We start from the raw sequence: 72089 nt of genomic DNA on the forward strand, positions 1-72089 counted from the left end.
AGACCATGGACGAGTTTGAGCCAAGACCTTTCGACGAAGAGGAACCGTATGTCAGCTCGAACATCTTCGGGATGTTAGCGCGCACTTCTCTCTTCTTATAGATCCATTGCAAACTTAATTTTTTCGTGTATCTTACTCATTTTTTTCTATTTCCTCTCAGATTTCTCTTTTAACACCTTTATATAGAAGTATCATATCATCTAAATACCATCTGTATAAATTTTTTACTCGTACATCAAGATTTGGTTCAAAAAACGTATTTCCTAGTTCACAGGCTGATACCTCAGCTAAGGTGTTTGCCGACATGTTGTCAAATGTAAGTTTTGTATTTGATACAAATTCTTACAGTTAAACTTGAAACTGTTAAATAACACCAAAAATTCCCAAATTACGATGAGTTCTGCCATTTCCTGTCAACTAATCTTTTTATTTGTTAGCAAATGGTCTCAAACGTATCGCTTTACTGGGTCTTCAGTGTGCATGTTGGCAATATCTAGGAAAGCCATATCAGTGCAGCTCAATTTAACGCATCTTCAGAATCCCTCGGCAATTTATAATTGTTTCTTACGTTGTATTTCCTTCGATAAGTATGCGCTGCACCGAGTCATTGACGGCATTCTAGGTAAACTATGCAACTGGGACATGAAATTTTGTAAACAATCAGTGGAATCGGTTCGACTGTTTTGCTACCAAAGCACTAGACAAGATGAATTCATCATATTTAATCTGATAACAGATTTTATATTATTTTCTACATCTTTATAGTGACCGTCACAAAATCTTGCTTTGTTTACTTCCTCTTGCTAGTTCGGTTCTATTCATAGACTCTGTTACATTTTACATGATCTGTTCGTTCTTTCATTATGGATTTTCTTTCTACATATTGCATTTTATTTTATGTTTTATTATTATACAACCACGTCGCCGCATGAAATTATTTTAATGATGCACCTGTTCACTTTTAAGCTACTGAATATGGCCTATTGTGATGCCGATTGATTCTGTACCATTGCACACTACCAGTTATAGCTACGTCTGTATATACGAGAAGACACCCACAGACCACAGCAGTGCGTTAACTGTATCTCTGAACAGATTATTTGATTTTGATACCTGTATCATATTACGTTCATTAGTATATGTGGATGTAAGCTGCATTACTTTTTTATATATTTCAAGACTGTACATTTCGCCTTCACCAGATGGGACTTATTTTTTCACATAATGGGTTTCAGTCTAATCTGTAATAGGTCTGATGACGGCATTGATTCGAAAATGGTAACTGTAAATTGTATAGTATGTGTGATGAAGAAGAACATTTATGAAGAAGGTGTCAAACGTAACTGCTTATTCGTTTACATACTTTATGCCTTTAATGGACATGTGTATCGTGACTTTTGGACCCAAACGATAGGTACTGAATATCGACTGTATTAGAGTATTGGAGCATATATTGGCTGTAGGCTTTCTTCAGTGGCTAGTTAGAAAGGAAATTTCCTTCACTAGCGGATACTGACCTGAAGAGAATATCTGTACCCGCACATTTGACTGACTAGTGCTCAAAAGAAAATCACTGTAAGTATAAGCAGCAAATTAGATGAGAACAGTGTGTAATTGTATACTTTTGTTTGTTCGTTCATCTCATCCACTTGAAAAAACTGTGCTTGGTAATTACAATAACATTGGGTGGCAGATGTTGCCAGCTCCACTCATAATTAGGAGATGTTGTAGTTAGCAACCTGTTTCATGATCTTTCTCGTTAAAAGTATGACATAGACAACGACTACTAACAATATTAGGGTTTTGCGGTTGCAGATGTTATAAAGGATTTGAATTAAATTCAGAATCCAAGAGTAATTTAATTTTTAATCCTTAACCCTTCGCAACCACAAACTAAGATGGGGTCTAGTTGTGATGCACTTGCAATCCTTGTAAGATAAGTAAGATGCCCCTACATCTTTATCAGGTAACTGAGCATGCCCCTCCAATAGCACTAGTGATTAAAATCTTGTGTCTGACTGTTAGCATTGTTGATGATTCTTGATTATTTTTACCTGTAACTAACGCTATGACGTTTTGTACATTGGAGCAAGAGTTGGCCAGCTTGTGCTGTTATTGCCTGAAAAATTAAATGCTGAATTGCTTAGTGTACGAGAGTTTGTTATCCATTAACGATAGCTTACCTAAGAACACATTACGTTTCCTGTTAAGAGTTTCAGTCTAGGAATTAAGAAATGAGCAGTAGAGAAGCCATATGTATTTACATGCATTTCCTTCTTACTTTGTTGCTCGTAAACACCTACATGTACTTCTACGTGACCTCTCTCCAATTCACACTAAGGTTCTCGGTGGAGCGTTCAGCGAATCACCTTCAGAATATTTCACTACCCTTCCTCTCCTGAACAGCGCTGTGGGAAAACGAATACCTTTCCGTGCGAGGTCTGATTTCTCTTATTTTATTACGGTGATGATTTCTCGCTATGTAGGTGGACCTCAACAGAATAATTCCGCAGATATCAGGGAAGACTGAAAGTGAGGAGAGCTCGCCGGAACGGAAAACACCATTTTCGTAATGATTGCCATCCCAAGTCGCGTATCATATCGGTCACACTCTCTCCCCTACTTCAAGATAGTACGAGCTGTGTTCCCCTGAACTTTTCGAAGTCCTTCGTCAGTTGTGTCTGGTCAGGATTTCGTACCACACAGCAGAGGCCGGGAACGCTTCGTGTAGGCTGTCTCTTTTACAGATGTAAGCAGGCTGTTTATGTTTTTTATTGGAAACGTTACGTAGCGCTCTGTATGAAAATCACTAGCTGTGCTATGTGCAGTCTGTGGCTAGTTTGCATTGTTGTCTGCCATTGTAGTGTTGGGCAGCTGGATGTGAACAGCGCGTAGCGTTGCACAGTTGGAGGTGAGCCGCCAGCAGTGGTGGATGTGGGGAGAGAAATGGCGGAATTTTGAAATTTGTAAGACTGGATGTCAAGAACTGCTATGTATATTATGAGTTTTCAACACTATTAAGGTAAATACATTGTTTGTTTCCTATTAACATCTTTCATTTTCTAACTATGCCTATCAGTAGTTAATGCCCTCCGTAGTTTGAATCTTTCATTTAGCTGGCAGTAGTGGCGCTCGCTGTACTGCAGTAGTTCGAGTAACGAAGATTTTTGTGAGGTAAGTGATTTGTGAAAGGTATAGGTTAATGTTAGTCAGGGCCATTCTTTTGTAGGGATTATTGAAAGTCAAATTGCGTTGCGCTAAAAATATTGTGTATCAGTTTAAGCACAGTCTTGTATAATTGATCAAAGGGGACGTTTCATATGTCGACCCTTAGCCTAGGATACCTCACTGGAATCTTCAGAGTTTTTTCTTGTAGTTTGTGTAATTAGTGTAGCTATTGTTTATTGCTAGCGCGTAATTATAGAGAGAATTTCCTTTGTAGTTGCAGTCTTTCATTGTTGTACAGTAAAACAGGTGTAGCACGCATGTAGATTTGCACCAAGTATTTCGCAGCTGCAATTAACTAGATATTATTTTCAGTGCTATGTTAATGTGTTCTCTTATTTTTGCTCTTCAAATTGTGCTTTTCTGTGTTGTCGTGTGAAATATTGTGACAATAATGGCGTGTGAAAAACGTAATACTAGGCTCCAAAGCAAACTGAGAAATGACAGTGAAGACGAAAGCAGTGTGTTAGCGCCACCATGTAATGAATTAACTAATATTCAAAGTAGTAATTTGGTAACTGTGCATAGGGAAATGGAGCGGGCGTCAAATAATGGTGTAGACAGTGAAACAGGTAGTGAACAGGGAAGCATTATCGATCGATCGGTCGGCAACAGCTCGCCTCAGGAATCGGGAATGACAGAACACAATATTGCAAATACTGTAGACTCAGGTTTTGGGTTCTCACCGTTTTCTCAAATGAGTCAAGACACATTTTCCGCTTGTCAAAATGTGATTGTTGCCGGTGAAAATTCACTGCCGAAAAGCACTGAGGAACATGATTCAGACACCAGTGCATTGTTAATACAATTAATGCAACAAATGGGACAAAAGCTTCAAAAGTTAGACACAATCGAACAACACCAGAGACAAACACAGCAACAGTTAGACACAATGGAACAAAATCTTCAAAAGTTAGACACAGTGGAACAACACCAGAGACAAACACAGCAACAGTTAGACGCAATAGAACAAAATCTTCAAACGTTAGACACCACGCTTGAACAAACACGTGAAGATTTAACTACTGAGTTACATAACATTGAATCGAAATGTCAAAAAGTCTGTAATGACGTAAAAACAGAAATTTGTGAGCATTTTCAACCTGTTTTTTCGCGGCATGAAAATGCATTACAGAATCACGAAGCAGCCATAAAAGAACTGCAAACTATTGTTCATGAAAATCTTGAGACCTTGCAAGCTAAAATGGACTCAGTTGCATCTACCGATTTGGTTATGCAACTTGCAAAAGCTCAGGAAAACTTAAAGGACACAGTAGATACTCTGAAAATTGGTTCAGAAAGACACATGGAGGAAATTAGTTCATTATCAGAGAAAGTAGTTGAACTTTCGGATCAGCTAAATAATTTATCTACGAAGGTAGAAAATAATCTGAATGACACAAAACCGGTAGTCTTTAATGACACAGAAGAGTGCGAACAAATTAGAAAATTCAAACAAAATCAAAATCAAATCAATACACAGTACAAAAGAGAAATCCGGGAAGTACAAGATCAGCTGACACAGGTAATACAAGAATTATGTATTTCAGAGGACACTCGCGCCCCAATATGGGAAGAGGGACATAGAAATACGGAACAGCCACAAAATAATAACACAGGGCATTTCGGAAGTTATGAAAGAAATTGGCAATGTGCACCGAATTTTGAGATGGAACCGCCTACACGACGTAACAATGACCGACATGCGACTCGCCGACATGATGATTTTGACTAGAAGCTGTTCATTACTACACGTAAATTCAAAACGTTTAAGAATTCTGGCTACGATATTCATCCACAAGCGTGGCTCCATCTATTCTCTCATTGTTTTCCTCCCAACTGGTCATTAGAGCACAGATTAGAATTTATGTGTGACTATTTAGAGAATGAACCAGCTGTAAGAATGCGATCGGTCATTCACGATTGTCACAGTGAAGGAGAATTTTACCATGCCTTCCTCTCAGCATATTGGTCTCAAGCTACACATGACCGAGTAAAACATAGCATCACAATGATGAAACATTTCGAACAATCTGAATTTGCCAGTCTTGTGAAACATTTTGAAGACATGTTGCACAAGAATCAGTACCTGTCAAACCCATACAGCCCCTCAGAACTCATCCGCATTAGCTTAATGAAATTGCCTGAACATTTAAGAAATATTATTTTGGCAGGACGTTGCAAAGACGACATTGAAGCTTTTCAGGGACTGTTACAAGAATTGGAAATTGACACTGACAATCGCGGAACGCAAAAACAGAAGCACAACAATTACAGGTCATATCCGTCACAATTCCACTATGACAGAAATAATAAAGGGACACGACAAGGCTATTCTTACAATGTAAATCCTGACCAAAACAGACACCACCTATATGACAACCACTGGCAGAGTAATAGTTATAGAGAAAGTTCGCATTTCCATAGTAATGCCTATGACAGAGACAATCATAGAAACAGACAATATGGTAACCAGAACTATTATTATCAAAGGAGACAGAATAATTTCAGTTGAAACAGTTCAGCGCGCAGTTACGATTCAGGGAGAAATTCTCCACCACGTGACCGACAAGAAAGAAACTGTGGAATCTACCGACATGACGACAGACGATATAATCATAACGACAGACCTGAATTTTATCAGAACTGGCGGGATTCAAACAGAGCAGGGCCCTCTCGACAAGGTGAATTTGTAGAAGTTAGGTCTCCTAATCCCAATAACGACGCGCACCAACAAAGAAACAAACAATGTATTTACCTTAATAATGTTGAAAACTCATAATATACATAGCAGTTCTTGACATCCAGTCTTACAAATTTCAAAATTCCGCCATTTCTCTCCCCACATCCACCACTGCTGGCGGCTCACCTCCAACTGTGCAACGCTACGCGCTGTTCACATCCAGCTGCCGCTGCCCAACACTACAATGGCAGACAACAATGCAAACTAGCCACAGACTGCACATAGCACAGCCAGTGATTTTCATACAGAGCGCTACGTAACGTTGCCAATAAGAAAACATAAACAGCCTACTTACACAGACACTCTGCATCCTCTGTTTTGATTACATCGCACAGCCTTTGATTCACCTTTCCCGTAACGTTCTATATGTGATCGTTCCAGTTAAAATTGTTTGTAATTGTCCTATGTATTTAGTAGAATTGAAGGCCTTAAAATTTGTGTGATTATCGAGTAACCGAAATAAATCGCATTCGTTTTACTACTCGTTAGCCTAAAGAGTCAATAGTCACTTTTCCACCGTACTGATATTTGTCTCACTCTTTTAGCAATTGGTTTTAATCTTCTGATGACATTGCTAGACGGTAAATGAGAGCATCATCAGCAAAAATTCTGAGATGATTGCTCAGATTGTCTCCTAAATCGTTTAGAGGATTAGGAATAGTAGAGTGTTTGTGACACTTCTTTGGGGAACGACAGACATCTCTTCTGTTTGAATCGATGATTTTCTGGCAGTTAATACAAAGTGTGACGTTCAGGACAGGATATCAGGAACGCAGTTGCACAACTGAAACGATACTCCATACGCAAATAATATAATTAAAGTCACTGGCGAAAAACAGATGCCTACAAGATGATTTTGGGTGGGCACTACATATTATTCACATAGCACGTGCCTAGGCAATGAAGACGTTCTTAAAAATGAGTTACTCCAGCACATTATTTCATATGACATTACTTAGGAAAAGATACAAAATATGACACCTTACTGGTTTATCTCTCCTCAACATTTGCAAAGATTCTAAGTGCAAATGTGGTTGGACTAAGTTGTTGTACTAGTTTCAAGATGTGTTTTTCCAAATTTAATTTCTCATCAATATTGATCCGTAAGACTTTTAAAATCTCCACCGTATTTATTGTTTCCTCACCATGTTTTACAATTCTCATTGGTATAATACCTCTGGATGCGCAGAATGGCACATTTTGCGACTTTGTAAAACTGTGGGTACTAATGGTTGCTAAGATGGGATACTATCCTAAAATATATCATCTTCTCAAAAATTTTGGAAAATGATGTCAGAAATGGAGCAGGGCCATAATTAGTGACACCTCTCTTATTACCTTTCTTAAAGAGAGGTTTAAGAAGGGCATATTTCGTTTCTCTGAAAAAGTGCCTTAAGTTAGTGATGCATTACATATTTCAGATACGACTGTGTTTATTACATGTGAACACATTTGTATTACTCTATTGAAAATACCATCAAAACCAGATGAGTTTAATATTTAAGAGAATGTACAATCAAGAAGGAGAGTTTGGTCATACATTCATATGACTGAAATTTATGAAAGTTACATTTACAACATACTGCTTTCTACTATATTTTTTAAGAAATGATTATTAAGTGCATTTACTACCTCTGACGCATCATTTATAGTCCTTCCATCATTAGTTCATTAGTGCTGGTGTGTTGTGCCTCGACTCATTGTTCTCTCTCTCTCTCTTCACTACATCCCATACTGCCGTAAGTCTGTTGTTGGAAGTACTGATTTCTGACACTATGTGCATATTCTTAGAATTTTTAATAAGCTTTCTTTGTAGTGTGCACCTGCTTCAGGATCTCTACTTGCTCCTGAGAAAATATATATCTCCCTTTTTCTTTCACAAGGTACTTTGATCCCTCTAATAATCCATGGTTTTTTACCTGGCTGATTAGTGTCCTTCCTGTGTAACTCATGCAGAAGGCTATTTTCCGATAATGATATGAATTTGTCATGGAATAGATTAATTTTAGCATTTGGTTAATTATAAATTACAGCCCATGTCATCTTCTGTTAACTATTCTTAAAACATTTGTCCTGTAGACATTAATTACTCATACTGATTTCGAGTATCCATATTGTAAAAAGCTATCTTATTTATCCCAACTAACTGAGCATCATGATCAGAGACAGCATTTGTTACAAGGTAAACAGCTATTTTCTTACTTTGAGCTTCGTCAAAGAAAATATTATTAGTTAGTGTACTACTGTCTTTATCCACCCATGTTGGAAGGTTATTTACGTGGACCAAACTGTAGGATCCAAATTTTTTCTTATCAGAATCCTTTAGGAAATCTACATTGAAATCACGAGTAGCTATTAACTGCTTGCTGCTGTCTGACGGGTGGCACAGTAAGGAATCTAGATTCATCATAAATAGTTCACAACTTTGCCAATTAAAAGCGAACTGCTTTTTAGCATTAGTTCACAAGCACACACTTCTATGTGCTGATATCTATGAAATTTACCTGTCATAATGTTTTTTTTTTGTGTGTGTGTTCTGGTTTCATGTGTGTAACAACTACTTTTCCCATGTTATTTCTGCATAAGTAAGCTGTGGTAGTATAATCTTCCATATGTAATTTACGTAACAATGTGGTAATGTGGCTCTCAGACGGGCGCATAATGTCTGTTTTTTCAGAGTGCTCTAAATTTTCCGAACAGACAAGGAGCTCTTCTGTCTTACTACTCAGTCATATAATGTTTTGATGAAATGAGATAACATTACTCTTCTTTGCATTATTGAGCATTTCGTGGGGCTCTTATTTTCATTTCTTTCAAAACAGGATGCCTGAATCCTGATCCTGACCTAAAAATGGTGCCCTTCAGATACCAGTAGTCAGAGGGATCTTGCCACATTGAAGCTCAGCCAACATATCTTTCCCTCTCCCGTTCAGATGTAGGCCATGTCTAGTACATCCCCGTCTCCTAATTGTAGTAACAGCCATTTCACTCTGTTACATTTCGTTTCAGTCAGCAGCAGTCTACTCTACTTACTGTTCACACGGCTCACAGCAGTATTTACCCAGGGCTGGACATGGCGCTGCAGGAACTCCACAAAACTCACAACTGTGTGTGTAGATGCTACTCCTGTTTCATCCAGGTCACCCCTAATGCACTAATTACTAAACTTAACCAAGCTGCTCCCTGCTCTCTGATCCTTTTTGCCAAAATCTTTGCACAAATTACCTGTGTACTCACTCATCTGGTTGAGGCTAGCACTTACCTTCACAATACTTGTGACCTAGTACCCTGTCCCTAATTGGTCCTGTACAATCTGACCTACAACCCTGCCTTGACTAATGCCTTGCAGAAAGACTATTTTCATCTTACTCTCCTTTGGAGCCTAAATTTAGTTTCCTTTCTACAAGTCTGCTGCACCCTACTATGACCTACAGCTGTAAAAGGCTCATCCCCTCCTACGTGAGGTAAAAAGCGAAATTTTTTGGATACTGTTAGCTCAAATGTAGATGAAGTTGAAGAGTTGTTCAGGTTGCGCCCATTGCTTCTTACCTTTACCCAATTCCTAAGACATTCTTTCCCCTAAAACCTACAACCTATGCAGCTCAAATTTCGCCTGAAGGGCACAAATATTTTTCTTTTCAGCGAGTATCTCTCTATTTCTATTTCTCTCTCTCTCTCTCTCTCTCTCTGTCTGTCTCTCTCTCTCTCTCTCTCTCTCTCTCTCTCTCAGCCACCCCAGTAAAATTCTAACCCACAGTCTACACATGCCACTACCTCTTTGACTATCCAACGGCAACATTCACACTTATTACGCACTGCAACACAGATTGCATGCTTAATTAAATCACTAAACACACATTACACTACACAAATTTTCGTTACTTATGAGCGAAATTTAGGACTGCCGGTTAGTGCTTCATGTGTATGATATAAAGGGAAAAGTTATTTATTTCAGCTTACAAGAAGAAATTAACGCTTACTCAACTGCAGTATCCGTTGAATTACAGTAAACACAACATAATGTAAATTTAATGTATGCAAACAGATCGTAAACAACCGACAAGTATGAAAGATTCTAAATCAATCAAATGAAGATTTACGCTACTTTGCGGAAATATAAACATAACAATGAATGGACAAGCTCAGTTTGAACTGTTTGAAAGAAAAACATAAGAATTAAGCAGAATTCTCTCAATTAATTGTGCCAGAACATAAATATTCTAATACAACCAGACCTCCCGCTCTCCTCACTTTTTCTGGACTAACACACTACTGGTCACTAAAACTGCTACCACCAAGAAGAAATGCCGATGATAATCTGGACCAACATATTATACTGGAACTGACATGTGATTACTTTGATGCAGGTGCAAAGATCCTGAGAAATCAGTACCCAGAACAACCACCTCTGGCCGTAACAACGGCCTTAATACGCCTGGGCATTGAGTCAAACAGAGCTTGGATGGCGTGTACAGGCACAGCTGCCCACGCACCTTCAACACGACACCACAGTTCATCAAGAGTAGTGACTGCCGTATTGTGACGAGCCAGTTGCTCGGCCACCATTGACCAGACGTTTTCAATTGGTGAGACATCTCAAGAAAGTGCTGGCCAGGGCAGCAGTCGAACACTTTCTGTATCCAGAAAGGCCCGTACAGGACCTGCAACATGCGGTCGTGCATGATCCTGCTGAAATGTAGCGTTTCGCTGGGATCGAATGAAGGGTAGAGCCACGGGTCGTAACACATCTGAAATGAATCGTCAACTATTCAAACTGCCGTCAATGCGAACAAGAGGTGACCGAGACGTATAAGCAATGGCAACCCATACCATGACGTCGGGTGATACGTCAGTATGGCGATGACGAATACAAGCGTCCAATGTGCGTTCACCGCGATGTCGCCAAACACGGATGCGACCATCATGACGCTATAAACACAACCTGGATTCATTCGAAAAAATTGACGTTTTGCCATTCGTGCACCCAGGTTCGTCGTTGAGTTCACCATCGCAGGCACTCCTGTCTGTGATGTAGCGTCAAGGGTAACCGCAGTCATGATCTCCGAGATGATAGTCCATGCTGCTGCAAACGTCGTCGAACCGTTCGTGCAGATGGTTGTTGTCTTGCATACGTCCCTATCTGTTGATTCAGGGATCGAGACGTGGCTGCACGATCCGTTACAGCCATGCGGGTAAGATGCCTGTCATCTAGACTGCTAGTGATACGAGGCCGTTGGAATCCAACAGGGCGGTTCGTATTACCCTCCTAAACCCGCCGATTCCATATTCTGCTAAAAGTCATTGGATCTCGACCAACGCGAGCAGCAATGTCGCGATACGATAAACCGCAATCGCGATAGGCTACAATCCGTCCTTTATCAAAGTCGTAAACGTGATGGTACGCATTTCTCCTCCTTACAAGAGGCATCACAACAACGTATCACCAGACAATGCCGGTCAGCTGCTGTTTGTGTATGAGAAATCGGTCGAAAACTTTCCTCATGTCAGCACGTTGTAGATGTCGCCACCGGCACCAACCTTGTGTGAAACCTCTGGAAAGCTGATCATTTGCGTATCACAGCATCTTCTTCCTGTCGGTTAAATTTCGCGTCTGTAGCACGTCATCTTCGTGGTGTGGCAATTTTTAAGGCCAGTAGTGTACGTGAGGGAAAATGATACCTTTAACAATGAGCTTTTAAAACGCACTTATATAAGTATTTAATGAGTAATTTTTACTAAGTTTACCTTTACGTGAGGACCAAAACTCGTCTGTCTCTCCTGGCGCAGGGCTGCAAATGCTTATTTACAGGAGACTGTATGTATGTCGTCCAGTAGGTTAAATATCTGCTTTGTAAGTCGAGTTACACTTTGATCTCCGTAGAACATTAGTCGTCGTTTCCTTATTGATCACCGACGTACACTGTTGCTGCATCGGTCTCCTATTTCCTACAGTCTATACTGTCCCCCTGTCTTCTTGTGACACTTTATTTTACGAAAGATCTCACGCTGAAACGTCTCGGCTTCTCTCACTCAAATCATTCCTGTTATTGTAAGGCGTTCGGTTGGAAACAGAAATTTCAAATTTGGTCACCGTGCATGAGTTTAGCTTTGGTGGAAATTTCATTTGTCCTGTGTAGGACACACTGTCATGGATCAGTGGTCTTCTTCCCTCTCCTGCTGCTGTATTCTTTCATTTCGCTAGTGTTCATCTGTACTACATCACCAAGGTATCTGTGAACTGTAAAACTGTCTTAAAGTCTTAAGGTCAGTCATGCTTCGTGTTTTCACAAAAAACCTTTCTTTCTAAATAACTACTAGAAGTTGCCATGAATTTTATTTTCTGTTAATCTGCAACTAGTTTAACCTTGACGATATCTTCTGACAGAACGTTTAAAATTTATCGTTGTAAATTTCAATTTCTTTTTCCGCTTCAGCTTGACGAAACGGGAGCCATAGCTTTATGTGTGTCACAGTACAGAAATATATGTGATTATGTCGCAGAAGGTACCTTGAATAATCATCTAGAATCATATCTTTCTACGATTGATTCCTACACACCAGATTCCTGAGACCTTTTAGCTCTCCAAATTATTTCCGTCTACATCTAATTGTATTTGCAAATGAATCCTCAAAGTACATTTTATCATCATTTGATTTAGCGTTGACAACAGATTCTTGGAAAATGTCTTCTGTGACTAGTTACTGAAGTTGTCTGGTGGCCTAAGTTGTAGAGGTGTTACCATATCCTAGATGCTATGTAATTTTAAAAATATTCAAAAACGTGTTACTTTGGTTCTTTCCAGATAAAATCGTAAGTGTGTAGATCAATATGGATGAATTGTTTCTGTTATCTGTCGGTAAGGTACAGCGTTTGATTTATAATGCGTTTCATGACTCTTGAAAGCAGAACTGTGAGGCTACTCTTATTTGTTGGGGTTGAAATCTCCCGATAGCTAAGGCGTGATTTGAAGAGAAGTGGTGGAGAGCTGTCCAGATTTAAATTCCACAATAAACTCTTATTTAGGGGCAATCGGTAGTTCCGGTGAGCCGTCCGTACATATAGAAATACCTCACGCCCTTGGCTATCTATTATTGCCCCTCAACTCACTCGCCGACCACCGTACAATTCTGCAAAGGGAAACAGTCACATTGATTGTGTGGAATCACGACAACACAGCAGATTTAAAGCTGTCTATTGTTCATAAATTCTCAGATGGATATATTTGACACTTTCCCATTCACTGCGTCTATCCGACGACTCTTGCACTATGAAATTTAACTCCATTCGACCGATGGGTTTAGAAGCTCAGGTTCCTGAGGCGGACGAAGAGAAGGAAGAGCCTTTAGCAAACACTTTTTGTTTCGAAACCTGAGTCTGAAGAAACAAACACATCTGAACAACTTCAAAAACCACGTGATGATTCAGATTTGCATAAAACTTACATCTGATCTACCAATAAAGTTTTTCGTGAGGACTGGGAGAAAGGTAAGGCAGCGAACCGAGTGGTAGGACGACAGCAACTCAAAGGAATGTAACAAAACAGCTGTCACTAAAGTGACTACAGACCATGAGATAATAGCGTCTCAGTTGTTAGACTATGTTACTGAAAAATATGTTCTCCTTTTATTGCATTTGAATTTTTTTTTTTTTTTTTTTTTTTTTTTTTTTTTTTGTTGAAGTTACTGATTAGTCTCTGATCAACCGGAATCTCTATGCAACATTTGACCCACGTGTTTTGGGGACTGGAGGAAATGTACTTTTTTCTACAATTTTCCTTCTATACTCCAAAGAGTAAGGTGGCACATGAAGAGTCGCAGTTTTCCGTGGGTGATTTTTTCCACCGTGTCAAACTCTAGGTATTGATCGATGACAGGATACGGAATAAAAAGGTCTAATGAACGTATGTCCGGATATGCATGATTTACATGCTGCAGACCATGTATCCAGTTACACTTTGTTACAGAAAATTCCGTCCGAACCGGCCAAGGAAGGCCCAACTGGACTGGCCGGCCGCAGTGTCATCCTCATCCCACAGGCGTCACTGGATGTGGATAAGGAGAGGCATGTGGTCACACATCTCTCTCCTGGCCGTATGTCAGTTTACGAGACCCGAGCCGCTACATCTCGATCAAGTAGCTCCTCAGTTTGTCTCACAAGGGCTGAGTGCAACCCCCTGACCAACAGCCCTCGGCAGACCGGATGGTCACCCATCAAAATGCTAGCCCATCCCGACAGCACTTAACTTTGGTGATCCGAAGCGAACCGATGTTACCACTGCGACAAGGCCATTGGCTGCTTTGTTACAGAGATTACGGTCTAATACGGTCTGTACCACGCAGCCACAGTTACAGTAAGCATGAATTCCTCCTAGAAGTGGTACTGTTTCTATACGTCATGCCCTAGAGCCCTCTCCTGCCAAAGTCATTGCTAATGTGTTGCCCAATTCACTTCTCCTGCTGACTCGCCTTGTAGTGCATGTGATAAAGCGTTGTATACAATGGATCCGTATTCGAATCGAGACCTTGCAGACATGGTGTTAACTTACGGACAGGCAAATGGCAATGGGTGGCAGGCAGTAAGGTTGTGTCAGGTGTCCTAATCCACCGACAACCAACACAGTATTCACTGTCTATAACAACGTTTCGCCGTTTGCTTGAGCCAGGGTCGTTTCAGGAAGGAGGAAATCATGAGGTAGATACTCGAAATGTTTGGACACCAAACTTGCAGAGAAGTCTGATTAAAACTTTGTAAGGCGACCACCTTTTTAGCTCCAGACAGTTGGCCCGCTACGACAGACCACGGTGTGGAACGTTCTCCATGACAAATGTTACTACCATTGTCACTTACAGCGTGTACAAGGCCTACTAGCGACAGAATATCTACATCGGGAGCAATCTTGACACTGATTTCGTCACATGCCTCCACGATTCCTGGATTTGTGTCATCCATTCTACTCACAGATGAGACCACCTTTATGCGGTGTGGTATCTTCAATTTTCATAACAGTTATTTCTTTCATAACAGTTATTTGTTGGTTAGTATGCATATCTCACACGATATGGTGGCAACGCATCATTCAACATCTGTGCAGCCGGGATGTGTGGGCCGGGGTAACTAGTGGCCGTATTTTGGGACCAGTCTTCCTTCTACGTCGCCTAACAGGCCGGAATTACGGGCGTCTCTTGCGGGTGACTTTGCCTCCTCTGTTGGAGGAAGATACGAGGGGTTATGCTGCTGCTACATAATGCCGCTCTACCCACTTCGCCCTTAATCTCTGGACGTGTCTCAATCGTGTCGTCCCTGGTCGATGGATTGGACGAGGGGGTCCAGTTGCATGGCCTGCTCCTTCACTGGATCTCAGCTCGTGGTTTCTGATTATGGGGCTATCTCAGAAGTATCGTGTTTGAAGAGTCAATTCCAGATGTGGAGAAACTGTAACAGCATATTCAGGCTGCCTTGGACACTGTTTGGATGCAGCCTGGGTAACGTGAACGTGCAAGACAGATAATGCTACGGCGCGTACATGCTTGGTTGAGGCACATGGGAACCGGTTTCAACACATACTGTAACTGTGGCCGCATGGTACAGCGCGTATTAGACAGCAGTCTCTGTAACACTGTATGATTGAATAACTGGTCGCTACCATGGAAAACATGCATTTCCGGACTGAAGTTCATTAGACCGTTTTTGTTCAATATCTTATCATCGATTAGTCCCTAGAGCTTGTGCTCGGTGGAAAAAAATCACATGTATACACCCAACCACAAAGCTAGCTGGTTCTGAGCAGAGGAGTTTCTAACTGGGATTGAATGGGAGCGAAACTCCTGTTTATCCACTGACTATCCTAACAAAGGAGACCCTCAGCAAATCCTGGTAGTAGCCATGGGATTGGAACTAGTTTTCTTTTAAATCTGAATCACTTTAGTTCAGGATTTAATCTAGATTTCTGAGTGGGTGAGTGAAAACAGTGCATCACCGAACTAACGGGACACTAAAAGACAACCACAAGCTCTTCATCGGTTTTTCCATAACAATGACACTGTTCTCGATTATCCACTCATGGGAACAGACCAATCATATCGTCTAATTTTTGTAACAGATAATGTGGAAACGTAATAAATTCATAGGACCTTTTTCACAATGCTATTCCACAACTCCCATGCATTCCGTAATCAATAATTACCAGTTGACCAATGAAATCCATATGTCAAAGTTTAACTTTCTCCTCTGAAAAACGCTAGCTAATTCCGAAAGAAGATTTCTCTTGTGCTGTGACGACATTAAAGCTCCTGCTGTAAATTTTGAATTTTTTGTCTTTTTATCCTAGTAAATTGAACTGCACTGAGATCACTAATTGTTCAGCTGTATATAAATTGGTAGCCTTTCGATTTTTTCCTCGTGCGTCTCCTCTGAGGGGCGATTTTGTTACACTCACAGTGGTTTTCCTTCTGAATCTGCGAAACGCAGGGATATCCTTAATGTTAATCAAAATCTTACTTTTCTAGGTTATCTGGTGTTCAAGACAACCAATGTACGCTGCTCAGAACATATTTATAAAAAGAGTAATCCCTATCCGTTGATTAATTTCCATACTACCAGTGAGCTGCTTGCTATACTGCAGATCGTAACGCATTCCTGATCACAGAGTATTATGTGCTAGAAATAAGTGAGATTATGCAGTATGAGTGCATAGTTACACAGTTTCTATGAAGCTACGTGAAAAACAAGTCAGTTTAGAGTTAGATGTAATTTTGGGATTTACCTGTATTGAATTGGGAACTTCAGCGCACAACACGTCCAGTTCAGTGTACAATCGGCCGATCATGATTCAGTGCAACATTTCTTTAGGTTGTTTGTTTAAGTGGGCGATGATGTACACTACTCTCATGGCACATCCTTCACTCATTCATTCGTGATTGTGTCTTAATGCACAAATGTCACTGTGTCTTCTTTGTGAATCCGTTTCTGAGGTCTGTGTGTAACATCTCGTTTTCATATTTATGGCGCAGCTTTCCACGACAATTCTTTGGCCTAGTAATACGTATTTCTCATTAATAATTAATATGTTGAAATCTCTAGTACAACAGAAACCATTCCAACCATCAATTTAGATAGGAATTACGTACCAAACATAACCAAGAGTTCACGTCACTGAAAAGAACAACGGTTATAAGCATTGTACATTTAACGGGAGCACAGTCCGATAATACTAGAAGATTCTCTCTCTCTCTGTCTCTCTCTCTCTCCCTGTGTGTGTGTGTGTGTTTGTGTGTAGGGGTTTCAATGACGTGGCTATTTTCTGGAGATGCATTTCTTCGTATGGACGTCTGCTGAGTATCAGAGGGTGTGAGGAGCCGTTATACATGTGAAAGAAGGAACTAACGAACTAACCGAATGCCTCTGTGGAATGCGAAAGCTCTTCGAACAGAATTCTAAGCCCCCATCCCGCACGTCGTACGGCACGAGATATCTGACTTGAAGATGTTCCATGTGAAAGCGAGATGGCTTGAAATGCCAGGTGAAGGAACGTCACACTTTCCTTGAATATTTTTCTCCTCATCGGTCGATTTACATCTCCTTACATCGGTACGTATGAACATAATGCACCATATCTTAAGACCTCAATATTGATAGATCGCAGAGAGCTTCCTTTTCAAGACGTTTTCGCGCGCGGTCTCTCTCTCCCTTTTCTTCGTTTGCTTCTCGAATCGCAAGCCGAATGAGGTTATCATTTTCATGTTTCGCTTTGCTTCACCTATGTAAAAATATTAATTACTGCTGTATCTTAAAAATGCAATTTGAAGGTTGTATATAAAAAACTTCAGATTGGAATGAAGTACACTGCCGGGTCGGTTAAGTGATTCCTCTTTGGAGGAATGAAGTCTTTGGTACATTATGTCAATGATCGTCTCCACAAACGCCGTCATGGAGATGAACAGCGGGTCAAAACGTGCATCGCACCACGGACGCAGGCTGGTGGGAGCAGTGTTATGCCATGACTTTCCTACTGCGTTTGCATGGGATCTATGTTAGTAATCGAAGACCCGCTGACAAAGACTTACCACCTGCAGCCCCTCATGCTTGATGACTTGCCTGACGGTGATATCATAGTTTAGCAGTATAACTTCGTGTTCATCAGAGCCACATCTGTGCTATGGTGGTTTCAGATGCCTTACATTGATCTCACGTTGATGTCTCGACGACCAAATTCGCATGATGAAAACCTTACGAAACCCATATGGGTCACCATCATTACCACTTTCGCTAATCAGCGGCCTGCTATTTACACTAATTACATGTCGGATGCATAGCCATCTAAGGCCACATACCTCCACAAACCTACCAACAAACTGTATGATTCCTGATACGCAGAATCAGTCATATGTTTCCTCCCAAAGCAGACAAACAAGCTATTAAGCAGGTGGCCATAATAATTTTTGCTCATCAGTGTAATGTAGCCAACAGGAAACCGTATTCTCTCTCTGTCACAATAAAATGTATTATTTTTCGATGCAGTATTTCGAGTAAAAAATGCTGCATGAAATCCAACTACTGCAACATTACTATAGTAGTCTCATATAGATACAAACATCTTTTTTGAGAATAGGTAACTTATCACTCAAGTGAAAAAGGAAAATCATTTACTACTAACAAAAACATTGTTAATTAAATGAAAACTGAATGTGAACCAAAAATGAGAATTCCAGGAACGAAATCGAAATGTAAGCATTGCAAGCTCGCAAGTAATTGTACCCGATGTGCAATAATAGGACCAAGTGAGTATGGGGAAACAACATTAATGACTGCAACTTCGTGGCAGATTAAAACTGTGTACCGGGCCGACACTCGAACTCGTGACCTCCGACATTCGTGAGCAAGTCCTCTAACAACTGAGCTACCGAAGTACGACTCATGCCCCGTCCTCACAGCATTACTTTTGCCAGTACCTCGACTCCTACCTTCCAAACTTTACAGAAGCTCTCCTGCGAACCTTGCAGAACTAGCACTCCTGAAAGAATCGCGGAGACATGGCTTAGCCACAGCGTGGGGGATTTTTCCAGAACGAGATTTTCCCTCCTCAGCGGAGTGTGCGCTGATATGAAACTTCCTGGCAGATTAAAACTGAGTGCTCGACCAAGACTCGAAGTCGAGACCATTGCCTTTAGCGGGCAAGTTCTCTACCAACTGAGTTACCCAAGCACGACTCACGCCCCGTCCACGTTACAAACAGTCTGATGATAACCCAGCTATCTATGACAATAAATAAAGTGAATCAGGAATACAGGTTGTAGTGGATAAATATGAAGAGGAGAAAAATTGATTCATAGGTGAAACATGACATTGCCTATAGAGCTCATGAAAATTTAGAAATAAAAAGTGAAGCAGGTAAACAACTTCAACTGGTTGCAAAGAAGGAATGCACACTTGTGATGTTTCACATGAAAAAAGCAAAAAAAAAAAAAAGTAGCTCCTGCAGCAGTTACAGAAATAAGGTATGGAAAACCAAATATAGTTATGGGTATTGAATTTGATGAAAATGGCTGCTGACTGTAAAAATATTCATTCTCATAAATTTTTTATCTATATAATCAAATAACATCAGTATTGACTAAAAATTGGTACTGAGAGGTAAAATTTAAGTTAAAAATGACCAGTCATTTAGTATTGATAACTGTTCACCTGATACTAAAAAGAGAAAGAGACATAAAAAAACTAGCAGAAATTTGATAACAGCATTTAACATACCGGTTGTCAAAAGAATTATTGAATATCTGACAACAAAGAAAGAATGTTCTGGATTAAGGAGTTGGATAAGAATGAATAGGCTACCTAAGTTGATAAACATTGGAACAACACAAAAGACATAATCAAGCAATGAAGAAAGAGGTTCAGGATTAAAAAAATGAATTCCGAAAAGCAATTATTGTATGTTGTAATGCTTTAAGTAATATCAAAGTAGAAAAGCCTGCTAAACTCTAAAAAGCTATACACTTTCATGACGCCTTCATGGTTGATGAATTACCGGACCAGCTACAAAATATCAATAGCAATTTTAGACAGACTGATCATGGTGGCACACATTCGATTTGTTGCTACAAAAGAAATAGTTCAAGGATTATTTTTGATTCATTTGGTAGCAACATAGCAAAAACCTGGTTAACGGTGGGGAAAAGGGAAACTTTATTGCAGTTTGCAGAAAATGCTAAGTTTCCGAAATCATTAGTGGTCGTTTCTCTATATTTGTATTAAAACTATTGTCAAATAGCTACCACTGCTATATTTTAAACCTAATAAATGGATATATTTACCATTCGATTTAAGACTATAAAGTCAAATTTACTAACACACTAAAATACCTTGGACTTACAGTTGATCGCTGGATAACATGGAACATTCAACAAAAAGCCCAGAATGAACTAAAATTATTAAAACCACTTACTGGGCGGACATGGAGATTACACCCTCCCACAGTCCTCCGCCGGCCGAAGTGGCCGTGCGGTTAAAGGCGCTGCAGTCTGGAACCGCAAGACCGCTACGGTCGCAGGTTCGAAACCTGCCGCGGGCATGGATGTTTGTGATGTCCTTAGGTTAGTTAGGTTTAACTAGTTCTAAGTTCTAGGGGACTAATGACCTCAGCAGTTGAGTCCCATAGTGCTCAGAGCCATTTGAACCATTTTTGAACCACAGTCCTCCACACTTATAAATATCTGAACCGATGCATCTTCTACTTTTCAAAGGTGGCATGACTCGTCCATGTAGGCTTTCGGGTCCACTTATCCTCCCCGCCCATATCCTGTACCATTTTATAAATTTGCTCACCCTATTCTTCCATCTTAAACACCTCCAGATAACAATAAACTTGACACTACCTTCCCTGTGTCCCCTCCCCGCCCTGCTTACTGATCCTTGTAATCTCTCACGTGTCGCTACTACCATATTTCCGCAACAGAAAGTCTCCACACCCTCCATGAACTATTTCAACAAAACTTTAATCAACTTCACTTATGTCTGCCTGATATATAACCACGCTGCCAGACTCAGAAGATACATACCGCCATCCCTAGTCTGGGCTCCCTTCCCATGTTCTCCTCTCTACCCACCTCTTAAGTCTATGTTTGGAACTGTATCCTCTTTCGCTCATCCCAAATCCCCGCTCAAAACATGCACACGTATCCTCACACTCCTACCCACACACACACTACCCTTAAATTCTGTATTCCAGTGATACTCCTATCCCTGTCAGTCTACATTCATCCACCACTTCACTCACCTACGTCTGTATTTTAATCAAACAACAGATAGATGATTTGCTTTTTACCTTACGCAACTGTCCATTCGTTTTTATACATTCGTGTGCAATATTCATTTCCTGTTCACCTTGTCTATATTTCGATTACTCAACAAATCAACCTTTTTATATTTTAACTTATGGAACTGATGATCTTTCTTTTTACTCTGCATGAAGTTCATTTTTGTCAACCACCTTGTCCAGTTTTTATACTATGTCCTAAATTTTTTACTCTCATGCAGCTGAAGAGCAGAAAATTGTATCCGGTGGCAGCCGAGGCCCCGTCCATATGGGGTAAGGGGGATGAAATAACGATAAAGCAAAAATAAGAAACAAAAAGTGCTCAAAAGATCGCTGTCCACTTCGAGGCACTTATATATCCGCACACGGAGTGATTCTACGCAGATTAGAAGGGTTTCCGAAGTAATTTGCTGAGATGCGTTGATGATATATTGAATCACGTTATCCCGCATTGTTGGCACTTCATTTGAAACTGCTCTCTAGGATTAATCGAAGAAATAAACCTTGCAAGTCAAGACAATGGGCCGCCTTTTTGGATCCGCCTGCTACTGTAAATGCCATCTGGTACGTCCTAGTATTCTACAGAATAGAGTGCTGGACGACCGCTATGTTGAAATCATTTTACACACACCAAAAAATTTTTGCATCATCTCAGATCCCAGAACTCCTGAAAATAGACGTTGACTGTGGACATTGTATCACAGACACAGTTCCTTTCACTGGAGAGAGATATCACTAAACTCGCCCAGAGATGTAAATAACAATGCATGAGCAGCGCCTATTAGATAGTGGGTGTCCGACAGCCAATCAGTTCCAGTCATTCCGCAGGAGAGAGGTACACAGCTCGTGTTGTCTGTAGATCAACCGTGCCTAGATGGTCGATACTGCGGTTCGATCGCGTATGCATTGTTAATTTATGCCAGGAAGGACTCTCAACAAGGAAAGTGTCCAGGCCTTGGAGTGAACCAAAGCGATGGTTTTCGGAAATGGAGGAGACACGGAGAGACAGGAACTGTTAATAACATGTCTCGCTAAGGCCGCCCAAGGGTTACTACTGCAGTGGACGACCGCTACTCACGGATTATGGCTTGGAAGAAACCTGACAGCATTGCCACCATGTCGAATAATGCTTTTCGTACAGATACACTACGTCGTGTTACGACTCAAGCTGTGCGCAATAGATTGAATGATGGACAACTTCACTCCCGACGTCCATCGCGAGGTCCATCTTTGCAACCACGACACCATGCAGCGCGGTACAGATGAGCCTAACAACATACCGAATGGATCGCTCAGGACTGGCATCATGTTCTCTTCACCGAAGAGTGTCGCATATGCCTTTAACCACACAATCGTCGGAGACGTGTTTGGAGGCAACGCCTTAGATTGCAGCAAGGTGGAGAGTTCTTTCTGTTTTGGGGTGGCATTATGTGGGGCGGACGTAAGCACCTGGTGTTCATGGAAGGTGCCGTTACGGCTATACGATACGTGAATGCCATTCTCCGACCGATAGTGCAACCATATCAGCAGCATATTCGCGAGCCATTCGTCTTCGTGGACGGCAACTCGCGACCCAACGAGCACATCTTGTGAATTACTTCCTTCAGGATAACGACATCGCTCGATTAGAGTGGCCAACATGTTCTGCAGTCACGAATCCTATCGAATATGCCTGGGATCGATTGAAAAGGGTTGTTTATGGACGACGTCACCCACTAACCACTCTGAGAGACCTACTCCGAATCGCCGCTGAGGAGTGGGACAATCTGGACTAACAGTGAGTTGATGAACTTGTGGATAGTATGCCACGACGAATACAGTCATGCATCAATGCAAGAGGACGTGCTACTGGGTATTAGGGGTACCGGTGTGTACAGCTATCTAGACTATCACCTCTGAAGGGCTCGCTCTATGGTGATACAACATGTAGTGTGTGGTTTTCATGAGCAATAAAAACAGCGGAAATGATACTTGTGTTGATCTCTATACCAGTTTTCTGTAGAGTTCCCGGAACTCTCGGATCAGAGGTGATGCAAACCTTTTTTTGATGTGTGTATTTTTAGAAGTATGAGAGAAGTATAATCGCCCTCCAAACACGTTCCATTTTTTCTTTGTAATTTGTCTTTGATACGAATGGAACAGCGATTATTCCACACGAGACATTCACATTTAATGGATGCTGAAGCCCATTTTTGGGTATCCAATGCGGTTCTCCACATTCCAATGATGCATGACGATTAATCGTAGCGTGATATGTGAAGGTCGACTCGTCAAAGAAATTGGGGTGTCTCTGTATTCGCTTAAGCGGCCACTGGCCAAATAGTACTCGGATCTGGAAATCACTGCCGTACAATTCCTGAGCGAAATATGTGACGGACGAAATTTTCCTACGTTTCACAATTCTGCGGTGTGACTAATTCCCAATCCACGGCTTACTTTCTCAGCGCTAATGTGGAGATTACGACTCATTGCAGATAATATCCCCGTTCTCAATCAATAGTTTGGTTCTTTGGTGGTGGACTGTCGAGTAACACGTAAAATCGAAGCGCCTGATCGTACCCTACCTCGGAAACTTGAAACACAATGGAATGCAGCATTCTCGACGGTCACACCACTTTCTCCATTCCTGTTTTCCCTTCTACCATAATAGCCAGCGTTCTAACAAATACCACAATCAGGTCCTGTTTCTTTTACCTTTATTTCATCCCACCTTGCCCCATATGGCTGGTGGTGTGAACTGCCAGTGGTATAATGAAACTGCTCTTCGGCCAGATGTACATGTACAATTAAAGGAGAAGAAAAAGACATAAATGTGAGATATTTACAAAAATTTAAAACTTTACAAATGGTGAAAAATTAATATGTTTAAGTGTTTATGAAACAAGGTGTTCTTCATGTTTAAATTGTAAACGGAAATAATAAAAGGGTAAAATGGATAACAAAGATGCATTTAAAATAAGTTTAAATATTTTTAACATTTCGCGGCCCTGTCAGCCACTGTATGAATATTAATTTTAATTTCAATAACCAACAGCCTCAGTTGCAGCGTTTACCTAAAATTTACCTAGGTTTCAGTCGGGATAACCCAACCTTCTTCAAAATAAAAGTAACTACCGTTTGTCCATAGTGGACATCGTCAAGCTAAAACTACAAATCCATAAATTATCGGCAGACTGTAAAAACTTTACTGAAACGGCCTCCAGTACAGCACTGACGGCTGCCGCATCGCGGTCGCGAAATGGGTCAAAGGCAGTTTCAGTCAAGTTTTTATAGCCTGCAGATAATTTATGGATTTGTAGTTTTAGCTTGACGATGTCCACTATGGGCAAACGGTAGTTACTTTTATTCTGAAGAAGTTTGGGTTATCCCGCCTGAAACCTAGGTAAATTCTAGGTAAACGGTGCAACTGAGGCTGTTGGTTATTAAAATTAAAATTATCGTTTGAAATATATTTTAAAACGTGGTTTAAAAAAACACTGACCTTAAAAAGTATCACTACACTGTCGCTAAAACTGGGAGGACCTACCCTAGAATTGGGAATATATGTTGAAAGGGATAAGGTTCGATGAGGAGGAGATAAGGATGTTGATATAGGTGATGCTGAAATTTAAAGGGGGGAAGGGGGGGGGGGAAGGAAAACTTCGGGGTAGGCAAGAGGTTGAAAATTACTGGGAGCGAAGTGAGAGGGAGCCCTGATGAAATTAAATGGGTGTGGTGATTAACGATTGGTAGGACGAGTAAGTGTCAGGAAGGAGTTCATGATCAGTGAGGGTGAGACGGCTGAAATTTCACTGGGACATTATGAGGAGGGTGCAGAGGTGGCGAGTTCGAAGGATGTAGTAAAGAGGCGCAGCGGCATGCAGGGATTGGAAAATGGAGGGAAAACTATTGGATTATTGGTCAAGTTTGCGGATGGTGTGGGACGTTCGGATATGTTTAGTGTGATTGAGGAGAGATGAAGGATCCTTTTGGGGTAGGTAAATGGACACGGGAAGCGGAGCAAAGTACATGACGCTCCAGGATCTCAAGAGAGTTACAAAATTTTGGCGGGGCTGAGATACATGTAATATTTGCACAGCAAATGAAGAGGTGGATCTATGTTATGTAGGTGTAGAAGACAGTGAAGTGGTGAGAGAGACCAAGATTCTGGATTTACGGGCGTTGAGCGCTTGTAGGAGAGGAGATGGATAAGATACAGGAGCTCGCCGTCAGCGGAGAATGTGGGACGGAAGACATACTGGTCAATGGTTAGTTGGATGCATTGGGAGAGGGTGGATTCTAATACCTTGCTGAACACACAGGTGAGATGTATGGGGCGATAGGAGGAGATATCTGTAGGTGGTTTGTGCGATTTGAGGAAAAATAGAATTCTGGAGGATTTCCACAGTTTGGAGAGAGGGTGGTATATACTGTTGCACAGCTGAGTAGATACGAGGCAGGGCATTCTTTAGGGTTTCGATAGGTAGTGGGAACATAACCAGAGATGCATTGCGTTTTATGTGAATTACTTGTTTTGTTTCGTGTGCCGCGAGCAGTCTGGTTAGGGAGGAAACCATTTAAGAAATATACACGCAATCAGGTCTAGTCAAATAATGATTGAATGTGTATTTCGAAATAGCTACATGGAGAAAACTGGTAAACACTGAGTCATTAATCATGCACATTGTTTTTATATTTCTTTATACAATACTCAATTCTCGAGATAATACAGTTTTGAAAGTCAGTTGAATTATATGTCGGTTACTGCGCCATTTATTGCACAGCGAAAGTGTCATATACGGAACTTTTTTGCGGTATAATCAGAATATACAAAATAAATGCGATGTTCCTATTGAAGATTTCAAAGTTTGGGGCAGGGTCGCCAAATCCGTACCACTGGAAAACATTTTTAAAAGTATTGAACACGTATTTTTTCTTTCTTTTCTACGAAGCATAGTTTTTGCAATATTTCGTTGCTTCAGGATGACAAACCGTGCTTGTTTTAAGAAAGCTGAACTTTTTCTAAAGAATATTTTGTATGTATTTTTTAGGTCTGATGATGGTTGCTAGAACAATAGAAACTAGTCACATCGTTTTATAAACTTGTGATATTGAAAAGTAAAGTTCATTTGCAGCAACCAGCAGACAGCAACTACGTTCTTGCTGAAAGCAGTTGCTCTATTTGCGTGAAACTAGTAACACTTTACCGTGGACGTCATTATACGTCTCTGTCAAACAGAATGAACAATGAAACCTCAACGAGAGTATAGGAGCCAGGGCCAACAGCCATGTGCGATGTTCGTTGGCGTCTTTCGAATACATCATCAGTGACAACCATTATCGGGTGACAGAGAGTCTTTGACGTGGCTGCAATTCCGAAATCTGGGACCTCATGAACGTCCCCTCAATAAGAATAAGACCACAGAATATAGGTAACCTGCAGAACTACTGAGACAAATATAGTTTTCAAGTTTAGTTGGTTGCAATATTATAGGTAGGTAGCTCCTTTGTCTCTAAGAAACCTTCCTTTCTGCCTTGATGGTAATCGACAAACTGTGCAAGCCTCTTCATCTGTTTGTATCTTGTTGCCATCAACAAGCATTTGTCATGGCTTTATTCCCCTCTACAAATCTTACGTTCCAAACTTCCCACCATTACAAAACTAACTATTCCATAATGCTGCAGGATGTGTCTTGTCAATCTTCGTTGTGTTGAATGAGACATATATTTCTTTTCTTCCGAAATCGATTTACTACCACCTCATTATTTACCCCACCTACCGAGGAAATCTTTAGCGTTCTCCTACAGCACTGCTTTCCAAAATCTTCCATTCATTCCTCGTCGTAACTGTTGGTTGCCACGTTTCACTTCACTTTTAAACTTAAATTTGACGTTAATCTCCTTTTACAGAAATTATTTTCTTCTTCTTATCTGTCTGCGTTTAATATTCCTGCGGTGTGCGTACTGTAAGACCTTCGGTACACACACCATCAGATTATTTGACTTGTCGCTCTAACGAAGTAGGCGAGTGTCAGCCATATGTCTCGTGATCTTATCGTGGCGTGTTTATCTTCTGCCGTTAGGTCAGACGATAGAAATGCCACTTGGACGCTTAGAGTAGCAGATTGACGGTGACCAACTTTAAACAGAACTTGATTAATTTTCAGACACATTTATTAAAATAATAACAAGCATAAAAATAACTTAACTTGGTTTTGGATGCTATTTACAATTCACAATCTGAAGTTCCTTTAGTCTTGGTACGTTAATCTTATTCTCACATATCTCTGATACCTGACAAAAGTGTCTATAAATTTATCTTCATGCCAATGTACAGGAATATGGTAATCTTATTACCGCAGACTGAAACTTGACTATAGACTAATGCAGACTAATGCGGACTAATGCAGACTGACTATTCGGAGGTCTGTACACTCGTTATAATACCTCGTGCGTTCAGGTATCACTGCGAGAGTGTGATCCGCGAGGAGATAAGGTTCTACGTTAGCAGCAATTTGATTGGCTGCGTTACATATTAATACGCGGATCGGCGGAAGCAGAATTTGGTCCGTCTCTCAGACAGCGCCATCTCGTAGTGCGGAGACGGACGAGCGCTGCGCCTGCGCTGTTGTGCTTATCGGGGCGCGCTCTAGTGGGAAAGTTGTGTACGCGCTACCTACGCGGGACTATGTACACAACAATTCCCTACTACATTAGCTATTTTACTGTCTAGTCTTCTATTCGGATAATTTACTTTGACTTCATTACGTTAACCTTGTTTTACTTTTATTGACATTCATCTCGTAACATCTTTCCATGACGCCGTTCAACTGCTGTACCAGGTTGTATTTCGTAGCCGGTGAGTTAAGTGTCATCGATAAACTCTAGAAGTCTTTGTGCTGTGTTACTGCTCAAGTTACGTGCTAGAGAAACCATAACAGCAATTTAACGACAGCTACTCAAAGGAGAAAGGAAGCTAGGGATCATTCCTGATCGACAATCTTGTTGTTGGTACATAATTTTAATTGTAACTGACGATCAAATTTCATTATTACAGAATTAGAAAATCAGAATAACAATATAAAAATTTAATTCGGACCTTCGTCCTCTTAAGACAATATAGAACTTAAGCAGCATGCCCGCCAAGGCGACAAACCCCATCCGCCCCACATAGCAGACCATTTCTACAACAGCAAATAATTAACGCGGCAGACAAATTCAACTCGTGATTCAGCTTTTCGAAGATCATGCAAGGCTTTCTAACTACGTGACTATCTGTAACATAACTGAAAACCAAACTAAGACATTTACCGAATAAAAGAACAATTAAAATTACAGTGACTTAACAAAAACTCTGCCCTTCATATTAAAAGAAATTCTAAAACCAAAACTTAGCGAAGAGCACAGTAATTAACATACCACATCAAATTAAGGCTGCAAGGAACCTTTTAAACAGGCAGTAAATATTTCCTTTTGCATTTACCGAAATAACTAGACTCCGCTCCATGGAAACAACGCTTTGAAGCCTTAGACTTCATAAGTTCCGTATAACACTCTCTTGCTCAAAACCATCCTTAACTTATGTCCGGTAGATACAACATGCCACCATAAGTTTCAGAAATCTCCACAGGTTAACAGCAGAATATGAATTATACGTAACTTCATGCTTTCAATTACGCGATGAGATGATGTCCAGCATGAGATGACGGACCCGCCACCGTTTCGCACGCAAACAAGTCTACTAATCAGCACCGTACACCCGGCACGCGGCAAAACGGCAAGGACGGCGAGGCCAAGGCACAGCAGATGGAGGCGAGAACCTGCCATCAAATCATGCTGCCTTGTTGAACGCCGACGGGAGAAAGACGCCGGCCACACGCCAAGCCGGAAAACCAAAGGTGGAACCGTCAGAGATGAAAGAGCAGACGATTGTCGATATCAGCGACGCAAGTGGAGCATAACTAGCTCCAGTCGCCACGGCTCAGTCTTTACTTTGTCTCTCTAAGCTTTAATATTCTTTGCGATTTTCCCTTTACTCTTTGATGAATGGACAGACTGAATAACGTCGGAGGTACGCTACAGTCTCATCACATTTCCCTCTTTAACTACTGCCTCACTTTCGTGTCCTAGGATTTTCATGAATGTAGTGTGGTGTTTTACAGGTTGTAGGTATCATTTAATGTATGTAAAATGACGGCAAGAGCTGACAAGTGCGAGAATTATCGCACAATCAGCTTAACAGCTCATGCATCGAAGCTGCTTGCAAGAATAATATATAGAAGAATGGAAAAGAAAATTGAGAAAGCGCTAGGTGACGATCAGTTTGGCTTTAGGAAAAGTAAAGGGACGAGAGAGGCAATTCTGACGTTACGGCTAATAATGGAAGCAAGGCTAAAGAAAAATCAAGACACTTTCATATGATTTCTCGGCCTGGAAAAAGTGTTCGACAATATAAAATGGTGCAAGCTGTTCGAGATTCTGAAAAAAGTAGGGGTAAGCTATTGGGAGAAACGGGTCATATACAATATGTACAACAACCAAGGGGGAATAATAAGAGTGGACGACCAAGAACGAACTGCTCGTATTAAGAAGGGTGTAAGACAAGGCTGTAGCCTTTCGCCCCTACTCTTCAATCTGTACATCGAGGAAGCAATGATGGAAATAAAAGAAAGGTTCAGGAGTGGAATTAAAATACAAGGTGAAAGGATATCAATGATACGATTCGCTGATGACATTGGTATCCTGAGTGAAAGTGAAGAAGAATTAAATGATCTGCCGAACGGAATGAACAGTCTAATGAGTACACAGTATGGTTTAAGAGTAAATCGGAGAAAGACGAAGGTAATGAGAAGTAGTAGAAATGAGAACAGCGAGAAACTTAATATCAGGATTGATGGTCACGAAGTCAATGAAGTTAAGGAATTCTGCTATCTAGGCAGTAAAATAACCAATGACGGACGGAGCAAGGAGGACATCAAAAGCAGACCCGCTATGGCAAAAAAGGCATTTCTGGCCAAGAGAAGTCTACTAATATCAAATACCGGCCTTAATTTGAGAAAGAAATTTCTGAGGATGTACGTCAAGAGTACAGCATTGTATGGTAGTGAAACATGGACTGTGGGAACACCGGAACAGAAAAGAATCGAAGCATTTGAGATGTGGTGCTATAGACAAATGTTGAAAATTAGGTGGACTGATAAGGTAAGGAATGAGGAGGTTCTACGCAGAATCGGAGAGGAAAGGAATATGTGGAAAACACTGATAACGAGAAGGGACAGGATGATAGGACATCTGCTAAGACATGAGGGAATGACTTCCATGGTACTAGAGGGAGCTGTATAGGGCAAAAACTGTAGAGGAAGACAGAGATTGGAATACATTAAGCAAATAATTGAGGACGTAGGTTGCAAGTGCTACTCTGAGCTGAAGAGGTTAGCACAGGAAAGGAATTCGTGGCGGGCCACATCAAACCAGTCAGTAGACTGATGACTAAAAAAAAAAAAAATCTGAAACTTCCTGGCAGATTAAAACTGTGTGCCGGACCGAGACTCGAACACGGGACCTTGCCTTTCATGGCCAAGTGCTCTACCAACTGATCTATCCAAGCTCTGTTCTGGACTGAAACTCGAACTCGGGACGTTGCCTTTCGCGGGCAAGTGCTCTACCAACTGAGCTATTTAAGTGAAAATTCCATTCTATGCAAAAATCTGCCTTCTTTCACCTTATCATGCAAGAAAATTCGTTGGGTTAATATGGTCTCGTGTGTTCCCATTTATCTCTAAATTCCAAAGTTTTCTTTCATTAGTTTTTATTTTGCTGAAGTTTCGTTTCAGAGTACAATGATTTATACCTTGTGTGACTGCCTGGTATCACCTATGCTACTGCAACGTCGGCCGCCTGTCGGCTGGTCGTCGGAAGGGAAGTCCTTACACGGTCGCCAGACTACGTCACCCGTGGTATCAGTGGGGGCTCAGGGCTTGGCAGGTAATCAGCGCCCGGCAGCCGGGCCCGCGCGCTGCCAGAGCTGCCGCGTTAATAAATAATTGGGGCCGCCCCGGCTGCACGTCGGCGCGCGGTGCTGCCTGCAGCTACAGTCGTCGCGGCAGTCTGTCCCTGGCAATTAACTCTGAATAATTAAGGCGCGATTTTAGCACCGGCCTACGTTGGGATTACGAACAACGACAATCTGGCCAACATATGCTGACGTATCTATGCACAGTATATATGTCACTCTTACACATTAGTGATTGACAAGCATCAGGGGGGGGGGGAGTGTTGTTCCGATGCGGCCTGCACGTTTTCCTACCTCTTCATCTCGCTTCACAGATAATATCGTCAGTGCTTTGTCGTAGATGTACCTGTCTCTATTGATGTCTCTTGTGGTCTCCAATAAGAAGACTGATTAGGAGCAGCTTTCCATGTTAGTCTATCCTGCCGAGGAGACAAAACATCGAGTTCTTAATCGTTGTCTTAATAAACTCTTTGTAGTTTTCTGAACAAGAAACTTCCTGGCAGGTTCAAACTGTGTGCCGAACCGAGACTCGAACTCGGGACCTCGTAGAAGTAAAGCTGTGAGGACGGGGCGTGAGTCGTGCTTGGGTAGCTCAGTTGGTAGAGCACTTTCCCGCAGAAGACACAGGTCCCGAGTTCGAGTCTCGGCCCAACACACAGTTTTAATCCGCCAGGAAGTTTCATATCAGCGCACACTCCGCTGTAGAGTGAAAATCTCATTCTGGAAGAAAAATTCTACTGCTAAGGAATTGTAATGAAGAAGGCCGCAAAATGAAATTAAAAAGTGTCTGTTCACATGAAGAAGCCCCCATATTAAGCAAACAGCTCTCTTAAAAACAGAATTGTGTTCTAACGTGTTTCTTTCTTTATAACTTTTTAGTCTTTAATGTTTTAGTGACAGAAAAGCATTAGAGAATTAATTAAATTGTAGGACTCAAAATCGAGACGAGTGTATTAACAACAGTGTATGGGTACAGATTACAAAATCTATTCTGTAGGGAATAAATACTTCGGAAATAGAGATTCAGGCTGCTCTGCTGTGATTCATTGATGGTGCAATATCAAGCTGTACAGTTGTGGAATTGTCTGATGGACAAAATATGTAAAGAACTTAAATTGCCATTGAAGGCCGGACACTGTTGGCTCTGAGCACTATGGGACTCAACTGCTGAGGTCATTAGTCCCCTAGAACTTAGAACTACTTAAACCTACCTAACCTAAGGACATCACACACATCCATGCCCGAGGCAGGATTCGAACTTGCGACCGTAGCGGTCTTGCGGTTCCAGACTGCAGCGCCTTTAACCGCACGGCCACTTCGGCCGGCAGGACACTGTTCAAAGAAGGGAAATGACTGTTGAAAGCCATGAAATAAGCTAGAATATGAGGAATAATTCTGAAAAAGAAAAGGGAGGGAGAACAGTACCACAAAAATGGCTCTGAGCACTATGGGACTTAACTTCTGAGGCCATCAGTCCCCTAGAACTTAGAACTACGTAAATCTAACTAACCTAATGACATCACAGACATCCATGTCCGAGGCTGGATTCGAACCTGCGACCGTATCGATCGCGCGGTTCCAGACTGTAGCGCCTAGAACCGCTCGGCCACCCGGCCGGCAAAGAAACCACAAATAAAGTGACTATGGACCTGGAGGGGGGGGGGGGTATTAGTGTTGTGGAGGGCAGGTGGAGGAACAAGCTTCAACCTTAAGTTGAATATCTCGGAAGTTAACTATTTTGATGTTCTAGTACACAATGCTAAAGAACTATTAAACATGGAGAACTGAAATTCTGCATATTGTCATAAAACACACTTATCTATAACGTAGACTATTCTTATGATTTAAATAGACAATTCTAGACCGTTCTTTTTAAAAAAAGTATGAGTTAACTACTAAATTATTTTACATTCTCTATTAAAAATTTTGGTACGACAACAATTTCATTTTGAAAAATCTACTTCAAAATATTAGTGTCAATCACTTCCAGACATAAAATCAAGTTTCTACTTTGTTTCTATTTCGACGTGTTACCTATGCTCTACATAAATAATACTTCTGAGTTAGCAGAAGAGCCAACACCGTATTTCGAGTGGAGGCCGAAATGCACGCAGGCTGGCGTGAGGAGGGAAGAACTATACTGACGTGAGGTCTGGAACATGACAAGGAATGAAAATTCAGAAAGCGGACGTAATTAGTTTGATACTTAACTTTAATCCATTAATGATGAACGTCGCTCTTGGCGGTACATGATTTACAATATTATCGGTTCACAATACATTCTTGAAGATAGTAATTATAGTAACTGAATATGGCGCCTTGGTAGGTCGTAGCAAATGACGTAGCTGAAGGCTATGCTAAACGGCCGTCTCTGCAAATGAGAGCGTATGTAGACAGCGAACCATCGCTAGCAAAGTCGGCTGTATAACTGGGGCGAGTCTGCTGTGTAGCGGCGGTCGGTCTGCAATCACAGATATTGGCGACACGCGGGTCCGACGTATACTAACGGACCGCGGCCGATTTAAAGGCTACCACCTAGCAAATTTGGTGTCTGGCGGTGACACCACGTATACCATGCTTTATTTCACTTGCAAATATAACACAATTCAAAACTCTACGGTTCATACATCACTTGTTCCAAAAAGTCTATTACAATATTTTGAGCATTACACGGGCTTACCACAATTTTTTTGGATTTACCTTCGCGTTCACGAACCAGACCCATTAATCTTTGAAGTACTTAGTTAAGGAGGTACATCATCTGAACTACACTGAGGAAATGAAGTACTAACCCATGAAAACACCATTAACGAAAGCTACCAAACTGACATTCTAGAAATTCTATGGATACCAGATATGATTTAACTTTTTAGTGTGTGTGCTTTCTACAGTGGAAAGAGGCATTTCTGAGTTAGAAGAATGACGTAAATATGTGATATCTAACGGGAGAGTCTAAAGTTACTATAGGCCGCTTCACAGCCTGCACAGAATACAAGCACGTAAATCATGCATCCATCTGTCACACTCACTCTGAAGTCTTTTAACATGAGCGGAGTGGCCGCGCGGTTTCAGGCAGCATGTCACGGGTTGCGCAGTGCCTCCCGCCGGAGGTTCGAGTCCACCCTCCGGCATGGGTGTGTGCATGTGTGTTGTTTTTAGCTTAAGGTAGTTTAAGTTAGTTTAAGTAGTGCGTAAGTGTTGTGTACATAGTTCCGCGTAGTCAGCGCGTACACAACTTTCCCAGTAGAGCGCGCCCCGCTAAGCACAACAGCGCAGGCGCAGCGCTCGTCCGTCTCCGTACTACGAGATGACGCTGTCAGAGACGGACCAAAATGTGATTCCGCCGATCCGCGTATTAATATGTAACGCAGCCAATGAGATTGCTGCTAACGTAGAACCCTTTCTCCTCGCGGATCACACTCGCACAGTGATACCTGAATGCGCAAGGTTTTATAACGAGTGTACAGACCTCCGATTAGTCAGTCTGCATCAGTCTGCATCAGTCTACATTTGTCTGCATTAGTCTGTAGTCAAGTTTCAGTCTGCGCCTAACAAGATTATCATATTCCTGTACATAGCCATGAAGAGAAATGTATAGACATTTTGTCAAGTATCTGAGATATGTGAGAATAAGATTAACGTACCAAGACCAAAGGAACTTCAGATTGTCAATTGTAAACAGCTTCCACAATCAAGTTACGTAATATCTATGCTTTTTATTATTTTAATAAATGTGTGTGAAAATTAATCAAGTTCTGTTTAAAGTTGGTCACCGTCAATCTGCTACTCTCAGCGTGCAAATGGCATTTCTATCGTCTGACCTAACGGCAGAAGATGAACACGCCACGACAAGACCACGAGACATATTGCTGACACTCGCTTACTTCGTTAGAGCGACATGTCATATAATCTGATGTTTTGTGTACCGAAGGTCTTACAGTACCCACACAACAGTAAGTGTAGGGACCGATGACCTCAGCAGTTTGGTCCCATGGGAACTCACACACACGTATTTGAAATCATTTAATGTGACTTATCCGACCCGAGTTGGTGTAGAGGGAATGGACTGAGGACAGCAAAATGAGCAGACACCGTTACTGCCAGATGTCTTACACTACGATAAGATAGTAGGATTGCGCAACTGACTGTGACGAACAGTCGGTTAACAACTGCTCAAATGCGAGCACAGGTTATGTGCATTGTGTCGTCATGAACAGATTACCGGAAATCGACATGAGATATCGATTCAATATGGGCTGTCTACGTCGTACACGATGGCATAGACTACGCCCCGTTCAGTGGTGGCTAGCGACGAATCTTGCTTATCTTTGTGGCGGTCAGGTCTACGCAAACCTGTCAGTAGACGACTTGGTGAGGGACGCTTCTGCGTCTTTTGAGCCTCGTGGTCTAGAGGAAGCATCTTTGGTTAGCAATCATAGCGTCCTGGACCCCGGTTTCGAGCCTAGTCACTAATTAAATTTTGAATAAAGATCAACAGCAATGGCAGCCGAAGACCTCCGGCATAAGAAAGCACCTTCGTTCTGGCAACGGACTTGTCGAAATGGGCAGAGTGACGGACAGAATTTCTTGCCCTTGAGACGGCAAACTCCGCCGAAAGTGAAATGAATGATCAGCTTCCCATTTGATTTTTTTGGGGGGACACACTAGCACCCGAATAAACTTGGGAACATGCTAGATTTCAGAATTTTATTAACAGTAGACCAGCTATATCACATGTTAGTGTTTGCCACTACAGCAGGCACATGGTCCGTGCGGCGTATTCGACAGCTCGTGCCCGGATAGTTGAGCATGCTCTTTGCCGGTTAGTGGGCCTTTGGTTTTCTCACTCGTGGAAGAGAGGAGGTGGGTTGTGCAGAAAAGCAGTTGCGCGGTTCAGACCGGGCAGTTATGGTGAATGGTGTTTGCTGTGGAACGTAGGGGCGTCCAGGAGAGTAATAGGTCAGCATTGCTGGAGCAACGTTTTTCTGGTGTGAGCGTTGGCGGTAGGCGTTCTCCGTGCAGGCTGGTGCGGCTGTTGACGTGCCATGCTAGACCAGCCTAGTCCTGCCCTGGATATACTTCTCCGCGCAGTACTCGGGTTCCTCCCGGAGAATTTGGCTCGATTCCGGGGCAGCCCACCGGTCGTGTCGCCTTCTGCACTAATGACATAAACGCCCTGACTGCACAATTTTGCAGGATACCGTGTCAACACCTTGTTTGCGTTCCTTGGTCGAGGAAAAAGCCTGGTTTCGTTTCCTTATGTTCATGGGGAGCGTCATTTTTATGTTCTTCAGAGAGTTATCTCCATCGCCAGCTGTTGGTTTTTATAGTAGTTTGGTGCTGCCTTTTCTATTGGTATCTCATTAATTTTTCAGCTGTTTTATGCTCCCCTATTTTCCAAATAATGTAGCTCTGGTATGTGCTCAACCCCCGCCCATGAAGAAATTACCCAACGTCTAGAGTAAATGAGTTTGGAGAAAATTGGGTTCCAATTTGATGAGGTGTCGGCCGTCGTTTTGTTGATTTAATTTTAAGGACTAGAGGCCTTTGCCCTGATGTAAGTCACATTTCACCACTATTTTGCTCTTAAGAAAAGAGAAGCGCTTTGTTTCGTGGCACTGACTTGGCTTCAGCAGCCAGTAAGTCTTTTTTCCCTTTTGATACCACAACAGTGTTTAGCAGAAATAAGAGGAAAATTTTATATCACACTTAAACGATTTGGCCTCTGTTAAATTATATGTAAAACTGCGCTAAAAATCATTCCACGAGGGCAATTAAAGTTCCTGGGAAACTCTGATCTAATCATTAAGATAATAAAAGACAATTTGTATACCTTGGGTTTTGGATAATAGTTTGAAAGCATTTAATATGCTTGTGGTGATATTTGTTCTACAATTAAGGTACTAATAGAATGAGAATTTCACTCTGCAGTGGAGTGTGCGCTCATATGAAACTTTCTGGAAGATTAAAACTGTGTGCCGGACCGAGATTCGAATACGGGACCTTTGCCTTTCTCGGGCAAGTGCTCTACCATCTGATCTACCCAAGCACGACTCACGCACCGTCGTCACAGCCTTACAAGGTAATGGCGGAAGTAAAGCTGTGAGGACGGGGCGTGAGTCGTGCTTGGGTAGCTCAGTTGGTAGAGCACTTGCCCGCGAAAGGCAAAGGTTCCGAGTTCTAGTCTCGGTCCGGCACACACTTTTAATCTTCCGGGAAGTTTCAAGGTACTATTACTTCTGATCCTTTGTCCTTACCAATTCCAGCTCTAAGTTTGTACTTCTCTCGTGAATGTTAACTTTGATGAGCATCGCGAAGAGCGTTAACATTGAATGGAACTTTAACCTTAACTTAATGGTTACTGGATATCTTTTAGAGACAGGGCAAAGACTTAGTGTAGTACATGTCTTCTCTCGCGTTGTTGTCGCTACGGAAGAGAGTGAGAGAGAGGGGGGGGAGGGGAGTGACGTCTACGTCTGGGGTTAGTTGTGTCGTCTGAGGGATTCTGCCCTCACTTGACAGGGGGCGCTCTATTACTGTATTATAGTTTTCAGGTCATAACTTTAAATGTAAATTCTTAATGTTAATTGTTTCGATGGAGATTAATATTTTTAAGGAAACTTTAAGGAATATCTAAATTTTTTCACTTGTGCTCTTTCACGTTTAATGTCTTTTCTTAAAGGTGATAGATCATGTTTAATCTTCGATGTTGACTTCTTTTTATTTGAACCTTGTACGTCGTTGCTGTTGAGGAAAAGGCATTATGGTTAGTTAATAAATTTTTATAGTGAGTTCTTAAAAACAAATGAAATTAAGTAGTTTTCCTTAGCCCCTTCTCTAGGTGCGGTTGACTGGCGTCCTCCTAAGACATGAGCTCATGTTGCCTGTACCAGCGATTATTCGTTGAATAAGTCAATAACAGCGAGACGGTTGTGCCATGAAGCAGGGCACTTTATCAAAGGTTTTCACTGAAAATAATAACAATCGTCTACCGACCGTAGATGGAAGAACATTAGTCAGTAACCCCACTTCTTCAGGTGAACGCTACTCTGGTCTTTCACAGTTTTCATCTAATTGTTGTTAGCAATCTTCTTTTAGAATCCAGTCAATGGGCAGAACCGTCGATGTTGTGGAAAAATTTAAGTGGAAGCTAAAGAGGCTGAACAACAAAAATATATTTTATCCTCAATAATCAGAATAGTTGAGTCAAAATTCAACAGCTCTGTCCCACATTTTAACTTCACCATTACGACTGCTCTAATCAATGAAGGTGAATCTGAAATTTACTACTGTTATCAGTCTCAAGCGTATCCTTCCGTATGTTTCTGTTTCGTGTTATCAATATTCACAGTATTTACCATCAAAGTGTTGTTGATGTAAAGAAACCAAGAACTGAAAGGCAACAGCACCTCCGTTACCGTCTTACTGTACTTTGAAAGCTTCACAGTTTAAGTAAATGAAAGGCTATTGTACTTCAGTTTCCTGTGTTATTATGATATCCATGTTTACGCATGATATCCCACTGATTGACCAAAATCCGTAACCGATTCACTGATATTGGGTTTCTGGTGCATACCGAAACCGAAAACCATGTACTGGGACATGTTTCAATACTGAAATTTTCTTTTCATCAGCTTAATTGTTGAACGTGTCCCGCAGCTGCCAGCATCAGTTTGACACACATACTTCTCAATTTTCTCTTGGCCTGGGATCACCTTTTGCTCTCTACTCTTGCCTACTCTCCTCCTGTCTTCAGAGAACTTTTAGTACCAATTTCAGAAATCTGTCTCTTGGGCTTCTCTTTGTCTCTCACCTTCTGTTCTCATACTGTACATCTTCATGTGCATTCGTTCTCTTCGCATGCCCATTCCATAATCTGATCATGATTAACAATTGAAATAAACAGTATGACTCATTAAAACACTGAAGCAGTTTCATAAAAAGAAGTGACACTTATTGGTGAGAAGAGGACACATTGTTTTAAGAGTAAGTTAAAATGCGTGGTATGAGATGTATATTTTGGAAGAGTTGGGGATAGCTAAGGGTACTGAAAACTCAAATAAGAGGACGAGGGAAATTTACAAGAAGGTCAGAGTGAAAATGGATCTGTCATTAATTCTATATTACAAGAAATACTGTAATATTTTAAGAAACTCATGAAAATGTCAGAACACAATGACTTCCTGCTAGAAATAAGTAATGCAGATAGTAAGATAAAAACTACATGGGATACTGTCTACAGTAGACAGGATAGCTAATCAGTGTACAAGATACCATGACACTGAAACTGAACAAGATGATGTGACTGATGAGTCACAAGTTGCAAGTGATCATTTACCTAATGTAGCAGAAAAAAAATAGGAATAAATGGTTCAGTTGCTGAAGGAAAAGACTATATTAAAATCACTCATTCCACAAAATCTTAGTCAAAGAGAAGAAGCACAAATATCCTCAACTGCAATTAACAGAATTCTGAAAATTCTGAAAAACAAAAGCTTGTATTGTGGGTGGAATTTCGGACAGAAATCTGTAAAGTGGTTCCAGCATAACAGACGATGTACTTAGTGATATATCCAGTGCACCACCCAGCTATTTTGATACATGCAGTTGTTAAGGGTCCTCCTAATTTAGGTGACAAGACAAACTTAAGGGATTGTCCTCCAGTTTCCTTCAAGTTGAGATAGTTGACGTAGCACATCACAGGATTCCAGAAGGTTTGTTCCAATGTTAATTCTATTTATACATTCTCCTAGAAAATAAAAAAAACGCCTTAATTAATTGTACATCACCAGTTGGAACTTTTGGGTTTTTTTCAAGACAGTTGGTTCTGTAGGTCATGTTTCTCTCTTAGAAAGATATATTTATGGAATAATTTTATACACAGCTGGTTTGAATCATACTTAACAAATATATGGCAAACGTTTTATCAAATAATTCAGGGAGTGTCAGAAGGGCAGAAATTTTTAGTGACTAGGGAGATATTACTGAGAGACTCCCAGAGGGTTCAATTTTCTGTTCAGTCCGGTGCCTTATACACTACTGGACATTAAAATTGCTACGCCAAGAAGAAATGCATATGATAAACGGGTATTCATTGGACTAATATATTCTATTAGAACTGACATGTGATTACATTTTCACGCAGTTTGGGTGCATAGATCCTGAGATATCAGTACCCATAACAACCACCTCTGGCCGTAATAACGGCCTTGATACGCCTGGCTATTGAGTCAAACAGAGCTTGGATGGCGTGTACAGGTACAGCTGCCCATGCAGCTTCAACACGATACCACAGTTCATCAAGAGTAGTGACTGGCGTATTGTGACGAGCCAGTTGCTTGGCCACCATTGACCAGACGTTTTCAATTGGTGAGAGACCTGGTGAATGTGCTGGCCAGGGCAGCAGTCGAACATTTTCTGTATCCAGAAAGGCCCATACAGGACCTGCAACATGCGGTCGTGCATTATCCTGCTGAAATGCAGGGGTTTCACAGGAATCGAATGAAGGGTAGAGCCACGGGTCGTAACACATCTGAAATGTAATGTCCACTGTTCAAAGTGCCGTCAATGCAAACAAGAGGTGACCGAGGCGTGTAACCAATGACATTCAATAACATCACGCCGGGTGATACGCCAGTATAGCGATGATGAATACACGCTCGCAATGTGCGTTCACCGCGATGACGCCAAGCATGGATGCGACCATCATGATGCTGTAAACAGAACCTGGATTCATCCGAAAAAAATTACGTTTTACCATTCGTGCACCCAGGTTGGTCGTTGAGTACACCATCGCAGGTGCTCCTGTCTGTGATGCAGCGTCAAGGGTAACCGCAGCCATGGTCTCCGAGTTGATAGTCGATGCTGCTGGAACGTCGTCGAACTGTTCGTGCATATGGTTGTTGTCTTGCAAACGACCCCATCTGTTGACTCAGGGATCTAGATGTTGCTGCACGATCCATTACAGCCATGCGGATAAGATGCCTGTCATCTCGATTGCTAGTTACATGGGGCCGTTGGGATCCAGCGTGGCGTTCCGTATTACCCTCCTGAACCCACCAATTCCATATTCTGCTAACAGTCATTGGATCTCGACCAATGCGAGCAGCAATGTCGCGATACGATAAACCGCAGTAGCGATAGCCTACAATCTGACCTTTATCAAAGTCGGAAACGTGATGGTACGCATTTCTCCTCCTTACATGAGGCATCACAACAACGTTTCACCGGGCAACGCCGGTCAACTGCTGTTTGTTTATAAGAAATCGGTCGAAAACTTTCCTCATGTCAGCACGTTGTATGTGTCGCCACCGGCGCCAACCTACTGTGAATGCTCTGGGAAGGTCTTCATTTGCATATCACAGCATCTTCCTCCTGTCGGTTAAATGTCGCGTCTGTATAACGTCATCTTCGTGGTGTAGCAACTTTAATGGCCAGTAGTGTATATGTGAAGAGCTGCCACTTAACATTCGCGGGAGAGTTGATACTTCTTGCAGACCATACTACGATTATAATAAATCAGATTGAGTGAAAGCAATAGAAGAGTTAGTAAATGACTTTCCAAAGAGTTCTAAAACATCTATATTAAGTTCTGTACAACAATTAGTTATATCAACAACTGATGTAGCAAATGAACATGACTCAGTAAATGAGGTGGAATGCTACAAATTTTTGGGAATTCATACTGATGTACTGTTCAAGCGGAAGAAGCATAGTACTGAGTTTCTCAAACAGTTAAGTTCAGCTACTTTCACTCTCCATATAACAGCTAATCTTGAAGGCGAATGACTCTGCTTACTGACATATTTTGCGCGTTTCCACTCAACAATGACTTATGCAATAACGTCCTGGGTAACGAAATAAAGTATTGAGTGCGCAAAGGAGAGTAGTAAAAATAATAGCATGTTTTCACCCACAGATGTCATGTGGGTACCTCTCCAAAGAGTAAGGCATTCTAACTGCGCACATGTATTTACTAATGACATTCATAATAAGTAATGCAGCTCAGTCTGAGAAAAACAGAGATGACTACATCTCCAATACCACAGAGATAAATCATCTTTACTGGGCAATATGAAGGATGTCAGTGGCTCAGAAAGAAGTTTAGTGGGCGGCAACAAAAATTTTAATAATTTTCTCCAATATCTTAAAATGTGTGACAGGTGACAGAGAAAGTTTTAAATCTAACACAAAATCATTTCTCCTGGACGATTCCTTCTATTCCACTACTTAAAAACCGGTTGCTGGTGAAGAAAACGGTTAGCTGTAGTTGCATGAGCAGGACTACTAAATGTTGCGTGTTTAGCTGCTTGTGCACTTCCTCCACGCTATGTCCCACGCCATCAAACTGTCAGGAAACAGCAATGATCCTACTCTGTCTCCGAATTCTGTCGCCACTTGTCTCGTTTCATGGTGTATCATCTCTATTAGCATTGAAGAATGTTGTGCATTTCCGTTTTTCATACCGTTGCTCCTCTTCAGCTAAAATATATCTCCTCCCACTTCCATACTACTTACTCTTCTCTGATACAATTCTTGTAACCGTAATATGGCTTCCTTTTCCACCCATTACTTTCCTATAAACTCATTAATTAGTGTTCTGTGATTTCACTCAATCGAGGAAGACCTTAAATGGATCTCCCATATCCTCATAGATGTGTATTCTCGTCTGTCCACATGCTAATAACCGATGTACAGTTTATCTTCCTGGTCTGAACCCGTACTATTCATCTCACAAATGTTTGTTTTTTTCCACCTCCTACAGAACTATTTCAATTGACATTGTGCATATGATATTTTTGTGAGTTGTCCAGTTCATAAGACCTCTGTCCATCACTCAGATACAGTTGTTGAATGATTTCATTACTGCCACATTTATTCCACCAACTTGAAATGACAACTGAAATCTACGCTCCTTCAATGGTCAGTTATTATAAACGTGACGCTGTATCAGCGTAGTCATCCAATGACGACAACTGAACACATTAACGATCGCTGCAATAATTATACTGCAATATATTTACGGGATGGGCTAAAATGTGGAAACACTAATAACACCACACAATACATAAACATGACTGATACAGTGTAGAAAACACGTTTCCATTCAAAATAGCTTCCAAACGTCTCGGAATGGATAAAAACAGATCCTGTTGGTTTTGAAGTGAATCTTATACCCTCCTCCCTGCAAAATAGTGGCACGTTAAGGTAACGATGGCGTTAGCGGAGAGCAATGACGCTTCCTTCTATGCAATGTAGACCACAACGACTCAGTAATATTGAGATCTGGTGACCATAGTGGCACAGGAATATCCGTTAATTCATCCTCGTGTTCAAAAAAACAGTCTAGGTCTATGTACGCTCTTGAAACACAGCATCACCGTTGCGGAAGAAACGTTGTACCACAGGATGAAACCGATCAACCAAATGTTCACATAAACTTTGGCAGAACTACCACACTGAAAGTATCCGTATGGCCTTTGGAATACCGCGATATGAGTCCCAAATCATTACCAAACCCGTATCACGTTCCACTCTACAGACATAAACTTGGCATTAACATAGAAAGGCTGTGAAGTGAGACTCATCCAACCAAACGACATTCATCCACTGATCGATAGTCTGTGTTTAAAAGCTTCATCCGGCGTTTTCGAACATTTTCGTCACTGATACGTGGTTTTGGAATTCCATGCTCGCTTTGCAATTCCATACTTATGGAATTCGTGTTGTTTTGGTAATGACGCTTTGAGAATGTGACAATCAGTTCTGCAGTGACTTCTGCATTTGTTGTATCCTTATTTTTCGTCATAGTCCTCATCAATGACCGTCCGTCACGCCATCTGAACACACACTTTCGTTCGCCTTGAGACGTATCCACTATCTCCTTATGCGCTGTAAGTCTGATCAGCACATGGAAGTGTGTGTGTGTGTATGTGTGGATTAATACTGAAAATATTTCACTTTTAACTGTAATTGTTATAGTTTACCACTGGGAAATTTTGAACTGTTTAAGAGGAATTTGCATTCCTTACTGTGCTACTTGTCAGAGAGCAAACCATGGATCACTGGAGGGATTATAATATTTCGCGAAAGGAAAGTAGAAATGTAACTTTAGGCAAGAACAATTAAAGGCTCAAGAAAGACTGTAAAAAACATCAAAGTAGGCACATGATGTCAGAAACCAGCAATTCCGACAAAGACTTAAGACTATATGGACTGTAGTGAGGCGACAGACTGAACACAGGGAAACAGAATAGGATAAAATAATAGAATAAGATAACAATAATAGAATAAGATAACAATAATGGAAGGGCTATAAATGATGAGCCACAGGTAGCAAGTCTATTTAATAATCATTTTTTAAATATAGTAGAAAGCATAGGTACAAACAGTTCAAGAGAAAAGCCACAACAGTATGTTGAAAAAGAAGTTCTCAAAAATTTACATCATATGAATGTATTACTAACTACTCCTTCTGAAATTAGGAAAATTATACATTCTCCCAAAAGTAAAAGGTCATCTGGATTTTCTGGTGTTTTCGATAGAGTACTAAAGATTTCTTCCCAAGTACTAAGTCCAGTCGTATCTGAAATATTTTAAGCATTACTGACTCAAGGCATGTTTCCAGAGAGTCTGAAATATGCCGTTCATAAACACCTTTTTAAGAAAAGTGATAAGAGATATTTCAAATAACAATCGATGTGTTTCAGTGCTGACATTTTCAAAAATTTTCGAGAAGGTGATGTATTTTATAGTACTGTCTTATCTTAGCAACAAGAATACCCACAGGAAATCACAGTTTGGGTTTGAGAAGGGTTTCTCTACTGAGAATGACTTTTACTTGTTCACTCATCGGATTTTATAAGCATCAAATAATAAACTAGCGCCAACCGGTATTTTCTGCGATCTTTCTAAGGCATTTCGCTGTGTGAATCGCAGTATTCTCCTAGATAAATTGTAGTTTCATGGGACTGATGCTGTAGCCAACCAACACATAATGTCATGCCTAACTCAGAGAACACAGTAAGTTATTTTTAGTAATCAGTATAGTCAGGGGTCATGATTCTGATGGGGGAGAAATCAACTGTCGGGTTTACGAAGGCTCAGTCTGAGGACCACTAATGTTGTTCATATATGTAAACGATTTTCCATCTAATAAACCAAAAGTAGAATTAGATTTTCTTGCAGTAGTGTCGTAATCAATCCAAGCGGTTATATAGATGCAACAGAAATGGTAAACAAAGTTCTTGATATTATCATTGACTGGTTTTCTTCAAACGATCCCTCCCTCATTTTTAAAAAGACACAACATAATCTGTTTTGCACCACTAGGAGTACTACATCTATGAAATGTGTAACACTTGGCTGCGAAATAATAAATTCGACGGAAACTGCTATTAAGTGTCCATCTGTAAGTTGGAGAAAGCACATTTTGGAACTCCTAAAACAACTTAGTTCACCCATTCTTGCACTGCAAACCCTGGTGAGAAACTAATCAGTAAGTTGACATAATTTACATATTTTCATTCATTCAGTAACGTCATATGGAATAATGTTCTGGGGTATCTCATTTTTAAGAAAGAAAGTCTCCATTGCGCGAAAACGTCCTGAATAAGTAATATGTGGCGCCCACCCACAATTACTTGTAGACATCGGTTTAACAGGTGGGCATTCTGACTACTGTTTCATAGTATATTTATTCCTTCATGAAGTTTGTTGTAAATAACTCATTACCGTTCAGAAGGATGAATGTTGTACATAATTATAATATCAGAAGGAAAAGTGATATCTATGACTCCACTCTAAGGTTGTCTTCAGCACAAAACTGCTGCAACAAGAACTTTTGATCACTTACACTGTCATAGAAAATCTGTAACAGTCAGCAAAGTTAAACTTGAAAACAAACTTAGGAAGTTTCTCCTTGACAACCCCTTGCAAAATGTAGAAGAATTTCAGTTACAGTAATGCGTAAAAGATGGTGGGTGCGACTTACAAGATCTGTATATCTGTTTTTTTCTTTTTGGGAAAAAGCAACTTAGAAATGTCAGAATGTAAGCATATTTGAATGTAAAATAGCTCCTCACACTTCCCTACGATCTATCGTGTGAAATGATCCACGGACCTTGAGTCTAACTAAATAACTTCCGCTACCTTGGTTACGGATTTAGGCACCATAGAAGCAGTAACAATTTGCACACTTTCGACTTCATTTATGTTGGACGTATTGCACTCACTACTATACAGAAAACTGTTCTCATCTCGACTGACACTTGGAACGTATTGAGGATGTTGGACAAGGGCCGTTCGTGCTAAAATACAACAGCGCAACGTTCAGGATTCGTTAGCAAAAAAATGGTTCAAATGGCTCTGAGCACTATGGGACTCAACTGCTGAGGTCATAAGTCCCCTAGAACTTAGAACTACTTAAACCTAACTAACCTAAGGACATCACACACATCCATGCCCGAGGCAGGATTCGAACCTGCGACCGTAGCAGTCGCGCGGCTCCGGACTGAGCGCCTAGAACCGCTAGACCACCGCGGCCGGCGATTCGTTAGCATTTACGTTCGTATTCTAGGATGTATTTCTCGCGGTGTTCCCATATTTTTGTCACACGCCGTTACACTCCTGTGTGATACGTACATTAGAATTTTGTCTGAATTCATTTTCATCATATTTTGATTATAGTACAGAGAAAAGGCATTATTACAGATGTCAGTACGTGGTTGCTATATACTGCGTCTAAAATTACTGTAGACTTTCAGTTGCAGATCGCAACACAAGACACACAGAGATCGTGGACGTGAACCTTATCTCCCATACTTCAAGGAAGTCTGATTCATTAACATGAGTGATGTGGTAACATCATTCCGACAGATGGCACTAAGAGTTGACATAGTTGCGTCTTTCGAGAACGTATTATCATTTACGGTCCCCCCTCCCCCACCCTCCTCAACCATTTCAAGATCAGTTCACTTCTTTTCTCTAATTAGTCATCTGAATAGTTTGATGCAGCCTGCCACGAATTACCTTCCTACCCAGAGTAGCAGTATCACCCAACGGCCCCTGTTTGTTGGATATATTCTGATCTGTGTCTTCCTCGGCAGATTTTGTCCTCTTCAGCTTGATCACGTGCTTTGGAAATAATTTCTTTATCACTTCATACGTGTAGTGTCATCCCCTCCCTTCCTGTTTGCAGTGTTTTCCAAATGCTCCTCTCTTCACAGATTTTGCAGGGAACCTCCCATATCTTATCATTCCACTTAATTTTCATCATTTTCCTACAACACCACATCCCCAACATTTCGGTTCCCTTCTTTTTCCGATTATACCTCCACCGTTCATGATTCACTTCCAGCAATGTTGTGCTCCAAACGTACATTATCAAAAACTTCTTGCTCACATTAAGACTGGTGTTCGATACTAGTAACTACTCTCTACGAGGAATTCTCTATTTGCATGTGGAAGTCTCTTTATGTGTCCTCCTTGCTTCGTCGACAGTACGTTATTTCACTTCCAACGCAGTACTATTTCTTCATCTAATCCACTTTATGGACCGGAAATTTGTTTTTAATTTTATTTCTACTCTCATTTCTGGTATTCCACACCGGTAGCTGGCGGATAAAGTTAATGTTGTGTCGAGACGGTCCTGCATACTGGGTTCGCTGGACAAACAATACAAATACTTAACTTAGATAGAATTTTTGTACTCCTTTATAAATGATCATCCTCAAGTGCAATTACACAGATGTATCGCATGCAAAGGGTGACGTGCAAAATAATCAGTCTTTTTCAGAACAAGCACAAGTAACACTTCTGGTCCTAGCGGCCGCTACTAACAAAAGTCTGTCAACTGAAAAGCAGTGATTGCTGATCTCTAACTGTGCTACGTAGAGATTGCTAATAATAGAGGCTACGATGTGCCAGCTAACGAGATGGCTAACGTTGAAGCTGCTACAGAAGTGGGCTCCCACGAGTCGGGCGCGGTGTTTATGTCGTCTTCACTTAGGGGCCACTGCTGTCGCATTGTCATCATGGAGGGAGGTCGATCAGCGTGCGATTGGCTGACTTCTCCTCACAGCCTTCTCTTCTCTGTCATTCCCAACTGGCGTGCCGACCCTGACTTTACGCTGTAACAACTAATTTCCGTCCGTTACACACTTTCCAATCTCAGCACTTCATTCTTTTCGCCCCTATTCTAATATTTACCTCTTAATTCTTGAAAATATTGTCCACTAACTGCCTTTCCCTGTAACACAACTATTTTCCGATGCTTTCGAATTTGTTGCATTCTTTTTCATAAAGCATCCTGATTTTTCTTAATGCTTCTATTACCAAGTACATCATCAGAACTGCCTCTGTGGGTCACTTCTCATAAAGTCGATCGTTGTCGAGTAGATCCACAATTTTCATTTTTAATCATTTGTATCTTATTTCTGTCAGCGAAATATGTCAGCTACTAAACTGATTACGCGGATTCCCTTACTTATCTGTCTGATTGGTGGGATTTATATTCTTCATAATGTCTGATATTTTTATTAAAAATGAAACTCCTCCGCCTGTAATTAAGATTTCATATTTGTTTGGCTACTAGTTTCGACGTTGCGTTAACGCCATATTCATGCCTGTACATTTTGATGATATCAATTGTGTGTGGCTGAGTACTAGATGTCCGCTGTGAGATCAATTCGTGCTTCGATGTGGAGCACGTAATGGTCTCATCGCGGACATCTAGTACTCAACCACACACAATTGATATCATCAAAGTTAGGGCCTGAAGACGGAGTTGACACAACGTCGAAACTAGTAGCCAAACAAATATGAAATCTTAAGTACAACTGGAGAAGTTTCATTTTTAATAAAAATTTGGCCAGCTGATGTCCCACCATCGTCCAATTTAAATATGGATGTACGAAGATAAATGTCTGATAGTACGTCCTAAATTCATTCATTTTTACGGTAATTTGAACAGTCGTCCGGTTACCACTACACAGAATTATTTTGGAAATTACAGTTGTTATTGTTGTCTCCTGAAGAGAGCTCTAGAATTTTTGCTTTTGTGCGTCTCTGACGTCGATCTTAGCTTGGCACCCGTCTCAGCGTAGAGTAACAAGCTAACGCTTCTTTGACTTGCTGCTTCTAACGGCGCAGTCTGTAGCTCAGTGAATAGACACTAAGCTCGTGTCAAATGTGGTACGTGCCGAAAGTTTATACACTGTATGGTCGTAGGATTGTTCGACTGACTCTGATGAAATGACAGATGCCATCAGCCGAGACACGGGCACAGGTTATGTGCAAAGTACCTTCTTGAAAAGATAACTGGAGCTGTATTGAAATCAGGAGGCTACATGCATCGCTTACGGCATCACGATACCACAGAGTCGTCCATTGTGTAGAGCGAGAGTCATCTTCTGGTTCTGCAGTTTTCAGTGATGAATACCGCTTCTGTGTCCGGCGGTGAGATCGACAACGCGTTCATTGACTATTTGATGAAACGTCATGGTAAGCACAGGTGGGCGGGGCCAATACCTCTCCAACTTCAGGAATCTTGGTGTGCGGCTGTTGTGTGCCGCAGATGTGACGTAGTGATTGCTGAATGTGGGCTTAAAGCTCGCCAGTATGTGGCAAGAATGATAACTCATGTAGCGTTACCATATAGGACTTGCGTAACTAAATGGTACATTAGATCAGGATGATACAAAACCCAACCATTCAGTTCACAGACGCCTTGAGGACTGTACAGTCTGTAGAATGGCCTGTCCAATCCCCTAATTTGAAAATATAGAAAACGTTTGGGAAGCCGTTCTTCGGCAAGGAATTTCCGCGAAGATGCACACCATCAGTTTGACGCATGACAATAAATACCCCAATTATGATATCCGATTGTCATGAGATTCAGTGCCACAACGAATAGGAGTATGTACATCACACATCATACTGATTTTCATGACGCACATCAGATCCAAATGAAAAAATTAGGGGCGATATTGATTAAATTGACCAAAAATGTCAATTTTGGATTTATTTTTTATTTGTTAGTACAACTCATCGACAATAAATTCCCAAAGTTTCAATGTAGAAATCAAAACAAACTGCAAGAAGATTTAGAAAAAATATCTGAATGGTGCGAAAAGGAGCAGTTGACCCTAAATTACGAAAAGTGTGAGGTCATCACAATGAGTACTAAAAGGAACTCGTTAAACTTCGGTTACACGATAAATCAGTCTAATCTAAAAGCCGTAAATTCAACTAAATACCTAGGTATTACAATTACGACCAACTTAAAATGGAAAGAACTCGTAGAAAAAGTTGTGGGGAAGGCTAACCAAAGGCTGCGTATTATTGGCAGAACACTTAGAAAATGTGACAGACCTACTAAGGAGACTGCCTACGCTACGCATGTCCGTCCTCTTTCAAAATAATGCTGCGCGGCGTGGGATCCTTACCAGGTAGGACTGACGGAGTAGATCGAAAAAGTTCAAAGAAAGGCAGCACGTTTTATATTATCGCGAAATATGGGAGAGAGTGTCACAGAAATGATACGGCATTTGAGCTGTAAATAATGAAGGGAAAGGCGTTTCTCGTTGCGACGGAATCTTCTCACGAAATTCCAATCACCAACTTACTCCTCCGAATGCGAAAATATTTTTTTGACACCGACCTACATAGGGCGGAACGATCACCACGATATAATAAGGGAAATCAGAGGTAGTACGGAAAGATATAGGTATTCATTATTTCCGCGCGCTATACGAGTTTGGAATAATAGAGAATTGTAAAGGTGGTTCGATGAACCCTCTGCCAGGCACTTAAATGTGATTAGCAGAGTATCCATATAGATGTAGATGTAGCTGAAATCGCATCCGAAGAGCCTGAAATTAAGTTAAAAGCGTGACGCGGCCTCCCTGTTACGCCCACGTTATGAAGCAGCACTTGAGTAACAGCTCACTGAACGACGATTCTGTGTATTACTTTCAACCAAACGTGTGCGGGATACATCTAGAAGGACGTGATACATACTATTTCGTTTTATAGATCATCTTTGACTCTATTCCGTATCTTATAAACAATAACAAACTAGCCTCAACTTTTATGACGAAGCAATCCTTTTTTTGTCTTGTTTTCTTCATTCAGTTATGCCACGATCACAAAGAGTGTTTAAAAAAACTGGATAAACTGTGTTTTGATAAGTTAGTCAATGGAAGACGTGAGAAATATTGACAAACCAGCAATGAGGCTACGTCCATAGTAAGAACATCTGCTGAAAAGTCAGTTGAAGACCAGGTAAAGGAAAGATGACAGAAAACAAGAAATCATAAAAGAAGCCTTGAAGGGAAAATGACCCAGAGTACAAATGTGGTGCCTTCTGAAGAAGTGATACAAGGAAAAAAGTTAGGTTGAACTTTAAATTTCGTTTCCTGAAAAGTTTGTTTTTTAAAGCTTATGTACCTCTTCCTCACATTCTATGAATTCTAGAATTATGAAATTTTGTAGACATATTTCTGTAAGCATAGTAAACATTGTCCCAAGAGCAGAGTTTGAAATTCTGATTGCATGCTGAGATATGTGGCAAAGTGCTTGAAATTTTGCATGAATTTAAAATTGTACTTATGGAATTATAATAAAAAATTTATGAAAATTCTCCTAGTTGACCTACTCTAAAAATCTAATGAGAGAATCTTAAAACACATAAAGAGATGAATCAGAGAAAATTTTTAGTAATCTCTCAAAAACTTTCTGAGTGAAAGGAACAGAAATAATTTTTTTTAAATAAAACTTCAAATTTAATTTAAAAAAGTTGAATATATATAATCAAAGGATTTTATATCTAAATGTTACTTGCATGCCTCCCATGCAGAGGGCTCGGGTTCGATTCCCGGCTGGTTTGTGGATTTTTTCCGCTTGTGGATTGGGTGTTGTGATGTCCTCACCGTCATTTCATCCACATCACCGGCATGAAAGTCGCCCAGTGTGACTGAAACAAGACTTGCACTCGGAGGCCGAAATGGCCCGCATAGGGCTTCCCGGCCAACAATGCCATACGCTCATTTCATTTCCAGTATCTTCGTCTTGAGAAAACTTCCATTTCGTCAGTGAATGTCGGTAAAAAATTACACAGTTGTTTCCTACACATAACTGTGCATGACTTGAAATGTAAGTACAGTAATATGTTTGATTCCATAATGAAGAAGTACCTGTGACTATGTTACATTATTTATTGCAGTCCATTGGCAGTGCAATTTTTTTGTGTTTATCTTTTCTGATGGAAGGACGTGGTAGATACCGCCGTGCTCAGGGCAAGCGCGTCACTGCACCCCAGAGCTTTTCACTCACGGCTGTATGAGGTTCGGAAACGGCCGCCCCTTGGGGGTTGCGGGGGCAGACGACGCGTTTTGCGTCTGAACCGAGTGCAGGGTGTCAAAGCGCAGTCCGTGGCGAAAGCTGAAGGGTCTCGCTGCTGAATTATTCATCGCCAGAACACTGGGACAGAGAATTCGACCTGAATTTAGAAGGACAGTGACAGAGGTTCATCGGAAGCAGCAATTCCCATCGTAGTTCCACACATGGTTCTCGACCGGAATATCTCTTGACGTCTTGTAGGTCTACTGAGACAGCTGTGCCGGAATAAGTACGTGTTTAACCTCTCCAGACGAAACACAGTTTCTTGAAAAACAATTTAGCATCGCCTACTTACCTGCTCTTGTATGTATACTTAGAATGAGAGCTGGAAATTGTGCGCTTGGAAGAATAAAATGAAACTTCTCTCCTGCTCTCTTGTTTTAAAATGTCTTCCCTGTTTCACCTCATCTCGATACTTCTACGACAGGCTATGGGAAAGCTAATTTAACGTTGTGAAGCTCCTTCACGGGGTGTACATTCGTATCATTCGTAAAAATACTGATATTTTCGAATACAGAATAAAAGTTCGAGACGGGGGTAACGAGTGCTACTATACCGATCAAAGTAATACGCTTCCGGTACTGCAGACTACATTCTGACAATTTTTTTATCACAGAACTGTATGGTTCACACAATGTTCTCGTATATAAATCGTAATCGTTTCACAACCAAACCGCACAAGACTATTGACCGCTTTCTCGTGGTTTAGGTGGGAGATAAATTTGGATGGAGTCTGTGCAATCTCAGTTTCGTTAAACATTTTCCAATACCACAGCGAATACAAAGGCGGCCAAGCCTTGGACTGAGCCTCTTACAATAATAATACTAAAAAACGAAAAATCGAAACAATTATTTGCCTCAAAGCACAAAAAAAATTCAAAGTAGATAACAATACTATGCAGTGAAATCTTACCTGAAGATACTGGCATATATCATATACGAGTAAAACACCATTGCTGATGCTTGCAAAAGGCTACATAAGATGGCAACAGCAACAAGAACCTGCAACAAGCGGGGTGGTTTACAAGAATGATCAGTAAATCCACTACAATCACCACTTCCACCATATACCAGGCTGACAACAGACAGAACACCATAATATACTCAGATATACAGCCAACAATGTAACCTAAAAGGAAAATGCTTGAATAAACACAAGGTGCAATGGGTTATCACTGTTACACAATCATATCACAATGGCTACGCTGTGTTTTCAAATTTAAAACAGTAATGGTACAATCGGATAGCACCACGGTAACTCAATTAAATATGTCACAATGAATTTCCTCATGGCTTCTCCGTGCTTCACAACAACAAATAGTAGCAGACAGATTTCGCCTATAATGGTCCTCACCCCCACAGTGTATTTTGTTTGGTCAACTATTTGCCAATTACCACCGTCCCTAAACACACAAAAGTAAATGTCTCTTTCTGATCTGTATTGTCATAAATGAAACTCTCTGCCTTCCTTCCATCCTATGGATCTACAAACTATCATCTCCATCTGGACACTGCAAGGACGACACCGTATGCTGCCAGCCAGTGTGGCCGAGCGGTTTTAGGCGCTTCAGTCAGGAACTGCGCGACGCTCCGGTCGCAGGTTCGAATCCTGCTTCGGGCATGAATGTGTGTGATGTCCTTACGTTGGTTATGTTTAAGTAGTTCTACATTCTAGGGGACTGATGACCTCAGATGTTAAGTCCCATTGTGCTCATAGCCATTTTAACCATTTGAACACTGTATGCTACCACAGCTCGACGATGTCTAAGTTACAGCTGATCAGAGCCCTCACAAAACACTGCTCTCTACTACTACTACTACTACTGCATTGACGCTGCTCTCAGCCCCACAGTACTCTGCATCCTCCACTGTCTCTTTCCCTTGGATGCCGTCAGTGAACTCCAGCCTGCTGTTTCCAAACTCTTTCAATGGATGACTGAAATCAACCCCTTGGAGAGCCACGCCAATGCTAAAACAAGTCCGGTCAGTGCACTAACAAGTCCCTGACATTGACCTGCAACTTGTCATCCACTGCTTACAGCAGCCTTAACCGCTGGCTCCAGATGATGTGGTTATTCACTTTCCCTACTGTTCACGCCTGTCTTGGCACATCGTGGGCCAGCCTGCCTATTTAAAACACCCTCTGCCGTCATGTGAGTGATTGGTCGCTGATAATGCACAACAGAACTATCGCCTGCTTCCTCACAGGCGCTTAGGTGATAGCTTCCAGATGGAGTGTATGGTTCAGATTCATTATTCCGACTGTCAAATGTTCCCTCTAACCCCCACAAAACTGTTTGGCACCTTGATCACGCAAAAGGGGCATTCAGTCCAGCTAAAACCACTTTTACGAACATAACTAGAATTTGAGTAGTGCCTGTCACCAAGGCACCAGTACAGAATAAAAGTGATAAAATAATGGATCTTGTGCCTCAGGCTCCTTTGTAGTCGTTCAGAGCACCAACAAGAGAAGCACCATATGTACAGTCCCCAACGCGAGAAAAGCTACTGACCCATGTTCTATGACGGCAAAATTCTACGTTGCACAATGGTTCAGGGAGACTTGATACTGATGTATTGCCAATAAATGCACCCACTGCTCTCTTCAGTAATCCGTCGCTGTCGTATGGGTACAAAACTTGAAATATTACCGTCACTCAAACTAAACGTTAGTTTTTGTTCACTTAAGGCTTCCACGTGAAACATACACTTTGCCGTTTCCGACGTCGAACCTACGGACAAGTCAGAATTATTCATTTACCTGCTAGTGGGTTTGATAATCCATCAAACGTAGCTCCATATTTACTTAAAAAAAGTAAGGTACCATGTTTACATAATGCCTACAAACAGTCTGTAATCTACGAAAAGAACATGAGAGGTGCACCTCACTTAAAAATTTCAACATCAAAACCATTTCAGTTAGTCAGCTGAACACTACTTACTTCCTTACTCCCTTCCAGCTGCTCCCTCCATGTCAACAGTAGTGGCCTTCCCAACACTTGTTGAAGTTGCACAGTTAACTCTACATCTACATCTCCATGGATACTCTGAAAATCACATTTACGGTCCTGGCAGAGGGTTAATCGAACCACCTACACAGTTCTCTTTTATTCCAACTCTGGTACCGCGCGACGCGGAATTTGAATCCCCGCCAGACGTCATGGACGTCGAAGACCCCTAGAGGTCTCTGCACCATCATGCCGTAAGCTGTGGCGGCGGGCGCGTCCTGCCCCGCGTTTAGTGTGAAGGCGCCACATTGGAACACGTGGCTCCAGCGGCCAATAAAGCGCCCCCGATAGAGTATTTAAGCGCCTGCCTCTCGCTCAGCCAACAATCCTGCCAAGCATCTCACCCTCAGCCTCTTCTCCCCACCCCTTACCATCACCTGTGCCACCATTTAGGTCCGTCCTCGCACCCCCATCCCTTATGATTTCCTGGCCCACATTGACCGCACCATCTTCAACTATGTGATTGCCGCCGACCTCAGTATCCACAGCCGTGATCCTGCCGACCTCCAGCGGTGACATCAGTATATCACCACCCTCCAGGGAGACCTGGTTCCCCTCCCTCAGCACACCCGACCCGAATCTAACACCATTCCCGTTGTGGTCCTTGCCTCTCCCAACCTCCTTGGGCGCATCACTGCAGATGTCCTTGACCTCCTTGGCAGTGACCATGCTCCTGTTCTCCTCACCATCTCTAATGGTCGCCCTCCCTGCAACGCTCCTTGCCCCGACATCCATGCTAAACTTGTCCATCATTACTCCCGTGCCAACTGGGATGCCTACTGGGACTCCATTCACACCCGGTTTGATGGCCACGACCTTACCCTCCAACCTCCTGATGACGTCTCTCGCACTGCTGCCTTCCTGCACCAGACCATGTCTGACGCCGTCGCCACCCATATTCCCAACAAAGCCATCAACCATCACCATCCCAGATGATCCCCACTTTTATTATTCCCTATTCCCTGAGGTCATGGACTGTATTAATACCTCTGTTCGTCCCCTTACTCGTAGCTTCTAATACTTGGACCACACAACACCATCTGAACTTAACACTCCCATTACTACACAGGACATCAGCCTCACACTCCGCACTAAACGGAACACTGCTCCCGGCCATGACTGCATTACCTACCGCCACCTCAAACACTGCCCTCCCTCCTTCCTTTCAGTCCTTGCCACCCTCTACAATGTCATCCTTGCCACTGGCTTCTATCCCAACCTGTGGAAAACGTCCCATATCCTTATGTTTAAAACGTCTCCTTTGAACAATTATACAAGACTATGCTTAAACTGACACACAATATTTTTAGCGCAACGCAATATGAATTTCAAAAATCCCTATAAAAAATGGCACTGACTAACCTTTCACAAATCACTTACCTCACCAAAAATCTTCGTTACTCGAACTACTGCAATACAGCGAGCGCCACTACTGCCAGCTAAATAAAATATTCAAACTACTGAAGGCACTAACTACTGATAGGCATAGTTAGCAAATGAAAGATTTTGATAGAGAACAAACAATGTATTTACCTTAATAATCATAATATATATATATCACTTCATTATATCCAGTATTACAAATTTCAAAACTCCGCCATCTCTCTCCCCACATCCCCCACTGCTGGCGGCTCACCTCCAACTGCACAACGCTATGCGCTGTTCACATCCAGCTGCCGCTGCCCAACACTACAATGGCAAACAACAATGCAAACTAGCCACAGACTGCACACAGCACAGCCAGTGATTTTCATACAGAGTGCTACGTAACATTGCCAATAAGAAAACATAAACAGCCTACTTACATAGCCCCCATGCTCCCCACAAAAAATTTTACACATTGTTTTTGACAGTGGCCAATAATGATTGGATAAAATTTTTCATAATTACAATAACAATGATATCAAATGCAAACACTTATTGATAAAATGTTGGTCAAAAGCTAAAATTTTCTCACAGTCCATAAAGACAGTCCTGATCGTTCATCACAGTAAAATAGCAGTGTTTTTCTCAATGTCTGAGCAGTAAAGGAAAATGCACACAGAAGTAGTGGATTTCCATGCAGTCTTGAAGAAGTAGTGTTGTCCTTCCAACGGAAAGACAGTGCTGACTCTTGACATGCAGACAGGTAATGGGCCACAACAGAGCAAACCCACTGCAGAGTCAGTCGAAGTTTTGAAGAATATTGGTAGGTAGGTCATCACAGAGTAGACCCACTGTAGTCCTGGTAGAGAGTATGGTATTGGTGGGCCACCAGAGGTGCAGACCCACTGCAGTCCTTGTAGAAATAATGGTACTGGTGGGTCATCAAAGGTGCAGACCCACTGTAGACCTTGTAGAGATGGCCAACATCCATCTGTTGCGACTGTGCAGGTGCACAATCACCATCGAAGAGTCTTGCGGAGAATATAGCAAGTCCATAAACCACCACTTGTCCACTCACAAAAAATTTGTTTGAAATGTCCTTAGAACCAACAATGCTGTTATCCAGTCCCTTGTTGAATTATTAACACATGTGCAAACACTATCAGTCCCTACTTCTCACATATTGTCCATATACTATGACCAACAGGAATGTGTGCAGTGAAATGGAACTTACAAGCTAATAATATGATGAACTGGTGTAAGTTACAATTTTATAACATAAGAATACAATTACAAAGGCACAAAATACATCATTAAAGAACATAACAATACAGATAACATTTGTAGTACAGGCTTTACAAAAGAATCGAAATTACATATGCAATAGTGTTACAGGAATTATGACATGAATACATACATAAAAGATCAGAATAACTTTCGAAACATCAACTTCACACATGTGCATTAAAACAGAACAGAATAAATAATGTCTAAGCAAATTTACAAGGTAAATAACATATTATTAATGCCAATTATATTTGAGGAGAACAGTATTTCTCATCATAGTGAATGTAGCTTAGTATTAGAAGAAGAAAAAATTCTATGAAACTACACAGAGACAGGAAGAAAACAAATACACAAGGGTACACAAACACATATTGGGATAACACAAAAGGGAAGGAGGGTATGTTTTCAGTGTAACATTTGGTACTGCAGTCCAACCCAAAACTTCATTCCATAGATCTTTCGTCTTATTTCCACATTTGTTTCCACCAAAAAAATCCTATTCAAGCATGCTTTCTGTATATATATGTTCACATATTTCTTACCTCATTATTTATTTTCCATTATCTTACTTCATCATTTATTTCCAAGAAAATCCTACCTAAACCTGTTGTCCCTAAACCCAACTTTTTTGGTTCATATCCTCTTTCAAAATACTGTTTTGGCCAAACCATTTTCTTATAGCATCTCAATGTATTTCTTCCAATTCATCACAACTTGTTCTCTTATATGGCCTACCCCATCTTAAGCTAACTTAAATCTACTGAGCTCAGATATATATACCAAGGGATGAGGCAATGCAACAGCACATAACAAATTAACACAAACAGCAATGACAAGAATTCAAATTGGCAAAGTAAGCAGCATAAATTAGCAAAGCAAATGCAATATTACAACTAATATAAGGCAATGTGCAGCAGACAATAAAAATAAATTCGTAGTAAAACTGGCTTAACAGAGTAATACAAAGTCAAATTCAGTAACACTATGCCTGGCAAACAGCAGCAGTAAATGCTATAACTTATACCTAAGAATGACAAAGCTCAAGCAGAAAAATATTACAGTAAAGACAACAACGCAGATAAGGGAAATATCTATTCACATCTTAATATCTATGTCATTAAAGTGGTGCACCACAACTTATTCTACAAAATATATTACCAAGTACTTGAAAAGAACATTATGAACGCAGTTCCTGTGAAGGTAAATGTCTTTTTGTGCTCCCTCATTTTTTTAAAAAAATTATTATTTACTCGATCTGTAGACAGAAAATATTTATATTAGAACATCTATAAATTTTATTTTAACCAATGCTGCAGCGCAGCTAGAAACTAGATATTAAACAATTTTAGTAAATAAATACATAAAGCAAGCCATATGGCATTTCTCTCAACTAGCAAGACAATAGCCGTGAAATGTTTCTCATCGTTTCATTAGGCATTTTAGTAAATATCATAAATTAAGAGCTCCACAATATAATCATATGTTTTCAAGTTTGAGCGTGTTGTATTTGCAATGCTTTCTACAAAGGAATGTCAATAGCGAGGATAATGGCCTCCCTTTTTTTTTCTACCTGTGCCTCTGAAAGGCACACACTAATAGCTTTTTCTCCAGGCGAATGGAACATCTGGGCGCCACCTGGGTCACGTAGCTTCCTTACCGAAATATTTACGACACCAGTTTGCGTTACAGTGACAGTCTCACATAAAAAATTTCACGGGTTTAGAATCTGTGTTGCAAATGTGTAGAAACAAAATCCTATGAATATAACAGTGTTCAAAAAGTTTTCGTCGGCAAATTGATACATTCACGCATATACACACATTTGACAAGTCTTAAAGTACGATTCTCGGTTTCCAACATCCTTTTTCACAAGTCAGAGTCCCAAACCACTACTCATTATTCCTTACCTTATTCGTCGACACTTCTTCAATATTTCATCATAACAGATACGTAGCATAATCAAACAACTCATACAGCATCAGCTTATTGATCATAAACATACCACAACAGCATAATACACATGGTCATCGTAATAATAACATCATAACACCTCAGTCAACTCTCAAAATCGTCGTAGCTTGCTCCAATAATTTCAAAACCTAAAAAATTCTCTGCTCATTTACATAGTGTCATCTACCTCAAACGTACTTTAAAAATCATGATCCCATACCAAATACATCATTCAAAGCTCTCATAGTATCACAATGCTTCTGAAAAAATATGAAGAGTTCACAAAGTACAGACGAAATACAATTTCATAAGTGTGAAGTTATCCAACTGTGTAATTACGTAAACATCTGTCACTGATGTAGTAAAATAAATGTTTGTCTCTCCCAGTTAAATGATCAGATAGCTGTGTAATTTATGTGTTAGCGAAATATGGTACCGATGTGTAAAGTATGCCAAACACATGGTACACAAAGTAAGTGTGTACCCCCCTGAGGATTAATGTAATTATACCCTCAGGTGTTACAGATTACAGCAATGGAATGAAATGTATCATGGAAAACCTTTGTATCTTGTACTTCAAATATCTTTAAAAATAGATGTTTTAAGTACAAAATTAATCAGTCAAATACGTGTACTGTAGCGCTAAATGTGCGTCTTGTTGCAACATAATCTCTGTGGAAGTGTCATAGTTATCGTCCTCCGAAAGCTAAGTTCTGCAGAAGTCAATGTACTTACCTCATGATAAACAAAAGTGAAATGCTTTGCATATAGATATCTTAGTTATTACGCTTATTGCCATGATGAAGAAAGTACTGTGCTGTAATGTATTGTTGTGCTACGGAAAAGGCTGTCTCATTGTAGCTATACCACAAAAGTTACTACTAAAACATGTTTTACTTTCCAGAATAATTCAGAAAAACTGTGCAGATATAAAACAGATACACCGCAAAAGCAACATTGTAAATTGTCACTCATTAGTAGCGTCATGATAAAATCGTGTAACTGTCACATAAACTAACCACTGTGTCATCTGGTATTTCACAGAAAGTACTTTAAACCCAGAATGTATTTTCAAGTAAACCAAAATGTTGCATTAACATCTCATTAGCAGTACAAGTATGTGGTCTAAGTATGGAAGGCTGATAGTCATTACATAATCGTGCAACTAACAAGCAAGAATGTACACACACAGTAACACTGTGTCGTCTGTTCACTATAACAATGCATTCATAATTTCTGTTGAAATAAGTTCTCTTGGTTCTTGACTGGATATTTAACTTCAAAACATTGTTACATGTTAACAGTTTCTCAGTGTGACAAAGCATACTAGTAGCGTGAAGTGAAAAATTTTATGGCAAAGACAAAGTTAAAAAGCAGATTATCATTCAAGAAACGGTTTTACATGTGAAATGTGGTGTAATCCTTTACTCTTCATAGTACTCAGAGTTTCAACTTGAACGCAGTTATCATGCGGTATACGTCGGTAAAGAATACTGGAATTTTTCTCAAGGTTAGCGCCTATGTTATTTTTCTCTGAGCCAGCCGGCGCACGCAGCTGCCTGCGGTGTGAGTCATTGTCTGTCTCTTTGTTGGCGCGCGTCGTTATTGGGATTAGGAGACCTAACTTCTACAAATTCACCTTGACGAGAAGGCCCTGCCCTGTTTGAAGCTCGCCAGTTCTGATGGAATTCAGGCCTGTCGTTTTGTCGGTAGTTTACATAGTTTCTTTTTTGTCGGTCATGTGGTGGAGAATTTCTCCCGGAATCGTAACTGCGCGCTTAACTGTTGCGTCTGAAATTACTCTGTCTCCCTTGATAATAATAGTTATGTTTACCATATTGTCTGTTTCTATTATTGTCTCTGTCATATTCATTACTACGGAAATGCGAACTTTCTCTGTAACTATTACTCTGCTGTGGTTGTCATACGGGTGGTGTCTGTTTTGGTCACGATTTGTGTTGTGAGACTAGCGTTGCCGTGTCCAGTTATTATTTCTTTCATCGCGGAATTGCGATGGATGTGAACTGTAATTGTTGTATTCCTGTTTTCGCGTTCCGCGATTATCAGTGTCAATTTCTAATTCTTGTAAGAGTCCCTGAAAAGCTTCGATGTCGTCTTTGCAACGTCCTGCCAAAATAATATGTCGTAAATGTTCAGGTAATTTGATCAAGCAAATGCCAATCAGTTCTGAGGGGCTGTATGGATTTGACAGGTACTGATTCTTGTGCAACATGTCTTCAAAATATTTCACAAGACTGGAAAATTCAGTTTGTTCGAAATGTTTCATCATTATGATGCTATGTTTTACTCTGTCTTGTGTAGCTTGAGACCAATATGCTGGCATGGTAAAATTCTCCTTCTCTGTGACAATCGTGAATGGCCGATCGCATTATTACAGCTGGTTCATTCTCCAAGTAGCCACACATAAATTCTAACCTGTGCTCCAATGACCAGTTGGGAGGAAAACAATGAGAGAATTGATGGAGCCACGCTTGTGGATGAATGTCGTTGGCAGAATTCTTAAACGTTTTTAATTTACGTGTAGTAATGAACAGCTTATAGTCAAAATCATCGTGTTGGTGAGTAGCATATCGGTCATTGTTACGTCGTGTCGGCGGTTCCATCTCAAAATTCGGTGTGCCTTGCCAATTTCTTTCATAATTTCTGAAGTGTCCTATGTTATTATTTTGTGGTTGTTCCGTATTTCTAAGTCCCTCTTCCCGTTTTGGAGCGCGAGTGTCCTCTGAACTATGTAATTCTTGTATTACTTTTGCCAACTGATCTTGTACTTCCCGGATTTCTCTTTTGTATTGCGTATTAATTTGACTCTGATTTTCTTTGAATTTCTTAATTTGTTCATACTCTTCTGTGTTAGTGATAGCTACAGGTCTTGTGTCATTCAGATCATCATCTACTTTTGCAGATAAGTTAGTGAACTGATCCGAAAGTTCGGCTACTTTCTCCGATAGTGTACTTATTTCCTCAGTGTGTTTTTCTGAACCAAGTTGCAGAGTGTCCATTTGTGTCCTTTAAGTTTTCTTGAGTTTTTGCAAGTTGCGTAACCGAATCGGTAGATGCAACTGAGTCAATTTTAGCTTGCAAGGTGTCGTGATTTTCATGAACAATAGTTTGCAGTTCTTTTATGGCTGCTTCGTGATTCTGTAATGTATTTTCATGACGCGAAAAAATAGGTTGGAAATGCTCACAAATTTGTGTTTTTACGTCATTACAGACTTTTTGACATTTCGATTCGATGTTATGTAATTCAGTAGCTAAATATTCACGTGTTTGTTCAAGCGTGGTGTCTAACTTTTGAAGATTTTGTTCCATTGTGTCTAGCTTTTTAAGATTTTGTTCCACTGTGTCTAACTTTTTAAGATTTTGTTCCACTGTGTCTAACTTTTTAAGATTTTGTTCCACTGTGTCTAACTTTTTAAGATTTTGTTCCACTGTGTCTAACTTTTGAAGATTTTGTTCCATTGTGTCTATCTGTGGCTGTGTTTGTCTCTGGTGTTATTCCATTGTGTCTAACTTTTGAAGACTTTGTCCCATTTGTTGCATTAACTGTAGTAACAGTGCACTGGTGTCTGAAACATGTTCGTCAGTGCTTTTCGGCAGTGAATTTGCACCGGCAATATTCACATTTTGACAAGCAGAAAATGTGTCTTGACTTATTTGAGAAAACGGTGAGGACCCAAAACCTGAATCTACAGTATTTCCGAAACTGTGTCCTGTCATTTCGGATTCCTGAGGCGAGCTGTTGCCGACCGATCGATCGATAATGCTTCCCTGTTCACTACCTGTTTCACTGTCTACACCATTATTTGCCGCCCGCTCCATTTCCCTATGCACAATTACCAAATTACTACTTCGAATGTCTATTTAAAAAATGGTTCAAATGGCTCTGAGCACTATGGGACTCAACTGCTGAGGTCATTAGTCCCCTAGAACTTAGAACTAGTTAAACCTAACTAACCTAAGGACATCACAAACATCCATGCCCGAGGCAGGATTCGAACCTGCGACCGTAGCGGTCTTGCGGTTCCAGACTGCAGCGCCTTTAACCGCACGGCTACTTCGGCCGGCTGAATGTCTATTAATTCATACCACAGTGGTGCTGATAAGCTACGCTCGTCGTCACTATTATTTCTCAGTTTACTTTGGAGCCTAGCGTTACGTTTTTCACACGCCATTATTGTCACAATATTTCACACGATAACACAGAAAAGCACAATTTGAAGAGCAAAAATAAGAGAACACATTAACATAGCACTGAAAATAATATGAAGTTAATTGCAAGCGCAGCTGCGAAATACTTGGTGCAAATCTACATGCATGCCACAAATGTTTTACTGTACAACAACGAAAGACTGCAACTACAAAGGAGATTCTCTCTACAATTACACGCTAGCAATAAACAATAGCTACACTAATTACACAAACTACAAGGAAAAAATCAGAAGATTCCAGTGAGGTATCCTCGGCTAAGGGTCGACATATAGAACGTCCCCTTTGAACAATTATACAAGACAATGCTTAAACTGACACACAATATTTTTAGCGCAACGCAATATGACTTTCAAAAATCCCTACAAAAGAATGGCACTGACTAACATTAACCTATACCTTTCACAAATCACTTACCTCACCAAAAATCTTCGTTACTCGAACTACTGCAATACAGCGAGCGCCACTACTGCCAGCTAAATAAAAGATTCAAACTACTGAAGGCACTAGCTACTGATAGGCATAGTTAGCAAATGACGGATTTTGATAGAGAACAAACAATGTATTTACCTTAATAGTCATTATATGTATATATATACATATATATACATATACATATATATATATATATATATATATATATATATATATATATATATATATATCACTTCATGATATCCAGTATTACAAATTTCAAAACTCCGCCATCTCTCTCCCCACATCTACCACTGCTGGCGGCTCACCTCCAACTGCGCAACGCTACGCGCTGTTCACATCCAGCTGCCGCTGCCCAACACTACAATGGCAGACAACAATGCAAACTAGCCACAGACTGCACACCGCACAGCCAGAGATTTTCATACAGAGCACTACGTAACGTTGCCAATAAGAAAACATAAACAGCCTACTTACATGTTCTCCAAACCCAACGAGCCTCCATCTGATACCTCCTCCTATCGTCCTATCTGTCTCACATCGGTGTTCAGCAAGCTCTTGGAATCCATCCGTTCCCGGCGCATTCATCACCACCTCCGCCAAAACCACCGCCTCCCTGACACCCAATTTGGCTTTCGACCTTCCTTCTCTGCCAGTGACCAACTCCTCCGCCTCACTCATCTCCTCTCCCTCCAGCGTAACTCCTGTCGCTCCGCCATTTTTGTCTCCCTCGACCTCGAAAAGGTCTACGACCGTGTCTGGCATCCCGGTCTCCTGTTTAGTCCAAACCTACGCCCTTCCTGTCAACTACATCCGTCTGATGGCCTCCATCCTCTCCCGCCGCCCCTCCTATGTTACTGTCCATAATGCCAATTCCCACACCTTCTACCCCTCTGCAGGTGTGCCCCAGGCATCTGTCCTCTCCCCTCTCCCCTACCTCCTGTACACGGCCGATACGCCCCAACCCCCCCCCCCTCCAGTGCACCTCTTGCAATATGCCGATGACACCGCATTCGTCGCCCTCGCTCCTACCCTCTAACGGTCCCAACGCCTTCTCCAAAATCACTTTCACCTTTTTGCAGCTTGGTGTAACCAGTGGCTCCTGAAAATCAATCCTTCCAAGACCCAGGCATTCATCATAGGCCATACCACTCGCTCCTTCCGGCTCCTGGAATTCTCCCTTACCATCTGCGCCCATCCTGTTCACCTCGCCCCCACGCTCACTTACCTAGGCCTCACCATTGAACGCCACTTCACCTGGATCCCTCATCTCTGCTCCATCCGATCCAAAGCCCACAACCACCTTCGACTCCTCAAACTCCTCTCTGGCCAGACATGGGTGTTGCGCCCCTCTACCATCCTCCACACCTACAAATCCTTAATCCGTCCCATCTTCTGTTGTGCCAGTCCCACCTGGATATCTGCCCCCGCCCCCCCAGATCCAGATCCTTGAGCGTCATGCACTCCGCCTCGCCTTCCATATACACCTCCCGTCCCCCACGCTGATCCTCTATGACCTCATTACTTTCCCCCATCTGCTCCTATTCCTCGAACATATCTGCATACTCCCGCCGCCTTGAATCCCTTCACCCCCTGGTTGCTCCTCTCCTGTCCCATCCCCGCCCGCTGCCACATCTTCACTGTTGTGTCCCACCTACCCTTCGTCTCTACACCCTTCATCTCCTTTCCCAAGGTGGCTTCCATCAACTCCCCCTCGTGGATGATGCCCTCTCTCCCTCCATCTATACCTCCTATCAACTCTGATCGTCACTCCCCCTCCTTTCCTCTGTACTTTTTCTGGGCTCCCTCTCCCCTCCTTTCCATCCTCTTTTTTCCCCACCTCCCCTCTTTCTGCCCCCTTCTCTCCCCCAAGTCCTTTTGCATTTCCCTCCTCTGCCTTATCCCATTTCCTCTCGTGTCTGCCCTGCCCCTCTCCCCCCTTATGAGTCCTCTCACTCCTTTGGTTCCCCACCCCCTTTTTCGTTTTTTCCTCTCCTTCCTCCTCGTTCTCCCCCTCCTCCAGGTCCCCCCCCCCCATCTGCCCTTGGCTAGCGAGTGTCATCTTTGTGCCGACATTTTCGTGCAGTGTTTCACAGTGAGTGTTTCACAGTTAGTGCTCCTTGTTGTGTGTCTTGGAAAGTGTTGCGAACGGCCATCATACTGTCGCTGGGTGTGGTTTTTTATCTCTTGCGAACAGAAACCAGAATGTCGCCATGTTTTTTAATTGTGTGTCTACTATGTTACTTGTCTGATTCCTGTGTATTTTATTAACATTGCCAACCCCCTTTGCTTACTGTTTTAACTTTCCACAATTTTCCGCCATTTTACACTTTATGTCACCGTTTTATCGCTTGTTTTTCTTGTTTCTTTTCTTCTTCCGTTTTTAAAAAAGTCTATAGGCTGTAGAGCAGCGCACTAAGCTGCTGCCAGCCCGCCCACTTCGGGGGGAATTGAAATTAAATAAAGGAAAAAAAAAGCTCAGCCAGCGAGTGTAATCGTTGCGTGAGTCTAGACACATCGCCTCGACAATAGACCGCGTGTTTACCTTTCTTTGTATTCATCACTAGTGGACGTCTTGGATTCGTTTGGTTGTCTCTGACACTCCGTTGCTTCTTACGTGTAGTCGTCGTAAGGTCTCTCTCCATCGTCCGTCGTTGTTTCGTGTCCGTCCTTTCCGTTCATCTGTTTGTTCGCGGGCCGCTCTCCGTTTGGTCCCGCCGCGCTTTCTCGGCCAACCCGTGACCGTTCCGGTCGCGGTTACAACACCACCCTCGTAGAGACCGGAAAGAACGAACACCTATATCTTTCCGTGCGATCTCTGATTTCCCTTATTTTATCACGGTCATCGTTTCTCCCTATGTAGGTCAGCGTCAGGAAAATATTTTCGCATTCCGAGAAGAACGCTGATGATTGGAATTTCGTCAGAAGTTCCTCTACGGCGAAAAACACCTCTGTTTTAACGAGGTCCATCCCAAATCCTATATCATTTCAGTGACACACTCTCTTCTATTTCGCGATATTACAAAACGTGCTGCTTTTCTTAGAACTTTTTCGATGTCCTACGTCAATTCAATCTGGTAAGGATCCCATACCGTGCAGTGATATTCTAAAAAAGAACGCACAAGCATAGTGAAGCAGTCCCTTTAGTTCTGTTAAATTTTCGAACTGTCCTGCCAATAAAATACAGTTTTTGGTTAGCCTTCCCCACAACATTTCCTATGTGTTCCTTCCAATTTAAGTTGTTCGTAATTTTAATTCCTGTGTAATTAGTTTATTTTGCGCCCTTTAGATTTGACTGATTTATCGTGTAACCGAAGCTTTACAGATTACTTTTAGCCTTCGTGTGGATGATCTCGCAATTTTCGTTATTTAGGGTCACTTGCCAATTTTTGCACCATACGAATATCTTTTCTAATTTTTGGAATTTGTTATGATCTTCCGCGAAGTTGGCAAGGTCTCAGACGAGATACTGGCGCAACTGAAGCTGTGAGGACGGGTTGTGAGTCGTGCTTGGGTAGCTCAGATGGTAGAGCACTTGCCCGCGAAAGGCAAAGGCCCGAGTTCGAATTTCGGTCCGGCACACAGTTTTAATCTGCCAGGATGTTTCATCTTCTGATGGCTTTACTAGACAATAAACGTCAGCATTATCAGAAAACAACCTGAGACGGCTGCTCATATAGTCTCCCAAATCGTTTATATAGATAAAGTACAGCAGAGGGCCTATAAAACTACCTCGGGGAACGCCGGAAATCACTTCTGCTTTCCTCGTTGACTTTCTGTTAATTACTATGAACTGTGGCCTCTCCTGACGAATCCTGTCAGGTAACAAAAAAAAAAAAAAAAAAAAAAAATGGCTCTGACCACTATGGGACTTATCTTCTGAGGTCATCAGTCCCCTAGAACTTAGAACTACTTAAACCTAACTGACCTAAGGACATCACACACATCCATGCCCGAGGCACGATTCGAACCTGCGACCGTAGCGGTCGCGTGTCAGATAACAGAGACGATATTCCATAAGCACGCATTTTCACTATAAGACACTTGTGATGTACTGTATCGAAAGCCTTTTTCAGATCTAGAAATACGGACTCAGTTTGAAATTCCTTGTCAGTAACACTCAAAACTTAGTGTGAGTAAAGAGCTAGTTGTATTTCAGAAGAACGAAGTTTTCTAAATTCTTTTTGACTATGTGTGAATAGACCCTTCTCTTCGAGATAATTCATAGTGTTCCAACACAATGTACGTTGCAAAAATCTGGTGCACGTCAATGTTAATGATATGGGCATGTAATTTAGGGGATTAATTCTACTATCTTTCTTGATTATGGGTGAGACCAGTGTATTTTTCCATTCTTTGCGGACGGATCCTTCGTCGAGCGAACAGTTGTATATGATTGTTATGAATGGAGCTGTTCCATCAGCATACTCTGAAAGGAACCTAATTGATATACAGTCTGGACCAGAAGACTTGCTTTGTTGACTTAAGTTGCCTCGTAACTCCGAAGAAATCTATTTCTATATTACCCATGTAGGCAGCTCTTCTTGATTCAAATCCTGAAATATTTACTTCGTCTTCGTTGGTGAAGGAATTTCGGAGTGCTGTATTTAGCAACTCTGGTTTGGCAGCACTGTCGTTTATGGTATCCCCATTGGTATGTCGCAGAGAAGGCATTGACTGTGTGTTGCCACTATCATACTTCACTTACGACCAGAATCTCTTTCTATTGTCTGCCTGGTTTCGAACAAAGTTTCGTTGTGTAAAATATTATAAGCAACTCGCATTGAAGTCCGCGCTATATTTCGAGTTTCTGTATGAGATTGTCATCTTGGAGATTTTGCGCCTGTTTAAATTTAGCATGTTTTTTTCGTGGTTTGTCAACAGTGTTCTGACCCGTTTTGTGTACCACGGGGGGATAATTCATTTGTTATAAATCTGTCAGTTGCTGCCGATACTATTTCTATGAATTGAAGCTACATCTGGTCTAAACTTACACCGTTAATTTGGAAGGAGTGGAGATTGTCTCCCAAGAAGGCGTCAAGTGAATTTTATTTTTATTTGACTTTTGGAGTATTTGGGCGTTCCAATATTCAGTCCCGCTCGACAGCCCTGTGTTCACTAATCCCTGCAACCGTTTTGATGCTCGTTATTAACTCAGTATTATTTGTTGCTAAGAGGTCAAACGTGTTTTCACAATCGTTTACTATTCGCTTGGGCTCATGAACTAACTGCACGAAATAATATTCAGAGAATGCGTTTAGCAGAATTTCGGAAGATGTTTTATGGCTACCTCCGGAATTAAACGTGTATTTTTGCCGATATGTCGAGGGTAAATTAAAGCCACCTCCAACTATACTTGTGTGAGTCGCGTACGTGTTGGAAGTGAAACTCAAATTTTCTTTGAACGTTTCAGCAGTTGTATCATCTAAATTGGGAGTCCAGTAAAAGGATACAACTATTATTTGGTTCCGGTTGCCAAGAATAACCTCTGCCCATACTACCTCACAGTAAATATCTACTTCAATTACGCGACAAGATTAACTACTTGTAACAGCAACAAACACGTCACCGTCAACCGTGTTTAGCCAATCCTTTCGGAACACCGTTAGGTTCTTCGCAAAAATTTTGGCTGAACTTATCTCCGGCTTTAGCCAGTTTTCAGTACCTATAACAATTCGAGCATCAGTGATTTCTATTAGCGCTTGGAGCTCTGGTACTTCCCCAACACAGCTACGACAATTTACAACTGTTACACCAATGGTCCCTGTATCAATGTTCTTCCTGTGCTCTCCCTACACCTTTTGCGACTGAAACGCTTTTTCTCTTTTCCTGAGAACCTCTAATCTAAAAAACCACCCAGCCCACGCCACACAGCCCATGCTACCGTGTAGCCGCCTTCTGCGTGTAGTGGACACCTGACCTATTCAGCGGAACCTGAAACCCAACCATCCTACGGCACAAGTCGAGGAATCTGCAGCTCACACGGTCGCAGAACCGTCCGAGACTGACTCACTTCACTGTGCTCTGCACAAGAGATCCGCAATCGGTCCTGTAGACGGTGCTGCAAACGGGTCAGCTCTGCTTTTATCTCACAAGCAAGACTGGCAGCCTTTACCACTCCTGTTAGAGAATCTCTTCTGATCCAAAGTGACACACATCATTGGCACCGACGTGAGACACCACCTGCAGTTGGCTGCACCCTGTGCTCTTCATGGCATCCGAAAGAACCCTTTCCACATCTGTAATGACTCGACAAGGAGTGCATATTGGTTTTGTTCCCCTTCTTGGCCGCCATGTCCCTAAGAGGCCCCATAACGTGCCTAACGTTGGAGCTCCCAACTATCAAAAATCCCACCCTCTGTGAGTGCCTGGGTCTTGCAGGCTGACTGGTTTCCTCTGATACAGGGCAGGTGACTGCATCTGGCTGAGCGACAGTGTCATCCACAGACAGCACCTGGAACCTGTTTGTCAGACTAACCAGGGCGGCCTTACGTGCAGTCCCCTGGAAGTCTTTCGCCGCCTGCCACGCCCCAGAGCGACCTCCCACTCAACCACAGGTGAGGCGTCAACCTCAGTGAGAGCAGAAACTTTGCTGGCCAGCGGTGAGGACCAACTGGAGGACTCAGACGTGCTGGACGTCCGTTGGATCCTCACGGCCAGCCCACAAAAATGGTGCCCGTCCACTGCAGTTTCTACATCTACATCTACATCTACATTTATACTCCGCAAGCCACCCAACGGTGTGTGGCGGAGGGCACTTTACGTGCCACTGTCATTACCTGCCTTTCCTGTTCCAGTCGCGTATGGTTCGCGGGAAGAACGACAGTCTGAAAGACTCCGTGCGCGCTCTAATCTCTCTAATTTTACATTCGTGATCTCCTCGGGAGGTATAAGTAGGGGGAATCAATATATTCGATACCTCGTCCAGAAACGTACCCTCCCGAAACCTGGCGAGCAAGCTACACCGCGATGCAGAGCACCTCTCTTGCAGAGTCTGCCACTTGAGTGTGTTAAACATCTCCGTAACGCTATCACGGTTACCAAATAACCCTGTGACGAAACGCGCCGCTCTTCTTTGGATCTTCTCTATCTCCTCCGTCAACCCGATCTGGTACGGATCCCACACTGATGAGCAATACTCAAGTATA

Source organism: Schistocerca nitens, chromosome 4, assembly GCF_023898315.1.
Source record: "Schistocerca nitens isolate TAMUIC-IGC-003100 chromosome 4, iqSchNite1.1, whole genome shotgun sequence".
Lineage (NCBI taxonomy): Eukaryota > Metazoa > Arthropoda > Insecta > Orthoptera > Acrididae > Schistocerca > Schistocerca nitens.